Raw genomic sequence first — 72,089 nt, 5'->3', positions numbered from 1 at the left:
ATGGAAGACAAAATATCAACCCTGTTTCTTCCTCCCATGGTAAGAAACTAATAAATCTATTTTTCACTTAATAGTATTTTATTTTTCCCCCAATTATATATAAATATAGTTTTCAGCATTCATTTTTGTAAGATTTGGACTTCTAAAATTTCCTTCCTCCCCTCAAGACACCAAGCAATGATATAGGCTATATGTGAACAATCATGTTAAACATATTTCCACATTAGTCATGTTGTGAAAGAAGGATCAGAACAAAAGGGGAAAATCACAACAAAGAAAAAACAAAATAAGTGAAAATAGCATGCTTTGATTTCCATTCATATGCCATAGTTCTTTTCCATCATGAATCTTTGGGTCTTGGATTATTGCATGGCTGAGATGAGCTAAATCTTTCATAGTGGGTCACAGCACAATGTTGCTCTTACTATTTGCAATGTTCTTCTGGTTCTGCTCACTTCACTCAGCATCAGTTCATGTGAGTGTTTCTAGGTTTTTCTGAAATCCTCCTGCTCACCATTTCTTATAGAACAATAGTATTCCATTACATTCATGTACCACAACATGTTTAGCCATTCCCGAATTGATGGGCATCCCCACAATTTGAGCTGCTATAAATATTTTTGTACATATGGGTCCTTTTCCCTTTTTATGATTTCTTTGGGATACAGCCCTAATGGTGGTATTGTTGGGTCAAAAGGTATGCACAGTTTTATAGCCCTTTGCTCTCCAGAATGGTTGAAGAAACTGCTGAATCTTTAAAAAAACAACAACAAAAATCCATGTCTAAATTAAAACCTCCATCCTTTGCCCATAGCCAGGTTGTTAGGTGGTTACTGTTTATCACCATCATTCTCACTGCCATTTCTATAACACTTTTGATTTTGCAAAGCCCTTTATATATAATATCTCACTCGAGTCTCACAAAAACCTGGGAAGTGGTACTATTTTAAATGAGGAAACTGAGGCAAACCATTAGACTAGGAGCTCCTTGAGGTCAGGAACCATTTTTTTCTTTTCTTTTTTTTCTTTCTTTATTTCTGAGATTTTTTCCTAGCACTTAGCGCAATGCCTGGCACACAGCAAGCCGTTCTTGAGGCTTAGATGTGAGGCGATTTGGCCAAGGTCACACAGTTAATGAATGACCAAGGTAGGCTTTGAAGCCAAGTCCAGCCCTCTAGTCATTCTGCTACATTTCCTGGGTTGTGGATTTACAGCTAGGAGGGACCTAGCAAGTTGTCTAGTCTAACCATCTTCTGTTATCTGATTGATAGAGATTGAGATCCAGAGAAGGCCAGAGGCTAGCCCAAGTTCAAGAGTGTGAGGAACAGAAGTGCCAGAATTGGAACCCAAGTCCTTCAACTCTGAATCTAGTGGTTCTTTTGCTGTCCCTGCTGCCTGGTTGTATGCAGTTTAAAGGAAGGAAGAAAGGAGGGACAGGAGAGGAAAGAGGAGAGGGGAGGAAGGAAGGAAGGAAGGAAGGAAAGAAAGAAAGAAAGAAAGAAAGAAAGAAAGAAAGAAAGAAAGGAAGGAAGGAAGGAAGGAAGGAAGGAAGGAAGGAAGGAAGGAAGGAAGAAAGGAAGGAAGGAAGAAAGAAAAAGAAAGAAGGAGGGAGAGAGGGAAGGAGGGAGGAAGGAAGGAAGGAGGGAAGGAAGGAAGGAAGGAGGGAAGGAGGAGAGGGAAGGGAAAGGAAGGGAAAGGAAGGGAAGGGAAGGGAAGGGAAGGGAAGGGAAGGGAAGGGAAGGGAAGGGAAGGGAAGGGAAGGGAAGGGAAGGGAAGGGAAGGGAAGGGAAGGGAAGGGAAGGGAAGGGAAGGGAAAAGTAAAAAAGACATTGGTCATGATCTCCAAAGTCTTCTCTTCTCCAAACTAAACATTCTCAGTTGCTTCAACTGTTCTTCATATGTCAAGTTCTCCAGTCCTGCCACTGCCCTGGTTGTCCTCTTCTTGAGATGCATTAGCTTATTTAGTACCTTCTTAACCTGTTTCATCTCAAACTAAGTCAGATGCTCCAGATGGGGTCTGACCATGTCTGGAAACTGCATGACTAGTGCCAGCCATTAGGCTTCTCATGATTTAGCCCAAAGTTCCTTTGGCTGCCTTGTCACACTGTTGGTTAATATTGAGCCAGAAGTCCATCAAAATCCCCAGGACTCTTTTCCACAAGCTTTTCTTTCTTCTTTTTTTAATCTGAAGCTATGGAGTACAGTCAAAGAGAGATGGGCTTAGGACTCAGGAGAAGGCTCGTTTTGAATCCCTCCTCTCATGCTTTAGGCTGTGAAACCTTGGGCAAATCACTTCACTTCTCATGGGCGAGACACACAAAGTACTCTGTGAACTTAGAAATGCTGTATAATGTCTGTTTTAGTGTGGTTGCCTTTATTCAGTCAACTATTTGTATGGCTTGACTCTGAATGCTAGGAGCCCAGCCAAGAAAATTGAAATATCAAACAGTTGAATTCACCACCACCTCACCAATCAATCAAGCATCAGTCTCAATATTGACAAGTTACCACATGCCAATAAAACCCCTCTTCCTCTAACATAATCATCATCGAACTCATAGAAATCTAATCTCATTAGCATTTTTCACAATTAGCTTCTTCATCTTTCTTCATGACAATACCTCACATGGAAAATGTATCTCCACTTTATCAATGTGGAAACTGTAGCCAACCAAGCAAAGAAAATTACTCAAGATAATTATTTAGGATTCAGTGCAAGAGGCCCTTGGGTCCCAAACTAGAATTCACCAATAGTCTCCCCTAAATTAAAATGAAATGTTGCTCTATTAGTCCTATTATAGTCTTCCTAAATAACTTCCCTGCTCTTTATTTTTTTTCAAATGCTTCATATATTTTCATGGAATTCTTAGTGTCCTCTTTCTCATTAGCCTTGCCAATGTTAGTGAATCAATCATATACCTTGGCATGGGTTCAGTATCAGAAAGGAGTGTGTAATTTTAAACAAATTAACTGAGGAATTTAAAGGATATTGGACTTGCAACTTGGGATGTTGGGACTGTACTTTGTCATGTAGTAAAGTTTCTTTAGATAACTTAGAACAATGGAAGAGTCCTTCAAAGACCTAGGCTTTCTTCAATGCAGGTGCTCCTGCTAGCCCACATCGCAGCCCTTTCATATCTAGGGTTTTGAGAGTCATTGTGCCTGAAAAAGTCATCAGCTTCTGGTGATCCTGATGATGAACTTCTCCAAACTCACTTGGCTTGTCCTCTGATAACAGACATGCAGACTGGCATCAGACAAATGCTCGAAGACTTCCCCACTATGATAAGCAGAACCTGGCAGAGCTTACACTCTGCTAGCCACAGCCTTTGACCACCTGAGGTCCCTTTCATGCCATGATGGCTCATCAGACTACAAGTGCAATGAAGGGAGATGCAAATACATGGACAATTTGTAGTTTTATCATCTTGGAAAACTCCCAGTGAAGGAACTTTTTCCACTATTGCAGATTACACAATCTCCTTCCTTCTATGTGTTGTACAATCTCCTTCCATTACACCATGCAGCTTTCAGGAGACATCTACATCTATTGTTGGATGTAAGCTGTGCAGTTTTTCCCAGTCACTAGGTCCACCAAGATTTGTGGTTACTCCATTGCTCCAATATCGCATAGATGTGTCATTTCAATGGGATAGGCCCTCCCTCTACCCATGGCTAGCACACATTTTCTTTGACATGGTCAGTGGTCTTCAAGAACTGCTATGGTTGAAAAAATTCATCCCCTTATGGACAATCTGGTGGTAGAGCTCCAACTTTATTTAAATTGGTCCTTGGACAACTGATGTACTATCCATCAATAGGGCCAAACTCAAAATCTCTCTGGCTTTGTAGAACCTGACATAAGTCTGTTGTCATTGCATGGGTAACCATGATTGGAATCATGATCACTACTCTTTCTATAGCACTCTGAAGCTTGTAAAGAGTTTTATGTAAATTAGCCTTCAGAAGGCCACATGGTGAGTTAATATTAGAAGAACATATTAAGTATAATCTTGTTAGACCTTGGCAAACTGGTCACTAAAGTTTATTTCAACATTTTACTAATCTGTAATTTCATTGCTCTTGGTGATCCTTCCATTGACACACATCACATAACTTCTGTATGACTGAAGAAATGTTTTCCAGAGTTGCTGTGGCTGAAGAATTCATTATGTACTCATTAGCCAATTGATAAACCTTTCTGAACTTACCTAGCCTGACTTGTCAGGAGACAGACTTACAGTCTATCTCCAAATCTGTTTTCAAAGACTTTCCAGCTTGGTCACACCAGCCAGAGTACATGGTCCAGGACCACCGGTATAGCCTCCAAGGAGTTCCTTATACATCACAATTAGGAACTGATCAATGTTGGACTTCAGCAGAGGTGAAGGTGATAAATAGTAATTTCCAAAATAATCTTAATAACTCTTAAATCTTCCCAATGGGCTGGTTATCTTGGGGAAAGATTAGGAAACAAAAGACATCTGCTCTGCCAAGACTCTTACTCTTGGATGTAGCCTGATACCAACACTTAGCATCCTGTTTCCTTATACGTGCAGAATAGAGCCTGCAACCAACCTCACGTTGCATGGAGCTGTTTTCAGAATGTTGGATGGTGTTGTCATCACAACACACTAGCTTAGGTAACCAAAGAGCCATTCTGGTACTCAGCAAATTGGGGCTCAGTTCTTCTCCCTCCCATATGTGTTTGTTGATGTTAGTCATTGTGTATAAAGAACAGACACATGGAGGGAAGCACTGGTGATGGGAAATGTTAGCTGCACATTTTGTTTATGAAACTCATGTGTCAGTTAAAGGAGGGGAAGGTACAAAAAGGATCCAAGAGCCATGGAAACAACACGGAAAACAAAATTATCTCAGAGGGAAAATAGGATCCCACTTGGATTTTCTCACAAATCCCTTCAGAATATTCAGGGCCCTGCCCTGATCGCCCAGGGAAATGTTTAATAGGCTTGAGGGCATTTTACTTACCTGGCAGAATCTCACTTATGTCCTTACAAAAAACGAAAATAAGACTGCCTGCTACCTTGAAACACTTTTGAAACCGTGTTAAGTAAGGAAAGATCTGATGTGGAAGGGGAAGGAGAAAGGAGGGTACTGCTTGTGCATAGCAAAGCTCCCCATGGCCAGCCCCATAGCCCCTGGGGACACAGGGGTAAGGGCCAGGAAAAGAGGAGACTCTGCTCGTAAAGTGCTGTGTCCCCTTGTCTCCCTGACAGTGACCAAGCCCCAGGCCTCTCCTGCCCCTTCCCCTGGGCTGGACAGAGGGAGAGGTACATGCTACAAGGAAACAGGAGTGGGAGGGGTACTGGGGGGTGGTTGAGGTCAGAAGGAAGGAGAATTGTACCCTGAATTCCTGGCCTGAGCTTTTACCCAGCTTTTATTTCCTGACACTCCTCTGGATATTGGAGGGTAGGGTGGGGCTTTGGGGTTCAGGAAGAGAAACTGAGTATCCTACCCCTTTCCTTTACCCAGGCACTCAGATCCTGGGGAAAATACCTACTGTAGTGAACCAAGAAGCCAACCATCCTTTATCCCCAGACCCTCCCTCAAACTGACATCACCCAGTACTGTGGAAGAAACAGAACTGGGTACCCAGCTTCCCCACCCCTTGGCTCGCAGATGAAAATATATGGCCCATCAGGGGGCCCATGTCAGGTGGAATTCATTCTGGGGCTGCTGCTTTAACCCAGGCACCTGTCATCAGGACCCATACTTTGAACTTGTGGACTCAGCAGCTTGGGGTGCCCTGCCAAGGAAGTGGGGAGTTTTTGCCAGCCAAGGCCTCTTTCTGGTCCTGCTGCCCCTCCTCCTACCCAGATGTCCATACCCACCACCCCATAGGCTTGGGGTGTGGGCAGGAAGGGGCTGCAGGTCTCACATCTCACAGATGATCACCGGGAAATCCACGTGGAGGTGAGGGTGGTCAAGCCTCACAATACCCTGAGGGATCAGATTCTTCTGCATCCACCTCAGCTTGGCACGCTTCTGCCCATCCAAACTGGGCTTTGAAGGAAACAAGGCCTTCCAAGAGTCTAAGGGAAGGAGGGAGGATGTTTCAGGCAATGGGAGACATCCTGTGTATCCATCTCCTAAAATGTGACCAAAGTCTTTCGAAAAATGGAAGGCAGAGAAAGCAGCCACTGAAATTGGGCTCTACAAAGGCTAGGCTAGATGAGATTACATATGGTTTTCTTTTTTAATAATAAAAATAACATAAATCTCATTTAAAAAAATCCACTAGTGAGCTTTTCTTAAGAGAATGAGCCCCGCAGCTTATAGAATTTCCCAAGTCCTTGGTGGTTGGATTGGGGGCTAGGGAGTTGGTGGAGTGAGGGAAGGTCAAGGAATGTAGCATGCTCTTTCCTTAAAGATCTTTTGGGGTTTATAGCCAATTCAGTCCAAAGCAAGAGGAATTAATTGTTTGAAAGTGAGATTTCAAATAAAACAATTAGCACTTTAATCCAGTATGGTCCAGGGTGGGGACCTCAGTGAGGCTCTTGCCTTTTGTTCAAGTGAATGCCATCTCGGAGTTAACTTATAAATGAACAGCACAGCCTTGGATATGTACAGAAGATGTAACTATCGGTTGTGTGCAGGTTTCTATCTGTCCCCTGGCCACTCTTTTAAAGCTTATTTCTGCTCTTAGCTTTTAAAAGGAAGAAATACTGTGTTCTTTTCTTTAATTGATACCCTTTGATCATATCATCATCATTTCCTGATGCTCCTCACTCCCACTGAAACCTCCCTTATACCAAAAGCCACCAAGTAAAACCAACTGGCAAAGCAACCATATCTAATGGTGTATGCAGCATTCTACTCCCAAAGTCCCCCACTCCTCTTCTGGGAGGAGAGTTATGTCTCATGCTCTATTCTCTAGGACCAAGATGGTTCACTGCAATTCATCTGATGCCTTCTAGTGTTACTTTCATTACATATTTTACACAATTTTGCTTTCTTTGCTCAGTTATCACTTCATATACATCTTCTCATGTTTCTCTGAATATCTCATATTTGCTTTTTCTTAGGGTGCAATAGAATTTCATTTATAGTTATATATACTATAGTTTGTTCAGCCATTTTCCAGTCTATGGACACCCACCTTATTTTCAGTTGTTCCCCCTCCCTAATACTCAGATTGCTGCTATGGACATTTTGTTATAACAATGCCTTTCTTCCAAAAGTCATCGTGGCATATGCCTAATAGTGGGTTTAGTCAAAGGATAGGAATCACTTTTATCACATAATTCCAAATTGTCTTCTAGAACTATTGGACCAATTCACAAGCATATTTAGTGTGCCCGTGATGTCATAGCCTCTCCAGCATCGACTGTTTTTTATTTTGCCTTTTCCAATTTGCTTAGCATGAGACTGAAATCTAAGAGTTTTTAAAATATGTATTTCTCTTGCTACTGGTGATCTGGAAAATACATTCATGTTGTTGTATACTACTGTTCCCAAAAGCCATTTAATTCATTTAAATTCAATAAGTAACTGTGCTAAAAATAAGCAACAGAAAGATGAAAATGAAAAACAGTCCCTGTCCTCGAAGAGCTGACATTCTACCAGGGAAATGCCACATGTAAATGGACAAGTAGAACGTAATTTGAGGAGAGAGAGGGCACTTACAACTAAGGACATTAGGAAGACTGCCCATAGGAAGTGGCACCTGAAATCGATGAATGAAGCTAAGGATTTTAAGAGAAGGAGATGAGAAGAGAATGAATTCTAGGGATGCGAAACAGCCTAGGCAAAATCACAGAGGAGGGAAACAGAATATTCAGGAAGCAACAGGTAGGGGAGTTTGGCTAAAACACAGAATACGTGAAGGGGAGTAATGCGTTGTGTAGGTGGTACAGTACATAGAACACTGGACTTGGAAACAGAAAGACCTGAGTTCAGGCTTCAGACATACTAATAAGCTGCGTAACCCTGGGAAAACCTCTGCTCACCTCAGTTTCTCCCTCTGTATAAGGGGGATTAATAATAGAAACAACCCAACAATAATCCCTCATAAGGCTGTTGTGAGGAGCAGGCAAGATAACATGTGTAAAACATGTTGAAAATCTTCAAGTGCTATACGAGTTCGATTTTTTATTAGTGTGAAATATACCTGGAAAGGGCTATTGGAGTAATTGTGAGGTCACGTGGAAAAAGCCATTTGTCACTCAATAAGAAGTAATAACAATGACTGATATTTCTGTGGCACCTGAAGGTTTACAAAGAACTTTACATGCATCATTTCATTAGATTCCCACAGTAATCCTGTGGAACAGGTACTATTATTCCCATTTTAGAGATGAGGAAATTGAGACTCAGATAGGTTAGATATCTTGCTGATATCCACACAGCAGGTAGATATCAAAGGTGGGATTCAAACCCATGCCTCTCTTGACCCCAAGTCTAAACTCTCACAGAAACACCAAGATCACTATATCTGAGGCCTAAATGGCTTGCAGTGGTTAAGAGAGGAAAAACATTAGCTTTTGAAATGTTTAATTTGGTATTTTTTAAGGTTAAGAAAACTCCAATTTTTGGACTCTGAACCATAGGATTTAGAGCCAGCAGGGGTCTTAGAGGTCATTAGTCCCCAGATACAACATTTATAGGATGTTGTCCTATAAATGTGTCAGAATATACAGGCAGCGTAATCATTCTTTAAAGCAAATCATCAAAGTGCTAATATTTACTTACAGAATCTCTTTTGAAGTTCTAGGAGTTTTCCATATAGAGTAATTAGAGAATTAGTCATTAACTGGGATTTGATTTAAAGAAATAACTAAAAATTACTCTTTAGAGTTTCCTGTGCTGTTGGTAGCCAGGGAAAACAAGGCCTGATCCCAGCCTTGGTGCCTATGATGTAATTGGACAGAGCTCTCTAGCAGCTCCAGGAGAAGTTTTAATGGAGAAGTGCTATTGAGCAGTATTGATCTTGGAAAGAAAACCAATTCTGTGAACATAAACCCAACCATGCAGCAAGTCTCTGTGACAGGCTTAAAACTAAACACACCAACATCCAACCTAATGGGCACCCACCAAGAGGGAGCCATGGGAAGACTGATCAAACATTTAGATAGGAGAAAAATGGATTCTTGTTTATGTTTCATTAGTACCCATCCATTGGGCAGTTTTCCAAGAATGCTTCTGCATGCTCATACTCAGCTGGTTTTCCCACCAAAGCAATGTCTTCTTTAAACTTGGTATGAATCAACCAGATGATATGGCAGCCACTAAAAGCTAATAAGAGGCAGCTAGGTGGTACAGTGGATAGAGTATTGGCCCTGAAATCAGGAAGACTCATCTTCATGAGTTCGAATCCACTTAACCCTGTTTGCCTTCGTTCTTCTTCTGTAAGATGAACTGGAAAAGGAAATGGCAAACCACTCCAGTGTCTTGCCAAGAAAACCCAAATGGGGTCATGAAGAGTCAGACATGACTGAAAAGCAACTCAACAACAACAAAAACAGCTAATGAGATCTTATGCTTTATTGAGAAAGGCACAGTGTCCAGGAATAAAAAGACGATAGTACTACTGTCACCTGTCTTCATCAGATCTTATTTGCAGCACTGTGTTTAGTTCTAGGTATCGTGGTTTCTAAAGGACATTGACAATCTGGACATTTTCTGGAAGAGTACAATCAAGATGGTGAAGGTTCTTGAAACCATGTCATATGAGGTTTAGTTGAAGGAGCTGAACATGGTTAGCCTGGGGGAAAAAAGATTCAGCGGCAGGGGGATGGGGATATTATAGTTTTCTTCAAGTGTCTGAAGAATTTTCAGAGAGATGAATAGACAGACAGATAGTTTAGATAGATAGATAGATAGATAGATAGATGGATGGATGGATGTAGATGGATGGATGGGTGGATGGATGGAGAGATAGGTGAATGGATAGATAGGTAGGTAGGTAGATAGATAGATAGATAGATAGATAGATAGATAGATAGATGGAGAGATGGATGGAGAGATAGGTGAATGGATAGATAGATAGATAGATAGATAGATAGATAGAGCATTTATTAGGTGTTTACTGCATGCCAAGCATTATAATAGGCACTGGGGGTACAAAAAGCAAGAAATATACTTCCTGCCCTTAAGGAGCTTACACACTAATGGTGAAAGATACATGAAGGGGTCCTAAATAGGGGAACAATGTTGGCATGGTCTGGAAATGGCCAGGAAATGAGGCAAAGGCCTAGATCCAGGCAAGTAAAGCACAAATCCATCTATCAGAGACCAGGATGATTATAAGGATGAGGTCTTAGTTTCTAATGGGGAGGAGGTAGGGATACATGAAGAGCTGAGTGGAAGTGTCATGGTCTGAAGATGGCTGGAAATATTAGCTCTATTCTGTTTGGCATCAGGAAAGCAAGCAAGAATGATGGGTGAAAGTCACAGAGGTAAATTTAGATTTGATGTTGGAATTTTACAAAAGCCTTCCTGACAAAGATGTTCATTCCAGTATGGAACTGGCAGTCTCAAGAGGTAGTGGGCTCCCCCTCAGTGGAGATCTCTGAGAAGAGAATGAATGACCATTTGTCAAGGATGTTGTAGAAGAGATTTTTGTTTGGGTATACTTGAAAATTTGTGTGACAAATACAAACCCTTACTTTTAGGAAACCTGCACCTCCATAGCTACAGCCTGCCCTCTACATCCCCAGATGAACACAGATGATAAGCAGTAATTGTTCAATGACATTGTTAATTGCTCTGCTATTACTTTTCCCTTTAATTTAAAACAACTGCACACACACACATATACACACATACACATATACATACACACTCAGCAAGCACCGTCAGAATGGAACTGGATTTTTTTCCTTTCAAAATTGGATTAATTAGCATTATCAGAAAAACAAAAGGAACGAAGCCTCCAGTAAGTAGAGCATTAATCATATTGCTAGTAATTAGTGCCACGAGAGAAAGACAAAACAGAGAAGTCAGAAATATTTCTAAAACTAGTCAGAGCCTATAGGTATCAGTAGCTAGGAAACCAACATAGGTATGTATATTAAATGCGCAGTGAAAGCCAGTGACTATGTGGCATCTCAGAACTATTTAAAATCAAGAGATCTAGTTTCATAAATCTGGACCTCCCCTCCCCCCAAGTAATGGCACCACTAACATATACCCAACTAGGAGACTGTACCTTGTAGTCTCAACACGATATCTCATCGTGACCTAAAGGTGATTCTGGGCTCTTAGAGGCTAGGCCAGAGGAACACAAGTAAGGCCCACCTTCTGGATGTTCTTCTTCCTTGGGTTTTCATGGTACTGTTCTGTCCTGCTTCTCCTACCCATCTGATTGATCTCTTCTTTCCTATATTGACATCTCGTCTTCAATGTGTGGGTCATTTTCTCTCACTACAAACTCTGACGTGGTTTCATTAGTTATCACTTCCTCACTGATGTAGTTCTTGGGAGAGTGGATAAAGCACTGAGCCTTGCATCAGGAAGACCCGAGTTCACTTTCTAGCTGTGTGACCCTGAGCAAACCACTTAACCTCTGTTTGTCTCAGCTATAAAATGGGGGTAATAATGAATAGCACCTACCTCATGGAATTTAAGATCAAATTCAATATTTGTAAAAGGCACTTTGCATTGTGACTGACACATAGAAGATGGTATGCAAATGCTTATTCTTTTCCCTTATCACCATGCAGATGACTCCCAGATCTCTATATATTCAGCTCTCATCTCTGTCTTGAGCTCCAGGCCTATATCACCGGCTGCCTGCTTGGTATCTCCACCTGGATGGCCATAGGCATCTCAAACTCAACATGTCCAAAATGGAACTCATTATCTTTCTCCCTAAATCCACCCCTCTTCCTGACTTTCCTGGCTTTTTGGGGGAACCTCATCGCTCTCCCAGTCACACAACTTCACAACCTTTGAATCATTTTTGAATCTTGATCTTCTTTCACCATTCTTCATAATCAATCAGTTGCCAAATATCGCTGATTCTACTCCCATAATATCACATGCATCCATCTCTTTCTACTCACATGGCCACCATTCTATTTCAGGCCCTTGTCACTTCCCACCTGGACTGTTGCAATGGCCTCCCTATCGATCTCCCTGTCTCTCATCTCTCTCCTCTCCAATCCATCCTTCACATGGGTGCTACATTTTTGTTCCTAAAGCCAGGCCTAACAAAAAAGACAGCAAAATGATTTCCTACTGTTTCTATTAATTCCTCTGCTTGGTGTTTAAAGCCCTTCACAATCTCAGTCCGTTCATCTTTTCAGACTGATGTCACAATACTCCCTTCATGGACAACATATGTCCTATCCAACTGACTTACTTGCTACTTTCTCATACCTGATAATCTATCTCTTATCTCATTACCTTTGCACGGACTGTCCCCCATGCCTAGAATGTTCTCTTTCCTAATTTCCATCTCTTTAAGTCCCTGATGCCATCAATGCACAGTTCAAGTGCTATCTGTGACAATACATCTTTTCTGATAACCCCAATGTTACCTCTCCCCACCCACAGCCCAACCTTGAAAATGCCTTTGTATTTCCTCTGTGTATATTTTGCATGTACTTATCTGTACAACTTGATTTCCCTTCAGAATTTGAGTGGCTCGAATGCAAGGAAAGTTTATTTTTTTCTTTGTCTCTTCAATGCCTACACATCGTATGCATTTAATGCTTGTACCATTGAAGCAAATTGAACTGAATTGAAATGATTTGAAGAGCAACTCGTAAGCGAACTCCAACATTTGAGGGAAGACTGAGATATTCATGGCACCTGGAATTACCAGTGGCAGAAGGAAATTGGGAGTTGTTTGAAAAGACTGATGAGGTGGCACAAGGAGCTCACCAACCAACTTAGAGCAAATAAAAATGTGTATAAAAGCTAGAACAAATAGCAGGTAGCAAGGAGAAATTAAAAATGTAGCAGTTGTGCAAGAAGAGTGTCTGGAGGTGGTAGTTCAAAATGAGCAGATGCTGCCAAAGGAGGCCAGGAAACAAGAAGACGAGTGTTGTTGTCATTTTTAGCTATATCTTTTTTTCTTACCTATGTCAAGAAAAAGAGGAGGCTCTAAGAAGGAATAGGGCATCTGGCCAGGATAAATGCAGTAGGGACAGCTAGCAAGGGAGAAAAGGTAGAACTGCTCAATTCTACCGACTTTCTCTGTCAAGAAGAATGGCCTTTGGACTTGGGAAAGGGTAGAGCAAAAATGGCTAATAAGGCATTGATATCCAGCACAACATAACAAAGTGCTAGGTGGCTCCATAGTGCATAGATCCCCGGTCCCTGTATCAGGAAGACTCATCTTCCTGGGTTCAAATCTGATCTCAGACACTTACTAGCTGTGTGACCCTGGGCAAGTCACTTAATCCTATTTGCCTCAGTTTTTTCATCTGTAAAATGAACTAGAGAAAGAAATGGCAAACCACTCCTGTATCTTTACCAAGAACCCTCCCCCCCCCAAAAAAAACCCAGATGGGGTCACAAAGAGTTGGACATGACCGAAATGAGTCAACAACAATCACCCAACATAAATGAGGAGATAGTAAGAGAGTACCCAACTGTTCTTGTTGAATACAAGTCACCTGGGTTCAATGAACTACATGCAAGAATACTTGAACGACAGCAACAACAAAATGACAGGTGAGATTGCTAAGCAAATTTGAAAGATAAAGGAAAATATCATACTATAAGATTAGAGAAGGGCAAATATTCTCTCAATTTAAAAAAAGGTGGGAAGAGGTGGAGAGAACAATTTGCAACCTCTAGGCCGCTGAGCTTGACTTTGGTTCCTGGGAAAATTCCAGAATGGATTATTAAAGACATGGTTGATGAACATGTAAAACAGAAAGCAATGCTGAGAAAGAGTCACTATGGCTTTAGTCAGAACAGGTTGTGCCAGACCAACTTTACTTCCCTTTTTGACAGGGTCACTAAACTCATCAATCAAAAGAATGTTATAGTTTGCCTAGGTTTTAGCAACATGTCTGAGAGCATATCTCATGGAATAATGGAAAGATTTGGGCTGAATGATAGTGCAACTAGGTAGATTTGGAATTAGATGGGAAGAGCTCATTCAAGTTGCAATGTCAACTTGAAGGAAGGTCTCCAGTGGAGGGGCCCAAGTATCTGTGTTTGGTCCTGTTGCTGTTTATTATTTTTGCCGGTGCTTTGGAGGAAGGCAGAGTTGGAAGGAACTTTTTCCCATTTGCAGATGACATAAAGTTAGGTGCGATTGTTAACGCAATGGACGACAGTGTCAGAATCAAAAGCTATCTTGACAGCCTAGAGCAATGGGACCAATTGAATAAGATGGAATTTAATAGGGGAAAATGGGAAGTCTTAGCATGTGGTATCAAAAAAAAATTGACTTGTTGAGTATAAGGTGGGAAAAATGTGGTTAAATAAATTTTGCAGAGATCTGTATCATTTAGCATACTGGGAACTACATATATGTCACCAGTAGTCAAAAAATTCACATGTATGTATATACGTATGTATGTATATATATCTACATGTGTATATAAAATCTTGGGTTACATTCGAAGAAGTGGACATGCTGGGACATAAATATAAGTCAATAGTAGCATGCCCATGCACACACACGATCTTGGGCTATATTCAAAGGGTGTAACTTCCAAGAATTGGCCCAGATGGCCATCAAGATCCCTTCCAATTTTCTGTGACTGCAAGTACTGTCAACCTCCTAAATTCATCACCCTCTAAATGAACTGACTTTGGACACAGCCCTAATTGTCTCAGCCTAGTTGTAGCTTTGTCAGCACTCTACCTGCTGGCAGTTTTTCTTCTCTTGATACCCAGTTTTTCTCATTTCTTTTTTTCCAAAGCATCTTCTAAATTCACCCCTCCCACCCCCCATCATTCTGTCCTTGTGAAATGAGACTGGGAGGTATCTATGCTTCTACCTGCTCTGTCTGCCCTCTCTCACTCAGCTGTTTTGGCCAAGTTACTCTTATATTCTTTGTGTTGAGGTTTTCCTTTGTATTCAACAATAATACCACTGATGGTTGGTGGGGTCTCAGCCTTTCCGATGAAGTGTCCCCCAGAAAATATAGTGGGGTAGAATGGGTAGTGCTGGATCTGGAGTCAGGACAGTCTGGGTTCAACTTTCATCTTTAAGACCAAGAGCCAATAACCCACGCCTCACTTTTGTTATCTGCAAAATAAGGAAAGTAGTATCTACCTCACAGCACTGTCGTGAAGCTTATTGTGATATTCTACATAAAGTGCAAATGAATAATTAATGAATGAATAAATGATGGGTTGCACTGAAGGAGTGATATTAGGAAATGACAGTGATATTTTTAAGGCATCAAGAAAACATTCAAAAAAGAAATATATCTACATTAACATAAAAGGGATATTTAAAACAGCATTTTCAGGAGGTGAGGCAATGTTGCACGGTTAGTGTGCTGGGTGGGGAATTGGGAAGACTTGGATTCAAATCCTGCTTCCTATATTTCTGAGTTGTGTGGCCATGATCAAGTTGCTTTATTTCTCTGTGCATTCAACAATTCGCTAAGGTTTATCTACTAAGAAATCATAAATCCTTGACCTGTTTCTGGGGCGGAATGGGGCTGGGAGGGCGATTTTCATGGAAAGCCCATGGTGTGCTCTGTGTTCAAATGTGTCTCCCAGAAAACATCAATCATCTCTCTGAATCGTTTTTCTACTTAAGAAATGATATTCATATTAGGATCTCTGGAGCACTGCTGGAAATAGACGTTTACCAACTTGGTAAACAAACAAGAAGTTTAGTGTTTTTCTACCGGGGACCTTTCCTAGATAATTGCCCCAATTTAAATGTCTAAGAAGAATACTCTGAAATTCTGCCTGGTACTTTTGTATAATTGGTTGAATTGTCTAATTAGAAAACAATGCCAAAAAAACTTAACTTTCTTGTCTTTGGAAAATATGTATCTCCGGAAAAGAAAATGAAAACTGGTCGAATTATTTTGCCTTAAAAAAATCCTGAAAGGGAAGAGGAATTTTTCCCCCCAAAAAATTATTATTATATTTCTTTGTCTTTTTACTTGACATAAAAAGGATCAATAAAACAGCATTTGCAGGTAGTGGATGACAACATGGCACGGTGACTAACATACTAACTTGGAATAGGAAAAAACAAAACAAAATAAAACTTGGTTCAAATCTTGCCAATACATGTTAGCTGTGTGTTCCTGGGCAAGTCATTTAATTTCTCTGAGCATCACGTAACTAAAATATATCTAGTACTCTAGTCAACTCAATAACCAATCATTAATCTATTGGACAATGATGAAGCATGCTTCCCAGCTCCTGAGGTTGAGTGGACCATTATTTCTATCCTCAGAGATCTTATAGTTGAGTAGGGGGGATATGATATATATATATATATATATATATGTATATATATGTATATGTATATACAGTGCTAAGTACAATGTAAACAAATGAAGTATGTGAGAGTTATGAAACCAATTGTGGTGTGCAATCTGAGGGGGAATGGTTATTACTCACTAGGCAAGTTCGGGGAAGGTTTCTTAGGGAAGATGTTTTTTAAGTTGAACTTTAAAAGGATGGGCAGGACTCCCACAGGCAAAGAGGGAAAGGGAAGATAATTCAGATATAGAGAACAGCATAAGCAAGGACATGGAAGTGAGACGCACAGAGGGTATTCGTAGGGCAGAGAATTAACCAATCTGTTGAGATTCTAGAATAATGCATTGGAGGGGAATAAACTAAGATAAAACTAGAAAGGTTGAATGGGTGGTCAGCATGAAATACTGAACCCCACATTTTTCTTTTCTTGTGGTCCACCTTTGGTTTCCTCAGAGTGGGGAGTTCCTTGGCCTGGAAATTCCCTCCAATGATCTAGAACTTAGAGAGTCGTTTGGGAAATCAAGTGGTTAAGTGACTTACCGAGGGTCACAAAGCTAGGATGTGTCAGAGGTGGAGACTTGAATCCAGGTCTTTTTGGTTCTGAAGTTATGACACACTGCCTCTAAATCTCCACATAGAAAATGTAAACCATTGAATGATATGTATTGTTGTTCGCAGTTTTCCTTCTGTGATGACTCTCCAGGGTTGGTAATGATACACATAAGACCTAGACTGATCAAAACATGGTCCTTGACCACATAACTCTAGCCAGCAGCTATAGAGCATGAGCTCTCCATGAAGAGCATGGCTAAAATCTACCACCAACCTTCATAAGCAGAGAACTTAGGTCCATAGGATCCCAGATTTAGAGATGAGAGAGTCCTTGAAAGTTAACTCCAATTTCTCATTTTACAGAACCGGAAACTGAAGCTCTGAGTTCAATGACAAGGTGATGCGAGTAGTGAATGGTCCAGGAATAAAAACAAGATCTTTGTGACTCCAAGGCCAGTACTCTATGTACTACACAGCATGACCATTCTAAAGTTTATCCCCACTTTTCCCATCCCCATGGCCTTTAAAGGTGTTGCTTCCCCCTAATCCTCCCTCCAGTGCCACCCAACCGAGGATCCAAGGCATCTTGCCTCTAGAGCTGCGTTCCCTCACTCACTGGAAGAGTTAGGCACATATCTAGTCCAAACTTCAGAGAACAGACTTCTCGGTTGTCTAGGTAACGATCTCAACACATTCACCCACAAATATGTTTAGCTTGGGTTTGGCATTAGTCTAGTCCTTGAGGATAGTCCCCTTTGACTGATGTCCAGCTAGGCTTATTTGACCTCAGCTCCAATTAGTTTTTTTTGTTCACACTTATTTTTCATGAGATGAAATAATTTTTAAAAATAACTAGGCGAGGATGTCTTTTCCTGTGTTCCCTAATTATTTCTGACTTGTCTTGTATACAGCTTGTTTCTACATATTTGTTTCCTTGTTTCCTCATTAGATTGTGAGTTCCTTGAGGGCCGGGACTGTCTTTTGCCTCTTTTAGTACCCCTGGTGCTTAACACAGTACCTGACACTTATTAGGTGCCTAGTAAATATTTATTGTTTACTAGACTAATTGATAGGATTATTTTGGGGAATCCAGCACCGTCATGGCTTTATCTATTTCCTTCATGTCTTGCTAATAATGTTTGTTTTATTTTTGTATCACGTCCATAGTATATTTGGTAGCACACCCATAAATATATGTTGCAGTGGTTTCCTCAGGTGAGGATTTCCCCAGAAAACCCAGTGAATTCTGATTGCTTTTCCAATCAAACAGAAGGTTCTCTGTTGGATTTTTTAAGCAGAGTAGTACCTGCAAGACTGTGAGGTGCTGCTCATCCCTTATGGCTTATTAGCATCTATGTTGCCTGATACTACTGTCTTTTATTGTGGATAGAAGGCTGGACTTAGAGTCAAGAGACATGAATCAAACCACACATCATCTATTTTGTAGGACTGGGCAGCATGGTACAATGTCGAGAATTACTGGATTTTAAATATAAGGCAAGTCAATTAACTTCTCCAGATCTCAGTTTCCTCATCTGTAAAATGAAAGAGTTGGATTAGACGGCCTTGCCTCAGTTTCCTTGTCTGTAAAAATGGGGATCGTAATATTTGCATTATCTGCTTCCCAAGGTAGTCATTGGAAAAGACTTTGTAAACCTGAAAGCACTAGAAGAATGAGAGAGACTTTTACTAGAGAGAAGAAAACAAACTCTTTCCCTTCTTCAAAGTGTGGCCAGTCCCTCAGCCCCTTAGGGTATGGTTTAACTCACAGGTCATCACTTAAAACACCCTGAGGGGCAGAGTTAAGGCACTTTCCCAGAAGGAACCTTGGGCTCACTTAGCACCTGCCGGAAGAGGCTGAGGGCTTTAGCTTCCCCAGTGCCTCATTCCAGCCTCACTTCTTAAGTAGCATTTTGAAAAAATCAGCCTCTGCCTGATTATATAGGCTTGGCTATATCATGTTTCCCTTGGACGAAGCATGATGTTACTATGCCCATTTGACACAGGAAGTACATTTAAAATTTCACCAAACACATTTCATCTCCATTTCCAATCCATTATCAATCAGCACACAATCATTAAGTGCCTACTATGCTCCAGGCACTGATGTCTTTTATTCCATTAACATTCTGTATTCTAACAGTCCTGGTAACTGATCTGGCCAGAAAACCACGGTCTTATCTTATCTTATTTTATCTTATCTTACCTTGTTTTATCTAATCTTATCTTCCCAAAGTATCTCATCTAATATTAAGACAGCTTCTTAAGGAAAAGCCTTTGTTCTCAGTAAGACTTTCCTAAGCCCTTTTCCCTTTGGACCTAGACCTGTAACAAGTCTCACCTTTCTTTTTCTGTAGTTCAACATGTGAACGCAGAGGAAGGAGAAAACAAAGTGGGTGCATTTGTTTGTGTAGCTACAAGTGAACATGTGCTGAGGTGTGGGCACGCGCTTACACACACACACACACACACACACACACACACACACACACACGTCTGGCAAAGCCCTCCCCCACAAACAGCATGTAAGACGAAGAGAGCATATGTCCTTTTGTGTAAGCAGGTGCTTGGAAACAAGAAGGTATCAGCCGGATTCCGTGTATCGTGTGAAGATCTGGCTTCAATCATCACTCATTGTTTAGTAATGGGAGCAAAAATGTGGTAAACAATGCACGGAAAATCCTCGCTCCAAGATCTGGGCACAAGAGCTAATCCGGGCAGGCTCGGCTTGAGCCTCGGCTGTTCCTCACAAGGCCATTCTCTGGGCTGGAATGTGGCATGGGGTGGGCTCTTTTTGCTTGATTCCAGAGGAAAATATCTTGCTTATTTGTTACAGAGATGGAGGGGGAACAGCAAGGGAGGACACAGATGAGATCTAGTTAATTTTTCAATAATTATGCTAGTATAGAGTTGGTATGTAGCTGATCCAAATTAACCAACATTTTAAAATAACCTCCTCTCGATCGATCAATCAGCAAGCATTTTAGGCGCCTACTATCTACCAGGCACTGAGGATACAAGGACAAAAACAATTCCCACTCTCAAGGAATTTATATTCTAATGGGAAAAATAATATACACATATATAGCATAGGGATGGCAATATAGACTTTGCCCGTGGTTTCGTTGGTGTAGGGAAGTCCCAGGTGCTCCTTATAGGCTAAGAGAGAGGCTTTAGAGATTCAGCCACTTGTCCAGGGTCATACAGCCAGTAAAATGTCAAAGACAGGATTTGAACTCAGGTCTTCCTGTCCTGAAGGTTTACTCTGTTCAGTCTGTTCAGTCACTGTTATGCTGCCGTATGTGTATGTGAATACGTACTCGTATGTATTACATTGTATTGTATTCTACTATATTATATCATATCGCATCATACCACATCATATCATACGTGTCTGTGGATGGTTGCATGAGTTTAGTACATACTTACATATGTATTTGTGTCTCCCTATCCTACCCCCCTGCTTAAAACATAAGATCCTTCAGAGTGCCGGTTGTTTCATTGTCTATGTTTAAACCAGGCACTGTGTTCAGTGATGTAAATAAAAGGCAAAGAATAAGACAGCCCTTCCTCTCAAGAAGCTTATATTCTAACAGAGGAAACAGATATATGCATATGTATCAATACATAGATACATAAATGTATTTACACATTAATACATATGTGTATTTGTGTATACATACAGAATAAATATTAAAAAATAAATGCAAATAAATATAAGGCAGCTACATAGAATTAGGAAGTAGCAGTTTGGGGGTGGGGAGGATCAGGAAAGGCTTGAGGTAGAAAATGGTACTTTAGCTGTGTATTGAAGGACGCTATGGATTCTGTGAGGGAGGAATGAAGAGGGAGAGCATTCCAGGTTCGGTGCACAGCTGTCAGAAAGGCATGAAGGTGGGAGCTGGAGCATTGTGTGTGAGGAACAGAGAGAAGGCCAGCTTGGCTGGACTGTGTAGTTAGGGAAGATTGTAATGTATGATAAGGCTGGAAAGATAGGTGAGGGACGGGTTGTGGAGAGCTTTATATGTTTATATTTGATCCTACACATAATCAGCAGTCATCGAAGAGCATTGAGTAGGGGAGTGACATAGTCAGATCAAAACTTAAGGACAGTCACTCTGGCAGTAATGTAGAGGATAGGTCAGAAAAGGCAAAGACCTGAGGCAGGGAAAACAATTGAGAGGCCATTATAATCATCCAGGTGACAGGTCATGAAGAGTCAAAATAAGGTGATAGAGTAGAGAGAAGGGGTTAATGTCAAAGAGGTGGGTTTTTGTTGTTGTCGAGTTGTTTCAGTAGTGTCTGACTCTTCCTGACCCCATACTAGAGTGGTTTGCCATTTCCTTCTCTAGATCATTTTACAGATAAGGAAACTAAGACAAGCAGGGCTAAGTGGTTTGCCCACCTTGTAAGTGTTTGAGGCTGGATTTGAACTCAGGAAGATGAGTTTTCCTGATGTCAGCTCCTCTACCCATTGTGTCACTTAGCTACCCCCAGAAGCAGATGTGGTAGAAATGGCAAATTTGGCAATAGTTTGGATGTGTGAGGTGAGGAAGAGTTGAGCAACTATGGACAATACTGAAATTACAAACTTGAGGGACTGAAGAAATTGCTTTTGATAGAAATAAGTAATTTTGGAAGATGGGAGGACTTTTGTGGATATATAATAAGTTCTATTTTGGGATACGTTGAGTTTGAGACGTCTACATTTGAAATATTTGATAGGCAATTGGTGACATGGGAGGAAACTGGAATTAGATTGATAGATCTATGAGTCACGAGTATAGAAGTGATCATTAAAAGGGACTGATGAGGTCACTAATGGAGAAGGTATAGAGAGAGAAATGCAGAGAGCCAGGGACAGACCTCTTGGGGCACTCACAGTTAGAGGCCATGATAGAGGTGATGAGATAGCAAAGAAGACTGACAAAGAATGGCCAGAGGCAGGAGGAGAACCAGGAGAGAGCAGTGTCATGAAAATCCAAAGGGAAAACATACAATCTGTCTGACTATATCACTCCCTTACTTAATGAACTCCAGTGACTGCTGATTATGTATAGGATCAAACATAAATTTCCTTTTCACTTTTGATGCTCCTCACAACCTGTCCACCACATATCTTTCCAGTCCCATCATACATTACTACCTTCCCTCACTATACAGTCCAGCCAAGCTGACCTTCACTCTGTTCCTCACACACAACACTCTGTCTCCCATCTTCATGCCTTTCTGATGGCTGTCCCCCACATCTGGAAAGCTCTCCCTCTTCATTCCTGCTTCACAAAATCCATAGCTTCCTTCGATACAAGGCTAAAGCATCACCTTCCTGTGAGAAAATATATGTAAAATACTTGTAAAGGTTTTTGTGTGGGAGGGGGGGAGGAAGATGCTCCATAAATGAGATATTATTATAGATGAAGAAACGGACTACTTCCAGAGACAGGTGGTGACTTTCCCAAGGTCAAACCGATAATTACTGACAGTTGGTGGCAGGTACTTGGGAGACAACTTGGTATAGTGAAATAGAGTGCTAAATTTTGAGACAGGAAGACCATGATTCAAATCTTACCCTAGATAGTTCCTTGCTGTGTGCACACCAGTGAATCAAAGATTCTCAAGGCTTGTTTCTTTATCTGTAGAGTGGGCAAGTTACAATTCTTCAAAATTTCAGTTTCCTTGCCTGTCTAATGGGATAACAATGCCTGTCGCACTCATCTGTCAGAATCATTTGGAGGCTCTGATGGGATGATATATGTAAAGTACTTTGCATGCCCAGAAGCTCCACATGAACAAATGCCAACTATTATTATTAGGATCCAGAATGAGGGTGTCCAGGCCAGGGTACTTGCCACTTGACTATACTGCCTTCTACTATAATGTGGTGGAAAAAGAGCTGTTATTGAAATCCCCAGCTGTTGGCTATGGTCAGAATTTTCTGGGCTACCCTTTGGCACACCTGGTGCCAACTGTCTACGTGTGGTCAGGCAATGAGGATGAGAGGGACACTACTCTGAGCCAAAATACTGGCTTCCACCTGGGGTGGCCAAGAGTGGTTTATCTTACTCTCTTTTTCTTGATGCCCAACCCGTTCTTCCCTGTCCTATTTCTTTCTGCTTCCTTTCTAGTTTTCTGGTGTCTCCATTATTGACTCTTTTCCCTACAGCTTATCAAAGCTTCTCTAGGTCTCATTCAGGGCAGGAAATGGGAATTGCGGAAGCAACAACTCAGCCACTGTCTGAGTGGGAATGTCAAAAAGGTACCTGACCAAGGAGGGAATAGAAGAAGGTCTGGAAAGCCTTGCTGAGTTTGGGCAGGCACAAAACCTGGACCACAGTAGTGTGGGAGCCCTGCCACAGACCCAGAAAAGGGCTTCCCAAGACTAAACTTGTCTCAGCAATGATTCATTTTCTTCCAAATTGTTTGGTGCCAATAATAGCTAACTTTTGCATAGTGCTTTAAGGTTTGTAAAGTGCAGGTACACATATTATCTTATTTCATCCTCCCAGCAATCCTGTGAGGGAGGGACTGCAGGGAGTATTCATTTCATTTTATAGTTTAGGACATGGAGGTTCAGAAAGATTGATGACTTGTCCATGGTCACACAGTTTATAATCAAGGTCTTTCTGGACACCAAGTCTAGAAGTCTTGCTAGGATGGTATGCTACCCTTCCTAATCTTACATTACCCTAAACACGCAAATGTACAAAAAAATTCTGAGTTTCAAAAGAACAGGGAGATGGAGACTGCTCCCTCCTCTACTCCCGACCCTTGCGTCTTCATCTCATCAGCCTATGAGCAAAGTATTAATTACCTGTTTCTTCTTACTTCAAGTCTGGCATCCTATCCACTATACACTTAGCTTCTCTGACAGTCAGTTTCCACACTTATTGTGTGACCAGAGGCAAGATACCGGACCTCCCTAAGCCTCTAAGTTTCCTTCTCTGTAAAATGGGGATAATAATAGCTTTAATACTTAGCTCACAAGGTTGATTCAGGGGTCAAAGGAGAGCACTCATATAAAGTTTTGTAAGCCTTAAAAATTCTATTTCTGTGTGACTTGCTGCTATTATCTTTATTCCCACTTCGTTATTCCGATCTTTTTCAGATACAGATTGTCCTTGAACAAGTTTCCAGTGGCAGGTATCAATTATTAGCCTTGAAAGTTGTTCCACCAAGTCAGGTCAGCCTATTCCCAAAGTATTTCAAGGTATTTTGACTTGTAGGTCTTGTGCTCTAGAGCGTCTACCAATCCTTTTGCCATATTAATATTTCTATTGCTGCTTATGGTGACGACTCCTATTTTTCATTAATATCATCTGGGTTTTTGTTAGGGTCATTTCCAAGTTTCTGGTGGTCCATTTTACAGTTCTTGAGGCATCAATGCCATAAAAAATAGTGAAAGGGACAGTTTCAGAGAAATCTGAGAAGACTTAATATGATGTAATATAGACAATATAATAGCTGGAGTAGAGTGAGCAGAACCAGATGAACAATATCTCCAATTACAACAACATTGGAGAAGGGATCAACTCTAAAAAACCTTGAGCCACCTGATCGATGCAATGACTATTATTCTAGAGCATGAAGAATATTTTTCATCTCCCCCCAACCCCCCGCAAGAGATGATATGTTAAGGACTCAAAGTACACAACAAGATGTACAGTTTTGAACTTGGACAATGTTGGGATGTCTTTTGCTTGACTATTCATATTTATCACAGAGATTTTCCTTTCCTTTTTTAAGTAGTGCTGGGAAGGGTAGGAAAAAGAACAAATAGAAACTTGAAAAGGGAAAATTTTGAAAATTGTATTTTCAAAAAAATTAATTTAAAAGATTGGTCTTTTAGGTATTATTTGCTTTAAATATATTTATCATTCAGTTTTGATTTTCAGGATGCTCACAAGTTTCTTACTGTAGTCATACCACCTTCTCCTTCATATCTCTACCAATGTATCTGTGGAAGACTAAGGTACTTGTAGTTGTAGACCTTCATCCATTAGTTCAATAAGGTATCTGGATTCAACTTGAAAGCTTTAACTTTCTTTCCTTGATGCACATTAAGAATTTTGCACTTATCAAGTCTAAATGGAATATGGACATCATTGGTATGGCAGGAGCAACATCCATACCCCTCCTCCCCATGCAGGTTAGGCTAATTTTTCCTTAAAAGATACTGCGACTTTGCTCTAGACTTTGTGGGATCAGGGGACTAGAAGTTCAGAAAGATAGGAAGGAAGGAAGGAAGGAAGGAAGGAAGGAAGGAAGGAAGGAAGGAAGGAAGGAAGAAAAAGAAAGAAAGAAAGAAAGAAAGAAAGAAAGAAAGAAAGAAAGAAAGAAAGAAGGAAAGAAAGAGAAAGAAAGAAGGAGGGAGGGAGGGAGGACGCAAGCAAGGAAGGAAGAAGAGAAAAAGCCATTGGCTGTATGTCTTTAGAATCACCCTGGTGCTCTCTCTTCAGCTTGCTGGATTGGATAGACCATGTCCTTGCCCCAGCACAGTGAGCCAACAATGACAGAGCCTGTGGGATTATTTGCCATCCACAGACAAGACCAGCAAATCATGAGGAGCGAGGTTAAATGATGGGCCCAGGTCGCACAGTGTGTCTCAGGCAGTGCCTGCTGGGAGTATCTGCTGCCTGGGCGTCGGCTCCATTCCCCTCCATTCCACTGACTGTCTTTGTCATTATCTTCTCAGAATGACCATTCCCTGAAATACCATGTTCTGAGACAATAATAATCACAGCTGATTTGTATCCTATTTTGTGAAGCTCTTAGGGACCACAGAGATAAGTGCTGCATACATATCCATTGGATGGGGAAATACATCCAGAAACCAGAAGGCAATTGGAGGCATGCAGAACAGAATGGCTGAAATGGAAATTCAGGATGTCTAATGCCCAGTGTTATGAGGATGATGGAAATAGAGAAGTGGTGGGGGAGGAGGGGATTGGTCAGGATACTACCTAATAGTCAATATGAGGACAGCATTTAGAAGGCCAAATTTTTTAAGGGGCTTTGCACATTTATCCTATGTATTTATCCATACTGTTAAATGAAATAAGTGCATTTATAACTCAGTTCAATTCAACTCAACAAACATAGAAATTTGAGAGTTTTGAGGGCCGTCCCTCAACTAACCCTTTGAGTGGCCATCCAGACCACTCTATACCTGAAAGGAATGTTGGCCATAACATACCACATAAGTGATCATTCAACCTCTCTTTGAAGGCTTCCCAATAAAGGAGATACTACTACCTCCAAAGGAAGCCCATTAGCCTTTGGTACAGTTCTAATTGTAAGGGAATAATTTTCTGACACCAATACTAAATTTAAATTGAGTACTTCTACCCAATGCTCTACCTTCTGCCCTCTGGGGTCAGTCAGGATAGGTTTAATCTATCTTCCTTATGACAACCCTTCAAATAATTCTTGGTAGCCATCATACCTGCCCAGAATCTTATCTTCTCTGAGCTAAATATTTTTAGTTCCTTCAACCAATCCTTAACCCACAGGCTTATAAAAGATGTGGCCCCTTCTTTAATCAGTCAGTTCTTCTCAGAAATTCCATTTGAAGGCAGAGCCCTAAAACAGCCATATTTATTAATTTATTCCTTTCTGAGCTCTGCTCCTGGATCTACACCTTCCCCACTTAAGCTTTCTTCTATTTATTATCTTTCTCTATTAGAATGTAAGCTCCTTGAGGGCAGAGACTGTTTTTCTTTTTGCTTGTTTCAAAGTGCCTGGAACATAATAAGTACTTAAGAAAAACTTAGGAATTTTCCTTGGACTATCTGTTCTATGTCAGGTGCTAGGGATACAAAGACACAATTGAAACAGTCTCTGATGTCAAAGATGTTACATTTTACTGGATGGGAACTACACATATCCAAATATTCAGATGCTCCAATGACTCTGTGATCTCATTGATCCCTCTAACAGTACAGCTGACAACCCATCCATGCCTTCCCATCCTCTGTAACTCATGCCCTCCCAGGGGCTCAGCATAGTGGATCAGGGATCAGACTATGAAACACAGATAAGGGAATACAAAGCAATTCAGGATGGAGAGACCACAGACATCTCTTTGATGAGACCATGTGTGTAGGATCAGAGACCTTTAGGCACTATTGTATTTATGCCGTGACATCATCCCTAGAACATGGTTCCAAGTGATCAATCTCCAGAGATGGGCTTAGGAGCCAAGAATATTTTGAAACTTTGGTTGGCCTCCTTTACATGGACACCATTCCACTTGTACAGATCACAAGCTATCCACATCCTGTCGTCCTATATGATTCTTGTTTACACCTTTCCACAAAACCACCACGGACATTCTACCCAATGGACTGGAGATCTTATTCTGAAACCTTTAGTACTATGTAACACTCAAGCTACGCCTCTTTTATCTCTCATTCTGTATAGCCCACCCACCTCCTCTCCCAGTTATGCATGTTCTTGACAGCCTCTCTTGACACTACTTCTAGCAAGTATCGTCCTCCCTAATATACTACAGCCAACTTATACCCACCATGCTTGATTCCATTGCCCAGTTTGTCTCCCGTACTGTTTATTCTTTCAAGATCATAGTTTCCATGATTTGCTGTCATATAATAAGAGAATTTATGGAGACTATTGATGTTCAAAAGATGGGCTTGTGGGTCATGATCTGGGTAAGGTCATCAAAAATGCTATAGAGTTACCCAAATGTGATTTAGCCCGCTTTCCTCTTCCAATATAGTTCTGGTACATCCTTATTGTCTTTCTGCAGAGCCTGTGCAATGTTTGTTTGTGTGCGTGTGTGTGTGTGTGTGTGTATGTGTGTGTGTGTGTGTGTAAGAACTCATACTCTTCCTACATTTCTGACTGGTCCTTCTCAATCTCCTTTGCTGGATCTTCATCCAGATCATGTCCACTAACCCTAGGTGTCCCACAGGGCTCTGTCCTGGGTCCTCCTCTCTCTTTCTACTCTTTCACTTGGTAATCTCATCAGCTCTCATGAATGCAGCTATCGAATCTACAGGTAATTCTCAGATCTATTTGTTCATTCCTAACTATTCTCCTGACCTTTCTGGAAATCTTGAGCTCAATGTCTCACAGATATCTTAAACAGATATCCAAAACTGATCCCCTTAACTTCACCTCCCAACTCTCCCTTCTTCCTAAACTTCTCTATTTCTGTCAAAGGTACTACCATCCTCACAGTTACTCGGTCTCAGAATTGAGGTGTCATCCTTAACCTTTCACTCTCTCACCTCCCCCCCCCCACTCCTCATATCCAATCAATTGCCAAGTCCTTTCATTTCCACCTCCATAACATCTCTCATGTATGTCCCCTTCTCCCCTCTGACACTGCTACTATTCTGTTGCAGGCCTCAACACCTTATACTTGAACTATAGCAGTCTCTGGCTGATTGGTCTCCCTTATCTCAAGTATCTCCCACTCTAGTTCATCCTTCTATCATTGATCAAAGTGATCTCCCTAAAGCACAGACCATAACATCTTCCTAGTTGATAAATTCCACTGGCTCCTTATTACCTCTAGAATCAAATATAAAATCTGCTATTTGGCTTTTAAAGCCAAAACTGGGTCCCTTCTTACCTTTCTGGTTTTATACTTTACACTCTCTTCGTGTACTGTGATCCAATCACGCTGGCCTTTTTGCTGTTCCTCAAACTTGGCATTCCATCTCTAGACTCTGGGCATTTTTACTGGCTGTCTCCCATGCCTGGAATGCTCTTCCTCCTCATTTCTACTTCCTTCACTCCCTGGCTTCCTTCCATCTTAGCTAAAAGCCTGTTTTCCAAAAGAAGCCTTTCTTTGTTTCAGTCATGTCTGGCTCTTTATGACCCCATTTGGGGTTTTCTTGGCAAAGATACTGAAGTGCTTTGCCATTTCCTTCTCCAGCTCATTTTACAGATGAGGAAACTGAGGCAAACAGGGTTAAGCAACCTGCCCGAGATCACACAGCTAGTAAGTGAGGCCAAATTTAAATTCAGAAAGATGAATCTTCCTGACTAGCTAAGGTACACCATGGCATCACTCACCTGGCCTTCCCCATCCTCCTTAATCTTAATGACTTCACTGTATCTCCAATTTAGCCTGTATATATCATATTTATAAATAATTATCAACATGTCTCCCCCATTAGACTGTGAGCCACTTGAAAGCAGGGATTATTTTTTGCCTTTATTTGTATACTCAGCACTTAACAGTGCTTGGCACATAATAGGCACTTCATAAATGCTTGTTGATCTCTTGACCGAGTACTATTTAGTCCCAGATTTTCAGAGTTGGAAAAGATCTCCAGCTCCCTCAGTTTATAGATGAAGAAGCCCGACCCGAAGCAACTCAGCTAAGATTGCCCAGAGAACTGCCTAGGAGATTTCCTTAAAGGCTGATAGTCTCAGGACCAGAGACAAAAGCGAGGATTTTCTGGATTTGAACATGCTTTAAAGCTTAGCTTGACACTGATGTGAAACCTTGTGTCAATGGAAAATGTATTGGATCTGAAGAGTATGGGTCACAAGACCCGGGTTTGAATTCTGCCACATAGGATCCATGGGGTCTGGTACGAATAACCTCAGACTCCTCATCTGTAAAATGAGAGGCTAGAACTAGGTCCATTATAATACTTAAATGCCTGTCTTCTTGTCATGATCAAACATTAGTCTTTAAATATTTTATGTATGTATGTATATATGCATATCTGTATTTTAAAATAGGCTTAAATATTTGATGGAGCTAAGCTTTACCTTCATGATTTGGTGTTTCCCACAAAAGGCCATGGCCTCTTGACAGGACCCCCAACTGGTAATGTGCATATCATCACGTCTAATGCTTGCATATCCAGGCCCTGTAGACAGTAGGCATTTAATAAATACTTTCTGAAAACTGGAACTATTTTCCACATTTCACAGATCTGGGACTTTCTTTTTGCTCCTGCCAACGCCACCCCAGCCCATTGACTCTTTAGTCCAGGACACTGGCTCTAATTCACCAGGGAATTTAGTTTCAGTTTTGAGGGCTGCTATTTTAGCTGCCGACTTCATACCTGGACAGCTGCATTTTTGTGTTTCTGCCAGCATCACAGGCTTTGTTCGACTTTGCTTTGGACTTAATATTTCTACCTGCACCTGGGACGGAGCTTTCCTACCCCTAATCCCTAGGAGATGGAATTTTCTTCTACTAAATAGTCCTGCCAGCGACAAGTTCTCTTTCCATCTTTCAAACCCTTTTGAAAGCATTTTATTTAGCTCCAAGCTAATGTACTAACCTTGTTTTATCAGCAACACGTTCCTGGTGAAAGCCTCAACAGTGGGGTTTTTGTTGTTGTTGTTAATTACTGTTAGTTGAAGATTCATTTCATTTCCTTTTAATTTTTTTTTTTAGTCTCTTACTTTGTACTATGGCAAGTATACTGAAACTTACAAAAAGATTTACCCCAACCAATGGAAGCAAACAACTAGGCATCAGAATGAGAGGAGATGGAAATACTGAGATTGACGATCTGCCCCCCAAAGGTACCAAACCTCCAAGCTGGAAAGGACCTCAGAGATCATTGGAGCCAACTCATACCTAAACAAAAATCCCTTCTGCAACATAGCCAGTAAAAGGTCATCCAACCTCTGGTCAAGGACCTCCAGTGATGGAGAACTCCCTCCTTCTCATGGCAGTCCCTTCACTTTCTAAATAACTATAATTGTAGGTAAGTTTTTCTTTACATCAAGTCTAAATTTGTTTCTGAGTATAACTTATATTTAATAATAATATAACCAATAGATAAAGCATTTATTAAATGTTCGCTATGTGTCAAGGACTTTGCTAGTCATTCAACAATAATAATAAATAATATCTGCCATATATAGCATTTTGTTATTTGCAAAGCACTTGATATATAGATATACATACCTGATATATTATATATGTGCATATATTATATACATATATGTATACATATGATCCACAGGATAACCCTATCAAGTCAGTACTATAGATATGAGAATACAGAGTCAGAGGTTAATTAATTTGCCTAAGGTCACACAGATTTTAAGCATAGAAGGTGGGAATTGAACCCAGGTCTGCCAGTCCAGGGCTCTTTTCCACTGTATGCCACGCCTCCCATAACATTATTTATTTGTTGTTGTTGACATGTTTTTTCAGTCCTGTCTGACTCTTCATGACCCCATTTTGGGTTTTCTTGGCAAAGATACTGAGGTAGTTTGCCATTTCCTTCTCCAGCTCATTTTACAGATGAGGAAACTGAGGCAAACAGGGTTGAGTGACTTGCCCAGGGTCACACAGCTAGTAAGTATCTGGGGCCAGATCTGAACTTGGGAAGATGAGTCTTCCTGACTTCAGGCCTGGCATTCTATCCACTATGGCACCACCTAACTGTTCTAACATCATTTATAGTTGTCCTTAACATTCAAATCTTTTCAAATTTTTTTTCCTGATTTTGAAAAAAGGGAGTGGAGGGTCTATATGCCCTCATCTTCAACCTTTTTTCCCATTTTGCCTACTCACGATAAAACCAATAATTACATATTTTCAATTTGCAAGTTTCTTTCAATATTTATTTCTTCTTGAAGCCCATTTTTCATTGGAGTGTCATGTTCCTCCGATAAGAGAGCCCTCCCCTGCTTCTATATCTCTCAGCCGAAAGGGGCTCACCTGTTATCTCTGATTGCAGGCAATTGGAACTTTAAGTAAGCCTGTCTTTATCAACTACTGTTTTAACAGCTGATTAATTAGTGCTGGGAGATCCAGGGGAGGCCTTTATCTGAAGAGCAGTGCAGCCATTAGCCCCAGAAACTTCCTTGTGGACCAGCAGCTCAGATAACAAGGGTAGATAGCCAGCCCCAATGCTTCTCTCATGAAGACAAATAGAGGCCTCCCTCCCTCTTATCCTAACTCAGAACCCAAACAGAAACAGTCCCTGAATTCTCAAAATATTCTGGGGATTCCATAGTCAAAACTCCTCTTTCCCTTGGGGCTCTTAAGGGAAGAAGTCAATCTCCTACTTGGAGGGACCAAAGAATATGAAAAGGATGTGAGGGCTTTTTCTGGGTGAAATCAAGGGAAACCTTAGACAGAGCCAGCCTCCTGAGGTCCTGTGATCAACCAGGGTCAGAGTGGGAAGAAAATTCCAAAGCAGAGCTCCTGTGCTGTGTCTTCAACTCTGGAAAATAATTACAATAATATTCACTGACATCTTTACTTTACACTGATTCCATCCATTTTTTTGATGAACGTTTAAAGCACGGACAGTGAGAAAGACACTGAAGATACTAAGAGAAAGCAGAAAAAAAGTCTTTGCCCTCAGGAAGCTTACATTCTATTGGGAGGAAACCTGTTCACAAGTAAGCAAATATACAAAGTGATTTTGTCAGAGGGAGGCAGAGGCAAGTGGAGGGATAAGAAAAGGCGCTATTGGAGGTGGGGAAGTCAAGCTTAGGCCTGGGGATGTTGGGAATAGAGAAGAGTGGGGGAGGGAAATGGGATAACTGTTGCCTGGGATTAGAAGGGATGTAATGGGGAAGAGGGATTACCTTGATTATGCTTGGCCCTAGATCAGAGAAGTAGGAACAATGCGTAGAAGTTGCTTAGGAGTAGAATTTAGCTCTATGGTTGTAGCTCTCCAAAGTAGAATGGGCTACTGCTGCAGAGTGTGTCTTGGCTTAGCATATGGATGACCACAGATGCTGGAGAGGGCATGCGTTGGACTCAGTGATCTGGTTCCCCTTCCCACCTTCAGATTCTATATCTGCCTGGTTCCTTGGCATCTCTTAACAGGTCTTTAAATTGAAATTTTCATGCATCACGAAATTCCTTCTCTCATGATTGATTAGTGAGGTTGTCTACTATGATTGTTCCAACATTTGAAACAGAGAGTCAATGAAGCATGGGGGATAAAGGACCTGCCTTGGAGTTAGGAACACCTGGATTCAAATCTTGCCTCTGATGTTATGTGAACTTACATAAACAAGTCATTTTCAAGTTTTGGTGCCCCACGAAACTCTCTAAGACTATTGATTATTGGTTAGTCGCTAATTTACATTGGTAGAGGGAGTTTCTATGTTGTGTGGTTTCCTTACAGTGGTTGTAATCATAGGCCCTGTCAAAATAATAATAATAACCTAGAGGGATGAGATTCTAGAAGAAGTCACTTCATTGGAGGAGGGCAAATGAGTTAACTGAAGTAGGCAGTCTTACAATAGAACTAGCTCGGGATTTGTACCTAATCTGTAGCCTGGGGGTGCTAAGACTTTCACTGCCTGTTCCCACAGGGTTGTTTTGAGGAAAACCCTAAATGTGAGTAATTATTTCATTGCTTAAAGAGATCTCAGATTTCCTTGGGTGGACACTCCCTCTACTGAGACCACAGTCCCTCCATGCCTTTAGTAGATGGCTTCATACATTTTTGTGACCAAAATTTTCAGCCCCTATTGACCAATCTTTCAACGATGAACATTTCAACATTTATCTAGGCTGGTCAGTGGATTTGCAAGAGGCACTTAGTAGAGACTCCAAAGTGAAAAAATAGGTTTTGAATAAGAAAAAAGTGAGTCACCTGTGGCTTATAGAAGTGACTTAACAAGCAGATTAACTCAAGAAAATGAGCACCAAGGTACATGCCCCCTAAGAGGAACTAGCCTCAGATATTAATCTTGAACAAAAGGGAATGAAAGCAACCTTTTATCGGAAAAGCAGAACTGGCCTTAGTAACCAGCTAGTAAATTTGTTTGGGGCGACTTGACCAGAAGAGAGATGAGCAGGTTAAGAGTAAGATGAGACTTTCAAAGGGTCACAGTCACTGAAACCTTGTATGACAGCTCTCTGGAAGATAACTGCCGTCTATGGGAAGAAGCTAGTACAAAAGAAAGGAAAGTGGAGTGGTTCCTCAAATAGATGTCCCATACCCGGGTTTACGCTTAAGAAGCAGGTTCTCAAAGGCACTGGAGAATAGAGGCATTGTAATAACACTAGACAGAGCAGGCATGTCAATTGATACAAAAATTTTATTCTAATTTTATTGGAAATAAAAATGTCCACCCTATCTCTATTTTCTTTTCATTATGGATTTCAAAAAATTGCACTGCTTCAATTGACACAGCTTAGTTCTTAGAGATATTCTTAAATTCTGGTCCTTCTATTAAGACAAATCATACACCCAGAGAGAGCCCAAGTGAGTAAATTATGATCAGCTGGGGACAGGCGACCTGCCTGGCATGTGCCTTGGCTATGAGAGGCAGGTCAATTGGAAGTGGGTGAGGTGATGGTGGTGGTGGTGGTGGTGGTGGTGGTGGTGGTGGTGGTGGTGTTATGGTTTGGAGCTGGGGGAGAATAGGTGTGGTGACTTTTGGCTTTTTTCCAGGCTAAACAGGATTAAAGCTCATCTAGGGATGGAAGTCTAAATTCTATGTAGAAGGAAACAGGGGATGGTATAGAGTGGTGGCAGCATGGTTTGCCCCAGCCTGGGAAAAATAATGGAAAGCAGGAAGAAGGTAGAACTATTCAGTTGTTTTTGTTTGTTTGCTTGCTTGCTTGCTTTATGGAGGAGAATGATCTTTGTACTTGTAAAGACTAAAAATGGCTAATAGGAAGTTGATGTCCAAGAGAAGAAAACATGAAATTATAGAATTTGAGAGTTGTAAGGGACCTCAAGCCACCAACCTACACATGACACCCTACCATGACAACAAGTAACCCTCCCCTCCAAGTAACCATCTAGCATCTGCTTAGAGACCTCCAAGGAGAAGGAATTCACCCCCTCTTGGTTTTCTTGACATCTAGCCTAAATGTGCCTCTTTGCAACTTTAACCCAACCTCCTGTTCCTGGTTCTGCTCTCCCAGGCCACACTGGGCTAGTTTAATTCTTCTTCCACAATAGCCCTTCAAACACTTAAAAGAAGCTATTGTGTTCCTCTTAAGTCTTCTCCAGTCTAAACATTTTCCAGTTCCTGTAATCCATCCTCATATGGCATGGACTCAAGACCCTTCACCATTCTGATTGCTTTCCTCTGGACATGCTTCAGTTGATCAATATCCTTCTCAAACTATGGCCCTCAGCATGAAACACGATATTCCTGATAAGGCCTGACAAGAATAGTTTATTCTACCCTTGAGACTATTACCTCCCTATTCTGGAAGCTATTCCTCTTTTAATGTAGCCAGTCCAATATCGTGCTAGATTTTGGGGGTGGGGCACATTATGCTGCTTATTCATATTGTGTTTTCAGTCCTCTAAAACTCCCACTTTTTTTCAGAGCAAATTCTTTCTGTCCAGGGCAGCTAGGTGGTGTGGTAGATACACTACTGGGTCTGGAGTCTGGAAGACTCATCTTCCTGAGTTAAAATCTGACCTCAGATGCTTACCGGTTGTGTGATCCTGGGCAAGTCACTTAACCCCATTTGCCTTAGTTTCCTCATCTGTAAAATGAGCTGGAGAAGGAAATGGCAAATCACTCCAGTATCTTTGCCAAGAAACCCTACCCCCCAAAATGGAGTCATGAAGAGTCAGACATGACTGAAACAACTGAACAACAATACCTCCTTCATCTCACACTCAAAAAATTAATCATTTGAATTCAAGTATTAGATTGGATAGTTATCCCTTTTGAAGTTTATCTTACTTGGTTTAGCTCAATGCTTCATCTAACTTATCAGCATCTTTTTATGTTAATTCAGTCATCAAGGATGTTTGCTAATCCTCCCAGCTCTATGTCAAAAGCAGATCTGATGAGCATGTCATCTGTCTTTATCCAAGTCATTGCCCAAAATACTAAACAGCACAGGCACTAGTATAGATCCCTGGAAGTACTCCTCCAGAGACCTTTCACCATGTTTCCACTGAACCATTAATGGCTTCCCTTTGAGTCCAATCACCCATCCAGTTCTGATTCTATTTCCTTTTATTGTCTAGTCTGTATCTTTCCATTTTCTCCACAAGAATAGTAGGGGGGAGGACTACTTATTCAGAGACTTTAAAATCAAAATTGTTAATATCTACTATAGTTCAAGTTTCCTGACCCAGATAAACAGTGTCCACTATAGCTGAAATACCTAGGAAGTATTATTTCTAAGTCATTGTCATGGATATTTGAAAGACTGTAGGGAATTGGAGAGGTATTGGTGAAGGATAAAAGTCCCTAATTTCAAAAAAGTGGGGGAAAGAATAGAATGTCTGCACTTTAGGCCAGGACGTTTGAGCTTGATTCTGTAGAAAATTGTAGAATGAATCTTTATGACTTGGCTAGTGAGCATTTAGAAAAGAAAGAAATGATTACAAAGAACAAACCCAGCTTTCAGGATAGGTCATGCCTGACTAAATATGTTGACTTTTTTGTTTGTTATTAAACTGTTCAACTAGAGAAATGCTACAAATATAGTTTGTCTAGATTCTAGGCTTAGATTTTGGGCAGCTAGGTGGAGCAGTGGATAGAGTGCCAGGCTTGGAGTCAGGAAGACTCATCTTCATGAGTCTTCAAATCCCACTTACTTAGCTGTGTGACTCTGACCAGTTTGCCTCAGTTTCCTCATCTCAAAAAAGAGCTGGAGGAGGAAATGGCAATCCATTCCAGTATCATTGACAAGGAAACCCCCAAATGGGGTAATGAAGAATTGGACATGACTGAAAGACAACTGAACAACAATAAAAGTTGTAGCAAAACATTTAGAAAGTGTCTCAAATGGAAAAAATGGAGATATAAGGATTAAATGAGAACACATTTAGATGGTTTTGGAACCGGTTGAATAGACTCAAAGAATCGTTATTAATGGTTCAATGTCACCTTGGCAAGTATGGAATATTTCAGAGATCTGTCCTTGGTCCAATGCTGTTTAGCATCTTCCCTGGACAGCTGTTTAAATTATAAGTGACTTGGATAAAAGCACATAGGGCATCCTTATCAAATTTGCAGCTATCACAGAATTGGGGGAGATCCTTGATGCTTAAGCAGGAGGACCAAGGATCGTTGTCTTAATCTTCAGCAGATTGGACTTGGAGGAAGGATAACTTGGATTCAGATTCAACCATGACAACACTGACTAGCTGTGTGATTCTGAGCCAGTCACAGTTTCTTTGAGCATCTGCCAACTGCCTGTTTATAGACAGGTTATAATCTGCATTGATAAAGGGAGTTCCCACATCAGTGAGGTCTCAGGCCCTTGACATATTTATGTAGTCAACCGATAAGAATTTATTGAGTTCCAGGCTTTGTCCTTGGTGCTGGAGACACAGGGACAAAAATGAAACAATCCCTGCCCAAAAGAAATTTAGATTCTATTGAGATATGATCCCATAATGTATTTTCTGATATCAGAATTATATCTCTCAAGACATTAGGATCCTTATCAATAATTTTCAAAGGGTTGAAATATTGGTGACCATTTCCCCCATTTTTTAACTGTCACTTTGCCTTCTTTGGGGGAATCATAGGATTTAGAGCTGGGAGGAACTTTAAAGATGATCTAGTTTAGCCCCTTCCTTTTAAAGGTGATGAAACAAGAGTAAATATTTTGTTCAGTGTCTTACAAGAAGTAAATTACAGAGCCCTACAATATGAACCTGCATTTAGGACAACACTCAGTCCAGCATTAAGAATTCAATTCAAAATGACCCCTCGTCAGAGGCATAACTAGCAGGTTTTGTGTCTAGATCAAGTTAACACAGCAACACACCTTCAAATAGTGCTGGGGAGAAGGGGACTGCTGTGCAGGCAGTAAGGGGAAAGGAAGAAGCAGCAGACTAGGTCAGTGTCCCTCTAGTTGCACCTGCTGGCACACCATCTGGTAGCTTTGACTTTTTATGCTGTGTTCCTTGCTGAATAAGTGCAAATCTCAGTTATATCTACACTGCTGAGTGACTACAAATGTTATTGGTGCCCTTAAAATTTTTGCACTCTGGGGAAAAGTGCCAGTGGCCCTGCCCTAGGTACAGTTCTGCCTCTCCTGTCCCACCTTTTGGCCAGCTTCTATTCAACAAAATTACTTTCCTTCAAAAGGAGAGTTCAACCACCTCCTCATTCTCTGGAGGCTTTGGCATCCATATCCCTCCACAGTGACTGCTCCTTTATCTTGGCAAGGCTGAATTATTTACTTTAATGTGGCACTTCCAGCAGTGATATAATCTGAAGAATAAACAGATGGCTTGTCAAATTCATTGTCTGCTCTCCTGAGACCTGCTAACATTTACATGGCTTTGGAGGGCCCAGCAAAGTGCTGATTTGTCTATATTCCCTCACTTATAAACTCCTTTTTCTCCTAAAACTGTTATAGAAAAAAGGTGATCTTTTGAGGTTCTACTGTTTTTGTAAAGGCATTATGGAAGATGGAGTTGCCTCCCACCACCTTTCAGTTCAGCACAGATGTGGCCATAGAGAAAGGACTCTCTGGGCACATGCATCCTGGCATCCTTAGCACAAGGTCATGACCAGTGAATGACAGTGGGGCAGAATACTCAAGCCCCATAACGAGTGGTCTGTGGGTTGAAAGTCATCTCACATGAACTCGCTGTATTGATGAAAAATCTCCGCACAAACCTCTTTCTGTCAAGTCATTGTTTTTGAAGTCTTTTCTCTCCTGTGGTCTTCTTGTGTAAGTGGCAGGCACAGGCATTTCTAAAGATGCTCACTTTTCTTCTATAAATGTTTTGATGGATGCCTTTTCTGCATTGCTATCATTTCCCCCCAAAACTCCACCATTCCCAATATCAAATGAATTAATATTGTAAAGGGCTTAATTAATACTTATTCCCTTTCCGTCCCAATAGAACTCTTGCTGATTAGAATCAAAACTAACATATCCATTGGCTCTTTCTGGAAACAAATGCCCCATTCTACATCCAAAGTCCATGATCTTTCTGACAAGAGGAGGGAGCTATGCTCAACCATTAGGTCTCTGTAGTCAAGATTGAGCCATGACTCGATTACATGAAATGAACATCATGCAAAGAAAAATGATTCTTTTGTCTATACCAGTGCAAACTCCATGATGATAAAATGAAACTAGATAGACAGGAGGAACGATGACAACAGTAAGGACCAGCTTTTCCTGGATATCTGCTGTAATTATTTACCACAGAAAAAAAATATCCAAGATATGGTTTTTAAAAAGTCTCTTCTCTTTAGAGAGGAAGCTATGCTGTACAGCGGTTAGAGCACTATGCCTGAAGTTAGGAAGAACTAAGTTCAAATCTAGCCTCAGACATTTCCTAGCTTTGTGAGGTACAGTGCCTTAGTTTCCTAAACTACAAAATGGAGAAAGGATAATCGTATCTACCTCCTAGGGTTATTGCAAGGATCAAATGAGATAACATATGTAAAAGTATTTAGCTCAGAGCCTGGCACAGAATAGGCACTTGATAAATGCTTGTTTCCTTCCTTTCTTGTGGCCAGGAATCTAAATGATCATATTATCAAAGACAGAGATCTTCTTATTCCCATCTTTTCAGCAATAATATTCTTCTACCATTGTCATAGAATATCATGGTCTCCAATGAACTAAATTGGCAGATTATATAAAGGACAGTGGATAGTTGGATGCTAGGCATGAGTAGTCTGTAACTTCCTGCTAATGAAGTGTGCTTCATGAGAGAAGTGGTATAAAAGATCTTTTATCAGAGAGATGTATGGGTGGTGAAAAAGATGGACCAGTCTTTAGTGGGAATAAACGATAACTGATGGGAAGTCCATGTGCACCACTAGTGTCTATGAAATGTCAAGAGCTCCAGAAAGTCTTTTCATGGATCCCTTAGGATTCTTTGAAAGATATGGCCCAGAGTGCCTCAAGATAAGTAGGCTTGGATGGATTTCTTGGATGGGAGATCACAAACCCCTCAATATATCAAAGTCAGCATAGGAAATGGCAAGAGGTAGTATGATGTAGTGGATAAAGAGTTGACCTCAGATTTAGGAAGACCTGCTTCTGATACATACTGACTATGTCATCCTGGGGAAGTTATTTAACCTCTTGGTGTCCTGGGTAGTTCTCTAAGACTATAATTGCAGAGCAGGTACCAACATGCATTGGTTGAGGAGCTTTCCTCACCTGTCTTGGAATTCCTGATACCAGTGGAATCATAGGTCTAGTATTGTAAAGGGGTGGAGGAAGGATGTGTGGTGGATGTAAGGGGAACTGGCCAGTAAGGACCCAGTTATTGGAGCATGCTCAGATTTGCCATGTCATGTGAATTTTATAGACCATATGCAGGTATTCCCTCCTGCTATCAATTGGACACATAGAAATTCAGAATCAGTTTCTGAAGACTTGGGGTTAGTACTAAGTGATGATGAGAAGTCTTCTGTTTGGCTGGGGAGGGAGAAGAACTAATGACTCACTGGAGGCTGACTGAAGAGTATAAACAAAGGGTTCAAGAGGATGGTCACTCCCTTCCCTGGAAGCTCTCTAGTGTGAGAGGAATAGTAGTCAGCCACTCTCTGGGGACTGAGCCTGCTGGTATGAAGGGGAGCTGAGAGAATAGTGAGGACAGAGGGGTGGCTACACAGACAGCTTCTTTTCATGTGAAAAGGAACATTGTCTTTAGTTGATTGGAAAGAGAAATTAGTAGTTTTCTGATTGTGGTGAATTTCGACAGTGGCTCTTTGAAATTTTAGGGAAGTATTGTGACTTTCTTTGATGACTCATGCCAAGGGATCACTATGAACCATTATGAGTAATGTGTCTCATTCTATCCATCTGATATTCAAGTTAATTCAACCCAACAAGTATTTATAAGGGCTCTCCAAACTAGTCTCTCCAAAGTTAAGAATGATCCCTTAATTTCTAAATTAAGAGGCCTTTGCACTGACCATTCCCTGTACCAGGAATGTACTCTCTCTCTCTCCTTATCTCCATTTTATATAATCCTTCTTATTTAGATTCAATTCTGCATGAAATTCTTCTGGACCCCTCTCAATCGTTGGTGCTTTCCTTTCCAAACCATTTTGTGTTTAAGTGCTTTGTATATATTTGTATTTATCCACTTCATATTTATGCTTTTGTATTTTTATATGTACTCTCCCATTAGAATGTAATTTCCCCGAAAGTAGAGACTGTTTCACTCTTTGGACTTGTGTCCCTGGTATCTAGGACACTGGCAAGCACATGTTTTGTTGTTGTGTCCAACTCCTCATGACCTCATTTGGCGTTTTCTTGCAAAGATACTGGAGTGGTTTGCCATTTCCTTACCTAGCTCATTTTATAGATGAGGAAACTGAGACAAACAGAGTTAAATGACTTGCCCAGGGTCACATAGCTAGTAAGTGTCTGAGGCCAGATTTGAACTCATGAAGATGAGTCTTCTTGACTTCAGGCCTGGCACTCTATCCACTTTACCAACTAGCTGCTTAGCATGTTAGGCTCTTAATAAATACTTATGGATTGATTCCTGGCAGTTACTAGGAGATATGTACAAAGACAGAAACTAAACAACCTTCAATCTGAAAAAAACCCTTTTATTCTACTGATATTTTCATGTAAAACAGGATGTTTTCTTTGCCTGGTTGGAAAGAGAAAATCAACACTTTTTCAATGGTAAATTTTTTTCTTACTTTGGTAAGAATTTTAGAGAAGCTTTCTATGCCTAAACTTTGTATCTTCCCTGATAGTACATCATTGTAGATATTACTTTTCCTTAAGAAATATCTTCAGAAGGGACCCATATGTACAAAAATATTTATAGCAGCTCTTTTGTGGTAGCAAAGAATTGGAAATCAAGGGGATGCCCATCAAGTGGGGAATGGCTAAACAAGTTGTGGTATATGAATGTAATGGAATACTATTGTGCTATAAAAAATGGGGAAGATACAGACTTCATAATAACCTGGAAAGAACTACATGATATGATGCTGAGTGAGAGGAGCAGAACCAGGAGAACATTGTACACAACCACAGACCTATTGATTCTGTGACAACTGACTTAGATAGAGTTGGCTCTTCTCAGCAATACAAGGTTCAAAGACAACCCCAAAGGTCTCATGATGGAAAGAGCTGTCTGCATCCAGATAAAGAATTATGGAGTATGAATGAGGATTGAAGGAAACTATCTGCTCTCTTTATTTTCTATATCTTTTTTGGGGGGGTTGTTTCTTCTTTCTCCTGATTCACTCCATTGATCATAGTTCTTCTTTATGACTTGACTATTGTGTACATATGTTTAATGCGAAGGTATATGTAGAACATATGTCAGATTCCATGCCGTCTTTGGGGGGAGGTGAGGGAGGGGAAGAAAATTTGGAACTCAAAAACCTGTGGGACTGAGTGTTATAAACTAAAAATAAAAAATCTAAAAAAGAGAGAAAGAAATGTCTTCAGAACTGAAAAAAAGAAAAGAAAAAAGAAAACAAACCTTTCATGCATACCTATATCTGAGAACACATCCGAATGTACAATTCAGCTCCTGCTCTTGGTGACATTCTGATCAATTGAAAGAGCCTGCTTTAAGGACTTGAGGAGGCAGCTTATCCTGGCCCAAATCACCAGATGATTCCTTAGCTTTAGACTTTGTCAAAAAGTGAAATTACTTCATTCCATAAGAGTTTCTGGGAGCATTTAGGCAGTTGAGGGGGTGAAAGGTGGGGGAGTTTCAGGCAAGGGAGGGGCACCTTTTCTCCCCTGGTGTTTGAATTGGGGAATGAATGGCTGATACACAAAATGAGAGTGGACTGCTTAGGCCCCAGCTCATGAAGCCTCCCACTGTACTTAAAAGGCACACAGGTCAGAGAGGCACTCACATTGAAAGAACCATAGAGAAGGCCACTGGAAAGGCCTGAAGATACATCCCATATCAAATGGGTGACCCCCTACACTCATCCTGCAGGTCAGCTTCCCCTTTTTAGCTAGAGGCCTTCGCTGCACCCACACAAGCTGTTGTTCAATGAGTCCCTTTAGTACAAATCTGGCCACAAAGGCCCAAGCTCTCAGCTTTCTGGGATGCCTTGCTGGGCCAGCCAGACTCATGGTTCAGCTCATCAGCCTTGGACCTTTTTGCAAACAAGATGATTTCTTTCAAAGAGAGAGAATGGCCAGCAAGGTTACCATCATTCTTCCCTTCTCTCATTTTCTCACCACTCTTTTTCCCCCTGCATTTTTATTTCAAGGGTTCAGAGGCACTCAGAGAGAAAAAAAATCCAGGTTTGCAGGTCAGTGGTGCCAACTTTGGACAAAACTTCACTCCTGGAGCTTCAGACGATTTGATTCAGCCCGTGTCACAGCAACGACTTGCAGAGACAAGTAACCATCTCGAAAAACCTGTTCACTTTTCGGCTTTGTCATCTGATTTCTGAAGGGAAATACCAGCCTGGTTGGATTGTCACATCCTGCATGGGCTTTTCAGAAAGTGGGGGAAAATGTCACTGGAAATCAAGCTTAATGGGAGAGCCTGGTCTGGGGGAATTTATTTCATGAGAGGTTGTATCCCTTCTGAGGTGGAGCCAGGGATGATGAACCGGAAGTTCAGTCTCCAAATCACTGAAAGACATTGACATGCCCCAGAATCCCTTCAGTGTCATTGGCCAAGGCTAAGGGGTCAATGAGAAAGTTGAGGTTGACTGGATGCCTTGCAGCTTATCAAAGTGTGAGATTCTTGCAGCCAGGAATAGGTGGCCATCTTAACAATGCTAAAAGATCAGTTTTTGTGTTCATATAGCTGTAGCCTTCAATCAGAAACATTTATTAAGCACCTTTGTTCAGGGCCCACAATGTGCCTCAGTTTCCAGATCTCTAAAATGGGGGTGATGATGATGTGCCTTGCAACATTAGCATCGTGAGAATGGAGATAAGGAAAGTATAATTTCAATCTCCTGAAATTTCATAGGATCATAGATTTGGAGCTGAAAGGGTTTGATGGAGATATTTAGTCCAACCTCTCATTTAGAAAAGGAGCTGGAGGTCTAAGAGGTTACAAGCTCTAATGGTTAGTAAGTAAATGGCAGAGCCAGGATTCAAATTGCAGTAGTCTATTTCTAAATCTAGGGCTTTTCCCACTGTACCACACTGCTAACTGATTAATCAGAGTTCAGTTATCTAGACCCCTCTATTAAGTAGAATGTTTCCACACTCTGCTTTTAGAAAAATGAGGCAATTGACAAGAAAACAAGGTAACAAGAGGAATTATTTGCCCTGAAGTCAGGACATATCGAGTCCAATTTCTTATGGCAAATAGTGCTCCATAAATGCCTTTGATTGATCATGGATGGCTTCTCCACCTCTAGAGTTTTGTAAATATGTGGTAGATAGAGCATTATGCCTAGAGTTGGGAAGACTTACATTTTTATTCTGCCTCAAATGCTAACTAGCTGTGTGATTCTGAGCAAGACACTTCATGCTTATGAACCTCAGTTTCCTCATCTGTCCACTGGAAATGATAATAGCACCTACAACTGTCAAAGGATAAAATGAGATTACATAAGTAAATTGCTTTGTAAACTTCAAAGTGCTAAAGAAATGTAGTCAAATATTATTAAAAATGAATTTCTTTTCCTTCAGCATCATCAAAGTAAGGGGCATTTCTATATCACTTTAAAGTTTCCAAAGCAATTTATATATGTGCCATCATTTTATCCTCAAAACGGCCACCTGACTGCCAATAACAAGCATTTATTAAGTGCTTACTGTATGCTAGCCAGTGTACTAAGTGCTGGGGATAACAAAGAAAGGCAAAAACATGATCTTTACCCTCAAGGAGCTCACATTCAAATGGGTCAGACAACATGCAAACAACTATATAAATATCAGATATGTACAGTATAAATGGAAAGAAGTCTCAGAGGGAAGACCCTAACAGTTGGGAAGGATTGGGCTAAAATGGGCCACCTAGGTGGAGCGGTGGATAGAGTACCAGTCCTGGAAGCAGGATGCTGTTGTTTGTCCTTCCTTTTCGAAGAGGACCAATGATGATATCATGAATAATGTCTTGACTTGCATGCAAACTGGATTTAAGTGAGGTAGACCTGTGCATAGTAGTCAGCCTCACGCTCTTTTCCTGAGTCATTGAAGTCCAGGGACATGACAAAAGTTAGGATTACTGGTGATGGCCCAGGATGCAACAGATAATCATGCTTGATGTGCCTGCTTCAGCTGTCTTCATGGCTGTTGGAACAAATTGTTCTCATCTACCCATTCTGCTGGGGGGAGCCTTCACGTGCTTAGGGTAGACATCTCCCTAACTCACCAACAGGTTTGAGACCACTCGGTATCTCAACTTGGCTTAGCCTGTCTGCTGAGACAGTTTTACGGGGGTGTAGCCAGGTGCACGCTATAGCTTCATGGAGCCACAGGTGAGAGTTGAGTCAAAGGTGGACACCAAAAGTGAATGAGCAGCTCTGAAAAGGGCTCAGGAAGCCCTCATACCAGAGGTGCTAGTCCTCCCTGAACACCCCAAACACCGTGGAATCAGGAAAGAGCTTAGTTCAAATCCAGCCTCAGACAGTAGCTAGGTGACCCTGGATAAGTCACTTAACTTCAGTTTCTTCATCTGTAAAATAGGGATAATAATTGCACCTAAGGGTTATTGTAATGATCAAATATCACTTAGCATAGTGTTTGGCAAATAATAAGCACTATATAAATGTTAGCTGTTATTATTAAAATGGTGACTTTAATAAAAGGGTATATTTTGGTTGGATACTAAAATCATGGATTTAAAGCTAGAAGGAAACTTAGAGGACATTGAGTCCACCTTCTTCATTTTATACATGAGTGAACTAAGGCAACAAAAGCTGAAGTGACTTACCCAGGGTCACACAACATGTATCTGAGGTAGGATTTGAAACCAGGTCTCCCCGATTCCAAGCCTAGAGTACTGTCTACTATACCACATTGTACTAAATCACCAAATGCCTCCCTCTTACCTAAACCGTTGGGACCTCACTGCTACATTTTACAGGTTAGGAAACAGGTTCAGAGAGGTTCACTGACCTGCCTATGGTCACACAGCTGAAGCAGGCTTTGAAGCCAAATCTTCTGGACTCTAAGCCTTCCCACACTGACATTTCTGACTCATCAAAGAAAATGGAGTATTATTCAATGCTTATACTCAATAAGAAAGACAAGGGAAGGGGACAATTTTAAAAAGCTGTCCAATCAGATAGATTGAGAAGAGAGGCTTGATCATTAACTCTAAGACAAGCAGAAAATCCAGCTAGCTAGAACCCTTTCCTTTTGCCACTTTGTTTTCTGGTGACTGTTGAAGGCATCATTATTTTTTTAAATCAGAAATGCTAAGAAATAAGGCATTGAGACCTCCCAGGACTTGGAGCAAAGGCAAAAAAATATCCTTTCCCTTCCAGAAAACATTTGGACGGGTAGCTTCCCAGTGTGGAGTTTGCCAGGCAAGATGTGAGAAGGAAAACACTGTGTCCGAGGACAGCGGCTGGGCTTGCCTTGAATGTGAATGAGATGGTGGCAGTTTCTGAATGCCCCTTCACACTTCTTTTTTTTAAACCCTGGCAGGAGAAGAAAATTAAGTAATTATTGCTTATGTGAGATAAACACGGTAAGTCTCAATAATTTAGGTAAAATAAAACAAACCCTGCTTTCCTCACAAATGTTTAGAGTTTGGTGTGTCTGGATAATTTGAATAAACTTCACACTTAAGAGTATCCATGGATTTCAAGTCAATATCACAATAACTGGCATTTCTGGATTACTTCAAAGTTTATAAAGCATTTGCCATGCATTATCTCTTCTGAGACTGACAACAGTCAGTCTTTGGAAGACAAATAGTATATGTGTTACCCAATTTACAGATGAGAAAACTAAGGCTCAGAAAAGCAAGATGATTTAAGTGTCCATGGTCATATCTGTAATAAGCATTAGTGGCAAGGTCTGAACACAAGAATTCCTGACTCCAAGACCAACTACATTTCATTGCCTTTGTCTAGTGTGTCTTACCCTGATAGCAGAACCAACTGAGAGAAGCCCCTCCTTAGTCTTCGGGAAGCATTAGGGTTTATACTCCCACACAGCTCTCCAGGACACTGGAGATGTTGTATATTTCTATATCTTCAGAGAAGTAAAGAAGGGCTCAACTTTCATAGAATCTGTTGTTGGGAGAAATAAACACTCATAATGCTGAGCTTTGGAATGAGATCTTCGTTTTTTCATTCAACAAACACTTATTGAGTGCCTACTAATGTCCTAGGCACTCAATTCCTGCCCTCAATGAGCTTGCCTTGTATTTGAGGGGAAATGCATGTGTATGGTTATGTAAATTCAAAATATGTGGAGAGGAGGTACAAGGAAATTTGAAAGAAGGAGGTCCCAAGACACTGGGGGTATCAGGAAGGGCTTCATGTAGGAAGTACCTTTCTATCTGAGCTTTAAAAGAAGTTAGGGCTTCCAAGACAGAGGTGAAGAGAGTATTCCAAGCATGGGCTGTCTATGTAAAGGCACAGAGATGGGAAATGAAATGATTCATATGGGAAATGACTAGTTGGTTTGAGGAGTGCCTTTAGATTCTCCTTTGTGTTCTTGCAGTGAATTTTGGTGTCATCCAGGCTGAGTACTTTCTTTTCTAAATGGTTTTGGAAGTCTTGAATTCTATTGCTAAAGATGTGGGCTATAGTAGGGGTGGTGGAGGTGAAGATCTCCTGGGCAACATTGGACTTTCTTTAAGACAGAAGATTGGAGCCAGGGGATAGAGCTCTGGGGAAGGCAAAGCTGGGCTGTGTGCAGCCTCTTTAGATGTAAAGAGGAATTCCAGGGGGAGATGGGAGCTCAGAGAGCCTCTGCTTGCTTAACAGCTGAATAGTGCCACTCTGTTTAGAGGTCTTATACAATCCAGCAGCTTAGCTCACAGCCTTAATGCCATGAGAAAGGGGTGAAGGGAGCAGCGTCCAAGACTCATGTTGCAGCCAAACACTAGCTCTCTGTTATGTTTGTCTTACTGCAGAAGCTTTCCTGGGAAAAACTTAAATGGGAAATGTGGAAATGTGACTCAAGATTACAAGAAACTACCCAAATACTTGAAAAGATCTATCTATCTGTCTGTCTGTCTGTCTCTATCTATCTATATCTACCTATGTCTATCTGTTTATCTATCATTTATCAGTCTATCTATTTATCTATGCCTGTCTATATATCTATCATTTTCCAGTCTATCTGTCTATCATCTATGTCTGTCTATCATCTATCTATATGTCTATCTGTCAGTGTCTATCTAGCTATATCTATGTCCGTTTGTCTATCTATCTATCATTTACCAATCTATCTATCTGTCTATCTATCCCTGTGTCTATCTATGTATCTATGTGTGTGTGTGTGTGTGTGTGTGTGTGTGTGTGTGTGTGTGTGTATATATATATATATATATATATATATATATATCTAGGTCTGTTTATTTATCTATCATCTACCAATCTATCCATCTGTCTATCTATATATGTATATATATAGATATCTAGATCTGTTTGTCTATCTATTTATCTATCATTTACCAATCTATCCAACTGTCTATCTATCTGTCTGTCTGTCTGTCAGTCTACCTATGTCTGTCTATATATCATTTACCAGTCTGTCTGTCTATCTATCTATCTATCTATATATGTATATATCTATATAGATATATATATAGGTCTGTTTGTCTATTTATCTATCGTTTACCAATCTATCCATCTACCTATCTATAATTTATTTGTGTATCTATCATCTGCTGGCTATCTGTTCTAATAGAAATCACAAGTATACATAAATATCTAAAATATATAATAATGGCATATATCTCATTTTAAAGTTTGTGAAGCACTTCCTACGTGTATGTGCTCCCATATTTGTACATGTACAATTTTGGGGGGACCAGACTTACGATTTCATCAGTGTAGGGAACTCCCAGTGAGGCACTTCCTCTGCCAATGCTGGTCCACATTTTCTCTGTGGACTTATCATCTTACAGAGTTGCCTGGAACCCTGAGAGGTTCATTAACTTACCCAGGGTCGACAACAAATATGTGTTCAAGGGAGAACTTCAACCTAGGTTTTCCTGAATCCAAGGCCAACTCTCTACCCACGGTATTATGTTGCCAGTGAAATCCCAGATCCAGTAAACATAATAATAGAAATTGTTATTATTATTATTATCATTATTATCATAATAGCTGAAGCTTAGCGCATAAGGTTTACCAAGGGCATTACATACCTCATCTCATCTGATCCTCAACACAATCCTGTGGGACAGGTATTATTGATTTTACAGATTAGGAAACTGAGGCTCAGAGAAGCTAAGTGATTTGCCCATGGCCATGTGTACAGGTCAAAGGTGGGATCTGAACCCCAGGTCTTTCCACTCCATAACACTGCCTCTTACCTTTCAGGTCTAGGAAAGCAGGAAGCTATAGCCAGAGCGTGGTGCTATGAACCAAAGGAACAGGGAGGGATCAAGGAAGCAGAGGATATTGTGAGAGTGAAGAAGAGGTTAGGAAGGCTGGAGGCATCAGGAGATGACAGAAGACTGTAAACAAAAAAAGGGAAATTCCAGAATTCTGGGTTGTCAGGGTAGGACAAGTTCAGGTCTTAGCATGATCTCCATAAGAATGGCTGAGATAAAATGGAAACAAAGGTCATGGGTGATTAGGAGTTTGAAGGATGTTAAAGGGGCCAAGCCCCCGAATATGAGTTCAAGGGTTGGGGTGAAGACCCAGCCTGCAAAGCCAGGTACTAAAACCATTGAGCAAAGTGAGATTGGGTCCTAAATGTTAGTTGGTTGGTAGATATAATCGATTTGCATGAACTTCAAAGAATAATTGGAATAAATGTCAGAGAATAATTGAATATATGGAGCAGAGGATGGCTCTGGAAGTGGCCATGGGGAGCAAGACATAGACTGTCTCTTTCTGGTCCTGTGAGTTGGGGGTAGTGGTGTGCAGGAAATGAGAAAAGAAATAATCAGCATCAGAGAAGGTGACAAATGCTTTGTAGTAATGAGGGAAACCTAGTTTCCATTAGTTCTAGGAGGGACAAGGATGAACAGAATGTGACAATAAGCATTTGAGGATGAAGAGGAATGTGTTAATATGTAGACCTCAGTTTCCTCATTGAAAAATGAGAGGGTTGGACTAGATTGCTCTAAGGGCCCTCCATGATTATCCATGGTCACACAATCCTCTGAGGCAGAACTTCAGAGGGCAAATTTGGAAAAAGAGAGCAGGGCAAGATGGACTTTTTTTTTTGGTAGTGATCACTACCAAATCACTCCCACTGTGTGACCTTGGACAAATCCCATAACCTCTGTGAGTCTAAGTTCCTCATCTACAAAAGGAGACCCAGATGACTTCTGAATCCCCTCTTGTCCATGCCTTCCCACAATTCCTCAACAAAGGATCCATTCAAAGTTTTGGAGGCCTTCTTCTAGGTCTCTTGGTATTTTCTGGATAGCAATGGAGCACAAGGAATGTCCACTGGCCATTTCTCATTCTTACTACATGACAGGCCTGCCTCCTTTTCCAGTCATACATCTCTCTCATGTCATCTTTTATTTTACTTCTCCTTCACTGGTGATAGGAGGAAGTTTAATTAAATCTCACTATATACCTTCCCATTGACCTTTGGGAGACCTTCAACTTTAATTATTTTTAATATTAATACATTAGAATATATTACAATGTATTAGAATACATTTATTAGAATATAATTATAAACTATAATAATTGGGGGCAGCTAGGTGGTGCAGTGAGTACAGCACCAGCCCTGGAGTCAGGAGGACCTGAGTTCAAATCCGGCCTCAGACACTTGACACCTATACTAACTGTGTGACCTTGGGCAAGTCACTAAGCCCCAATTGCTCTGTCCCCCCCAAAATGAACTATAATAATCATATGACTATATTATATAAAACACCACAAATTCTAATGTAACATAACCAATGTCTTCCATTTTATTTTTAACTTTGAAAATACTTTGATGCTATTGTTTTCGTCTTTATCTCTGCCCACTAAGCCACATCTCTCTTTCTCCTATGAAAGTCCTCCCTTATGACAAATATGTACAGTCAGGCAAAACAAATGAAGACATTAGCCATATCTGACAATGCATTCTAGTTTTTCAATTCTAGTAACACACACACATACACATCATCACCATCATCATCACTGTCATCATCATCATCTCAGCCCATCATCCAGCTGCTTGGATTGTCCTGCCTACCATCTAGAGCAGAACTTCTTAAATTTTTTCCACTCACAACCCCTTTTCATGTTTTTGAAGTTTTGGGTGGTATTGCAGGGCCTGAGGGCATGCACAGTGCGAAATGTGCATGCTTTCTGTTCAGAAACAAGGCGCAGTGAAGTTGCATGATGCAACACAGGCAAGTGCTGCCAGAAACACATCGAATCCATTACGAGTTTGATTTTTAATTAATTTTTGGTAGTTGTTCATTCAGAAACCTTTTGCTGTTGCCAAAATTTTCACAACCCCATATGGGGGTTGCGACCCACAGAAGCACTGATCTAGAGAAAAGGCAGTGTACATCCATTTGGTTTTCCCTGTGTGAATAGTTACATTGAACTCTTTTGAGTGATTATTGAGGTCATTTAAAAATCTCCATGATATTCCAGAGGTTGATACAATCAGCACGGTATCAGCTGCAAATGGGAGCATCTGGAAGCTCTTACCATTTATAGGGACTTCAAAAAATCTTCATAAATATATATATATGTATATATATATATATATGTTAAAATCACACAAGTTTCCTCATGACATATGGCATCAGAGAAAGTTTTGACAATCCACTGATCATTAATGCAAAACATGGCATAGAGCAGAGAGATGTATGCTTGCCATGAGCATGGAGGACATCCAACACAGAATTCAGATGGAAGTGAGATTCCCTAGAAATAAAGGGAGTTAACCATTGGCAAACGTAACCAAATAAATGAAATCCTCGTCCATTGCACTGTCCTTTCTCGAATTCCTTGATATGGCTCATGCATTGACAGCTTTCTTGGGTATAAAGTGATTCCCCAAAGTTGTTTTGATTTACATTTCTCTTTCTAAAAGTTACTAGTGATTTAGAACAATCTTCTATAATGTTCTTAATAGTCTGCATATCTTTTGAGAAATGTTTGTTTTTATTTTTTGACCTTTTATCTGTCAGGGAATGGCTTTTGGTCTTATCTGTGTTAGTTACCTATAGATCTGAGATAGCAAACCTTTATCAAAGGTGTTTGATGCAAATATTTCTTCCAATTGATTGTTTCCTTTCTTATCATAGTTTCAAAGAATTTCCAAGTATAATAACAGTGTCTGTGAACTTTAGGGAGTGTGGACACAGGATAAGCCCTAAGCAACATTATCACATTTTTCTTCCTGGGATGATAGGTATAGAACTGGATGTGACCTTTGAGTTCATCTCCACATCTAAGTCTCTTCCCCTTACACATACAACTTCCTTGCTGCTGCAACATCATTCCACTATAAAATCCTAGCCTTTCTCCTCTGTTTTCCCCATATCACTGGCATCCAAATATTACATCCTATCCTCTTGTGTCAGAGCCTGCAATGAAAAGGTGGTACTCCTCTACTCCAGAAGTTTCAACGACTCTCTATGTACTCTAAAATCAAATAAAATTCCTACATTGTTCATTTTAAGTCGTTTCTCAATATGACTCCAACTATTCTTTCCAAACTAATTTTATTCCCTCTCATACAGTCTACATGCCAGACAAGCTGGCCTATTTGCTGTTACCTGTCCATGATGTTTCAACTCCCCTTTCTGTGCTTTTGTACAGGCTGGCTCCCCTGCTTGAAAAGTTCTCTTTCCTGACCTCTACCTCTTGGAACCCCTAACTCCCTTCAAAGCTTGGCTTAGGTACCACTTTTCCTTAACCCCTTAACACCCTAACTCCTTCATTGTTGGTACCTCCTTACTTTATAATTACTTATCTATAAGCAAATTTTTCTCTTCAGTAGAATGTAAGGTCCCAGAAGGCAGGGGTTGCTGCCTTTTTTTTTTTGTCTCAGCATTCCCCAGCCTAGCACAGTGTCTGGCACATAGTAGACACTTAAATGCTTATCAGATTGAATTGAAATGAAATGAACTGAATTGCAGCCCTCTAGTGGATTATAATAAAGCTGCTCCCCACCCCCACCCCTACCCCACCCCCACCTCGTGCCCAGAAGGATGTTATCTTTGCTTCAGTAGCAAGGACAAGGATGTAGAATCACTGCAGGCACCAGGTGCAGCTACACAGTCCTCCATATCCCCAAGCAACTACAATTCCTGGTGCAATATCAAGAGAGAATTATTTCAAGTGGGCTGTTTATCAATAGTCACCAAGGACAGGTGTTGGCAGGTTGGTGGGAAGGAAATGGAATTAGTCAGTTTTTTAGACTGAGCATCATAATATCCTGTGCAATATCCATTGTGCATCTATGAAATCTGAGAATGGTTGGCTTGGAAGGACTCTCTGGGTGTGAGTCCTCTAGGACAAGCTAATCAAGGTGATGAGATGGTTGTGCCCCCAATCCCACCCTTGGGATATTGGCAGGGTCATACCAAGCTCTCCTGACCTCACCCTGCCCCTCTCTTTACAAGGCATCTTGGTGATTGGGATTGTACAAGTTCAAGTTTGTTTATTAAGTCTTTCATCATTGCTTCAGATCCAGCCATTGCACAAAAACTTGACCAACCTGAGCTGCCTGTGAGTGAATAAACTTCCTTCCCTCCCTGACACCCCCCCCCACCATCATGAGTGATGTTCACAGCAGGCATTAGGCAGAGTGTAACAGGAACTGAACTAGGACATCCCTACTTTGTGGCTTGGGGGAGTATCAAGCTGCATAGCCTTGACTCATGGGAAGCTTAGTTATGAACTGTTGTTTATGGTAGCAAGTTCTTTGGTTGTCTGAGATTCTTTTATCAGTGGCATGTTTAACAGAGAGGCAACAAAACACGGTAGATAGAAGACTGGCCTTAGAGCCAGGGAGACCTAGGTTCAAATCCTGCTTCTGATAAATATCAGCTGTGTGACTCTGGACAGCCTCATAGTGACCCAAGAAAGTTTTTGTTGTTGTTGTGACTTGCCTATGATTCTCTACCCAGTTTGTGGCCAATTTGGGAACTGAGGTCCCATATTCTGACTATACCAAGATGCATACCAAGGTATGGTTTACTCTTCCTGGCAGTCAATAGTTGATCCTAATATCTTCCTAGAAGAATCTAGAGAAGAAGGTGTCCAACACTGGATGAATTCAGTTGGTGCTCTGCCAAATGATGCTGGAGGCGATGGTGCAAGCTCCCCAGCTGAAGGAATTTCAGCAGAAACTGAAGGATGGGGATGGAGCTAGATACACATGGCTGAACATAAAAAAGCCACAGTTGGCCACAGACAATGTGACAAATTGAGGTAATTCTTCATCCAGCTTAACATCCTGTTCCTTGCCCAGTGCCAAATAATTACAGCCTGAACTGGAAATTTGATAACCTCACCTTTCAACCTTCTTGTGACTCTGGGTTTCACCTCCACTTTTTGATATTTGACTCTGGATTTTTCATCTTTGTGACTCATCTGCCCTCTATATGATAGAGGCTTGTTGTACTGCATCTCTGACCCCACCCCCCCACCTGCATAATACTATCTTGGCTGCCCTGTTTTCCTCCCTCTCCTCCATTTCCCAAACCAAGTAGATAACGAAGGATACTGCTTAGTTTATTTCAGGCTGCTGGATGGCACAGTGACCCAGGCAACTTTAAGACCATAAATTACAGACTAACTTTCACAATGGGAGGGTCTCACATTAATGAAATCATAGAACTATATATCAAGAGCTGGATGAGACCTCAGACACAAGGGTTCTTTCCCTGGGGTCTATGAACATGTTTTCCTAAACATATTTTGGCATATTTTAATAATTGCATTTCCATATAATTGGTTTCTTTTATAAGACCATGAGTTTTACTTTATACGTTTAAAGACTTTATTCTCTGAAGGAGTGCATAAGCTTTGCCAGACTTCCAAAGGCATCCATGACACAAAAAAAGGTTAAGAACTACTGCTCTATAGTCTATGCCCTCCTCATTTTACAAATGAGGAAACCGAGGCCCAAGAAGGTTAATTGACTTCCTTATGTCACAGGTAGTAAGCCTCAGAGGCTGGTTTTGAATCCAGGTCCTCTGACTTCAAAGCCAGTACCATTCTACCTCCTCTAATTCATTTAATTTCCAATTCGGTGATGATTTGTTTGGTGTGTATGTCAAGTAAACTCCTCAGAATATCAGATCTGGTTCTGGGAAAGACCTTAAAAGTCATCTAGCCAACCTTCTTCATTTTCTAAGTGAAGAAACTTGGGCCCAGAGAACTGTTGTGACTTGGCTACAATTGTAGGAGTAAATTGCAGATCTAAAACTAGGACCTAGGTCTTCTGTCTCCAGATCTAGTGTCCTTTTCATCACACCCCATTCAGTTAAGCAAGAATGTGTACTTACAGATGAGTCATTACAAAGTCCATTGAAAAGGAAACTGAATAAGAAAAATTTAGGAAACTGAGAAACTGGGTTGGGTAAATTAGGGAAAACTTCCTGAAGGAGGTGGGGCCTTTTTAAAAAATTTGTTTTAAGGAAAGAAAAGATTAAGTTTAGGCAGAAGGCCAGATTTCTAAACCACAGAGCAAGCTATGGCCATATGCCTTGATCAACATTAGATGAAAACATATGGAATGTAAAGTCCTTAAAGGCATGGATCATGTAGTTCTTCAAAACCTACTATGTGCTATGCTCTGTGCTAGGTGCTGAGTATGCAAGGTAAAAAAAGGAAATAGTTCTTGTTTTTAAGGAGTTTACTTTATAGTAGAAAGAAATGGGAAATAGGGTTAGGGATAGAATTTAAAATTATTTTTGTCTTGTTTTGCTTTTTGCCCTTCAGAATAAGGAGATGTAAAGACTCGAAGGCTGAAGAGAAAAAAACCAATAGAACAAAAGATATTAAAGACCTATTAGAATGAGTGGACAGTCAGTGGAGCAAGGTCATGGAAAGGCCTTTTGCTGATATTAGAATTTGAACTAAGTCTTGAAGGAAACCATTCCCCAATCAATGAGCAAGTCTTTTGTGTCCAGTTCATTGCTACCACAAAAAAGTGTTGCTATAAATATTCTGTATATATGAGTCTTTTTCTTCTATCCTTGATCTTATCTAATAGTAGTAGCATATGCAGCATCTGCGCTATGGGTATTGCTGCGGAAATGAGAGAATCAAGCAGATGCTTTCACAGTCCTTGTCCTTGAGGAGCTCACAACCCATGACCGTAGCCTCTTTGGTTGTGTTCAACATGAGTGCCGCAAGTGTCCCATAAAATGTTTTTGTTTCTGTGTCCCCCTTTGGCATGCTTTTTCTTCCATGTATTTTCCATATTTTTTGACATGAGATTTCATGACAGATGTTGCTATGATGATTGGTGCAATAAATATATGTCGACCAATCAATAAGCTATTATTAAGTACTTATTATACAACAGGCATTGTGCAAGGTACTGGGGATACAATAATACAATTGAACAGAACAGAATGAATTCTGTTCTGTTTGGGGTAGAGGTCATGGAAGCTCTTTGTGTCTTGGAACCCTTTGGCAAGCTGGTGAAACCTATGGACTCGTCAGAACAATGCTTTTAAATGCATTAAATAAAATGCAAATGATAACGAAGGAGATCAGTTATATTGAAAAGCAATTATCAAAATATATTTTTAAGAAACAAGTTCATAAACCCTAGGTAAAGAGGGAGATACCATTGTGCATAAATATGTCTAAGATATATACTAAGTAAATATCAGGTAATTTTTTGGCTAGTGTCTGAGATGGGAGAGATTGGAAAGGCCTAAGACTTGAAGGAAACTAGGGATTCTAAAAAATAGAGATGAAGTGGGAATATGTCCCAGGTACATGAGACAGCCTATTGAAAAGCACAGAGCTGGGAGGACCAATAAGAACATTAGTTTAAGTGGAACACAGAGTGTATGAAGAGCAATGATGTCTTAATGGAACTGGAAAAAGTAAGGTAAGGTCAATTTGTAAGAGACTTTGAATGTCAAACAGAATTGTTCACAGTTGATCCTGGAGGTAACAGAGAGCTACTGAAGTGCGTTAAGAAGGTCAATGACAAAGTCAGACTTGAGGAATATCACTTGGGCAGCTGTGTGAAGAATGTATTGGTGAGACAGAAAGGGCTTATTGTGGGGAAACCAATTAAGAAGTCTAGACAAGAGGTGATGAAGGCCTGAGCTAGAGCAAAGGCCATATGAGTGGAGAGGTGAAAGAGACATGGAGATAGGATCAGCATAAGAGGAAGCCCACTTAGAAATAGAATGCCCAGGGAAGGTGGTATGAATGTTGTGTATTGTGTATGTTATGTATCCTTTTATAGTTAGCGTGTTAAAGCAAATGGTACCCTTTCCAATGGTGGGGGATGGGGGAGGCATTGAATGTTATTTACCAATCCTTCATTTATTTCTGTGGAAAATAAGTTGCCCCCAGGATAAAGAATTGAAGACAAAGAACCCCTTGCTACCACTTACCACCTTCACTCTGTTGTGGGCCTTCAAGAGAGCAGTGCCTTCACTTTTCAAACCAAAATCGAGGCTCACAGTCTCATAAAAGATATTGTTTTAGCAAAACCTCACAAAAATCCGGGATCCACGAGACCAAGACATGTGATATACCAATGTCACAGAGAAGCTGTGATACCTTCCTATTCATCCTGACCAATCATTTACCATGGACTTTCTAGCTTCCCAGCACCCCTCCTTGCATCTGTGTGCTATGTGAATCAGCACAAAGTTTTTAAAAGTTTGAAGTATGTCCTAATGCATAACTCTGTTTCCTCTAACTTCACTCGTTCCTTCTCTCAAACACTGTCAGATATATTAAGCTGTCTGGAAGGTTATTCCACGTTTCATTTGATGGTCATTTGCTGCCCATCACCCAGGATTCCTTTTAAGTGCTGACTTAGTGATAGACACTTTGTCGTCTTCGTCTAGATATCACGTCACTGCCAGACCTTGTACTGAGGAGAGTGAGATTTGCTTCTTCAGTAATTCAAAAGGCCTGTGATCTCATCCACAGGGGCTCTTCCTCCAACAGATCACAGCTCTTTCGCCCCTTAGGAGACAGTTTCATGAGTAACCATGGCCCAAAATAACCATCTCTTGGTGACTGACCTTTTGGTGGTTTCTTTCTGTTCCTAACAAGACTGATCATTACATGAAATACACAAAATCTGCCAGACCCAAAGACTTTCCAGTTGGGAAGGACCTTCCAGAACTTGTAGTTGATAGCACAACTTTCCAGACCCCCTCACCCCTGAGATGAAGCATCAGGATAAGAATTTAGTGGAGACTAATTGGAGAATGGAAGATGCTTGAGGGCAGAGACTTTTATTTTTGTCTTTCTATCACTAGCACCTTGGACAGTGCCTGGCACTTCATGGCCCCTTAATTGCTTATTAATAGTGATATTACACTCAGTAGGTACTTAATAAATGCTTTTAATTCAGTTGTTACAGAACAACAGAATACTGGTTCATAGTCGATTTTACTTGACTTAGACATTAAAGTGGCATGTCCTGAGAAAGTCCACGTGACACTGTAATCTCATCCAAAAAAATCTTTCCTTTGTACTGTCTCCCATGCCTGGTATGTTCTTCCTCCTTTCCTCTACCTCTTACACGAGGTCCTTCCTGCCAACCCCAATTGTTAGTGCCTCCCCATTCCCCAAAGTGGCCTTATATTGATTTTGTACATACTTTGTATTTCCTCATGTGGGTATATGTTATTTCTCTTGATTGGATGTAATTACCTGAGGTCAGGTACTGTTTGATTTTTGTCCTCATATACTCAACACCTAGTACAGAGACTAGCACATACTAGGGGCTTAATAAATTCTGATTGATTGACCCATGCCATTGGTCAATCAACACTTGTTTCTGTGTGTGAGTGGGTAGATAACACTCAGTGCAATACACCTCACATCAAAGCTCTCAGCCTCCTCATTGCACAGAATACGGGTGGACCTATCCCAAACCCTACTTTGGTCTTTTTAGCCATCTCGTCTCTGTGCAATCTCATTTAAAGGTATTGTAAATGAAAGTCAGCCCGTTCACAAGCTCATCTGAGTCTCCCTGTCTGACATTTATGGCTCATCTATTAAAGGTTCCAACATAATATAGTAAACAGGCTTGACAAACAGTAGTACAAGTAATAATCCTTATTTCCTTATGAACTGAAGGGTTAAACACTGCCCACTCAGTAGTTGAGAAACAGCCTAAAATTGGTTTAGTGGGTTCCAACAACATGCAAAAATGCCATAAGGAAGTTGGAGTTACACACAGTCTTTGGCCCTCTTTCCTAAATCCAAACTGAGGGTTAGGCTTTTAACCTTACTTGCATCATTTTCAGATTTTTACGTTTTACATTTATATTTTCAGAATTTACAGATTCTTAACCTTATTTACATCATTGAGCCATTTGTGTCAATGGGCAATCTGGCTAACACTTAAGTACCCATTCTGAGGATAATATTTTTAAAAGCACAAAATAAAATGCACAAGATTGCAAAGGAAAGCAATTATATTTAAATAGTTGTCAAACATTTTAAACAGAATGCCACACACTACAGATTAAAAACTTCTGGTATAAGGGGGTCAAATGAAAGGATGTGGGTACTGAGCAACAATTCAATTCAGTTCAGTAAGTGTATATTAAGCTTCGTAGAGGGATGGAATGGGAAGAACACTGGATTTGGAGTCAGAGGAACTAGGTTTAAATCTTGACTCCTTCACTTAATATCATGTGACTTTGGACAATAGTAATGATAACATTTAGCATTTACATAGCTCTTTAAGGTTTGCAAAGTTACTTCATTTCATCCTCACAATAAACCTGGGAGGTAGGTGCTATGATTAAGCTCATTTTCCTTATTGAGGTAAAGTAACTCACCCAGGATCACACAGCTAGTAAGTGTCTGAGGCCGGATTTGAACTCAGATCTCTCTGGCTCCAGGTTGGACATTCTAGCTACTGCTCTACCTACCTATCTGGCACATAACTTAACCACTCTGGGCTTCAGTTTCCTCATATGTAAAGTGAAGTGGCTAGACAAAATGGCCTCTAAGATCACTTACAGCTTTGCATCTATGATCAAAAGTACCCAGGGGTACAGTGAAGAGAACGCTGGCTCTGGAATCAGAAGACCTGGTTGGAAATCCACCCCTGATGCTTCCTATTTGTGTAATGAGGAGTAAGTCACTTTACCTTGATCAGCCTAGGTTTCCTCATCTATAAAATGAATGGGTTTGACTAGAAGACCTTGAAGGTCTCTTCTATGTCTGGATATAGTTCTAGACCTAGGATTCTAGGCAGAGCCATGGTGCTGGGCACTGGAGACACAAAGACAAAAATACAACAGCTGCTCCCCTTATGGAGCTTATATTCCATTGTGAGTGGGGGAGGGAAGGATAGGGGGAAGAGGGAGGGGCAACATGTACACAAGTTAGTAAATATGAAATATGTACAAAAAAATACGAAGGAATTTCCAGGAGAGTGAAGAGCATGGACTGGGAGGATTAAGAAAGTGGGTTGAAGATGGTGGCTGGAAAGCAGGGACTTGCTTAAGCTCTCCCCTAGGTCCCTCCAAACACCTATAAAAATGGCTCTGAGCAAATTCTAGAGCTGCAGAACCCATGAAATAGCAGATGGAAGCAGGGCTATAGCCCAAGGCAGCCTGGATAGTCACTGGGAAGGGTCTATCGCATGGAGCTGGGAGCTAAGCAGAGCAGAGTCCAGTGTGGGCTGTGCCAGGACCAACCAGACCAGGAGCTGGGCGGAACAGGCTATAGGCTGTGGCAGTTACCAGACTTCTCAACCCACAAACGCCAAAGACAACAGAGCAGGTTAGTGGGAGAAACTTGTGAGACAGAGTGAAAGGAGTTTGTGGTCAGCCACTGCCCTGGAGGCGGTGGAGGTGGTACAGCTCTGAGGCTGCTTCCAGAACTACAGCTGCAGTTGCTTCCAGCCCCAGGCCCACCTGGTGGGAGGCTTAGAGCGGGAGTGCAAAGCCTGCTTTGCCCTGCCTGGATCTGGGCCACAATCCTGGTGGGCAGTTCTTGGGGGAGAAGGAGCACTGGTATGGCCTAGCTTGCTGTGTAGAAGTAGCTCTGAAAACAGCTGTGCAGCCCCTCAAGCTTTGGGACAAAGTACTCTCTACTCTACAAGCAGTTGTACCCTGACGAGAAGCTCAAGGGTCAAGTAGTTGGCTGGGAACATGAACAGACAGCGAAAATGGTCTCAGATTCAGACTCAGACTTTGGAATCTTTTTAGTGACAAAGAAGGTCAAAACATACAGCCAGAAGTCAACAAAGTCAAAGAGTCTACATCAGAAGCCTCCAAGAAAAATATGAATTGGTCTCAGGCCATGAAAGAGCTCGAAAAGGATTTAGAAAAGCAAGTAAGAGAAGTAGAGGAAAAATTGGGAAGAGAAATGAGAGTGATGTAAGAAAACCATGAAAAACAAGTCAATGACTTGCTAAAGGAGACCCAAAAAAATACTGAAGAAAATAACACCTTAAAAAATAGACCAACTCGAATGGCAGAAGAGCTCCAAAAAGCCAACGAGGAGAAAGGCAGAATTAGCCAAATGGAAAAGGAGGTCCAAAAGACCACTGAAGAAAATACTACCTTAAAAATTAGATTGGAGCAAGTGGAAGCTAGTGACTTTATGAGAAATCAAGATATTATATAAAGAAAGTGGGTCATCTGGGTTGAGCCTTAAATTTAGGAAGCTTGGGGTTCTGAAAGGCAGAGATGGAGGAGGAAGCTGACATGTGGGTCCAGGCTGCTGTCTTTGTGAATCAAAGGTTTTTGGCAGGGGAAAAAAGTCTCAAAAATGTACCAGGGAATGGAGATGAAAAGTAGCCTGATAGAACTGTATAGTGACACTGAAATAATATAATTTATCCTGTGATTACTATTATTTGATTACCAGCTAACCAACAGCCACCTAAGCTAGAATAGCTCCCCCACCCCACTCTGGCCTAGAACTTTTTCCTTCCCTAACCCCTATTTTATTCTCTTGAAACACAATAGAAACCCAGACCTAGGGTACAAAGACTCTGAGTTGGTTTATCCCACCCAGGGAAATATAATCCTGCCTGTATTAGAGGGTCAGGGGTGGACCCTTCTGGCAAATTCCCAGTCTTTTCTTCCACTTATACAATCTCATTCCTGCTTGTCAATAATAGATATCCTTCTCAAAGGAAGAAAAGTTAGAGAAGTTGATCTGGGGGTGGGGTGTGGGGTAGAAAGATAATAACTCCCATTCCTTAAGCCCTTTAAGTTTACAAAGTCCATTTTTCCAACAATAATGTAAGAAATGTTGAGCAAGGAGTACTGTCCCCACTAAACAGATAATGACACTGAGACTTAGTTTTAATGATTTTACTCTTACCCCTTTCCCCTGCCCCACCCCTCTAACATTTCCAGTTCTGGAAACTTAATTCAACTCTGTCCCCTATGTTTCCAATCATCCTCTTTGTAAATTTTCAAACCAAATTATCTCTCCCTGGCCACCACTTGCCTGTATGTATAGTGTCTCCTATTAGAAAGTATGCTCCTTAAGGGCACAAACTGTATTGCTTCTGTATTTGTATTGCCAGCACTTACTACAATGCTTGTCACATAGTAAGCACTTAATAAATGCTTTTTCATTCCTTCATTAATTGAGGACAGGTACTGTTTTGCTTTTGGCTTTATATCTCCATATAGGGCCTGCCACATAACAAATGCTTAATAATCACTTATTGATCAAACTATGTCTCAATAACCCTAACAAAACAAAGAAATAAAGTTAGTTTGGCATAATTTGAGCTTAAGGAGCCTATGCTTTTTCCTAGAGATGACTGCTTTCTTTTCTAAGTGGTTATGAACTATCTTTTCAGTTATCAGTACTAGAAACTTGATGGAGACCGAAGTCAAGTGACCCTCCCTCTAGTGGCTAAAATCTTCTTTCCCCCCATTTTTGATGACCCAGATATTTCTCTCTATTGTTTTCTAGTGCTTTAAAAAATTCCTATGAAATTACCCCAAAGTGATTCCATGACTAGATCCATAAATTCCTTGATTATCCCAGGGGGAAACCTATGTAGAATCTTGAGCTCATTTAAGTCACCCATGTCTAAGAGTCCAATTTGTTTTAACATTTTTAATCAATACCTTGGATGAAGGCATAGGTGTCAAATGTGGAGATGACAACAGTCTGGAAGGGATAGAAAGCATCCTAGCTAGTAGAGTTAAGATCCAATGAGATCTCAACAGATTGGATTACTTGGGCAAATGGTAGACAATGAAATTTAACAGGGGAAATGTAAAGACTCAGGGTCAAAAAAAATAACTTCACAAGGACAAAAAAGAGAAATAGAAAGAAAGAAATGAAACAGTTCTATCCCACCCCATCTATTCTCTTTGCTGGTTACATTTCATGTGGGTCAGAAGTTAATTCGAAAAAGACCTGGTGTTTTTTGATGTACTTTGAGCTCAATGCAAACTTAGGTTGCATTAAAGGAAGTATATTAAAGAAGCACCTATTAAGCACTTACTGTGTGCCAGATGTTTTCGGATATAGTGTCTAGAACAAGGAAAGTTATAATCCTAATGTGTTGTGCTTTGGCCAGAACACAACTGAAATGTTGTGTTGAGTCCTAGGAGCCTCATTTTAAGAAAGACATTGATAAACTGGAGAAAAAAACAGACAAAGATGACTAGTGTGATGAAGAGCCTTGAAATCATGCATATGAGACATTAATTCAATATACTGAATGAATGAATGAATGAATGAACGAATGTACCAATGAAAAAAGAATTTACTAAATACTTATTATCTTCCAACCACTGTGTTAAGTGCTGAGATACAAGTAAATAAAACAAAACGCTTGAATTCTAATAGGGAAAAACAATACATTTCTACAAAAACTTGATAAGAATGGTCTATATGTATATGGAGATATCCTTGATGCAAGCATTTGGTGCTTACCTGCATGACCTTGGGGAGGCCACATAAAATTTATTGTTAGATATCAGTTTTCTCATCCGTAAAATAAAGGAAGATGGATTAGATCACCGCTGAGTTCCCTTACTCAAAGGTTCTGCTTGACCGAGGTGCTGTCTCCCATGCCTGTGTTGTGATTACATAAGATTCCTTATTTGATACAACAATAGAGATAGCTCTGCCCCCATGATCCTTGGATCATAGCACAAAACAGAGAAATAATCACCAAAGTGTTTCTTACTGTCACAGAGGATGTCCTATGCAAAGCCAAAATGGAAGGGAATTCTCTGTGGCTAGTAAGGTTCTCCAGATTCTTCTGTTTGTAGACAGTTTTGTACTGGTTGCATTAAGCCACAGAAGATGAGAAACCTTCTTAAATGAGATCCACAACCACACAAAAGACTCAGGAACATAATTCACACAGGAAAAGTCAAATGGATGAAGAATGTTTTTAGCCCAGATTATGAAGGTAATTGAATGGGTCACTCTGACAACATATATGTATGTGTATGTATACATGTATGTGTATGCACATATATGCACACACAATACATATATGCACATATGCAAATATACATACAAATATATATGGAATAGAACTGCAGATAGAAAATTAGCTGGGTCCAGATTTTAAAAGAAAGAAGAAAGTTTGCTGGATTGCATTTGGAAAAATATGCAATTCTCTCAACATTTTTCAACCATTTCCTAACACAAAGATCCATATTTTAATGCCATTGTTCATTTAACAATGCTATGTGGCTATGAATTATGGAACACGATGATTTCTGAAGAATCAAAATTTGGGGTAACCAAAATTTTGGGCAGTGGAGAGGGATCTAGAGGGATACTATGGGCGTAAGTAGGCTGACACGTGGTGTTGATGATGACTTGGAAACAAGAAGTAACATAAATGATCACCCAGGAAGTATATGCTATAAAAAAGGAAGGTGGACCAATCATAGAATGACCAGACAGAATAGCACACGGACCACTTGGACATTGTTCTGATGCTCATGGAAGGTGAAAAAATGCCAGAGATGACTTTGTTCAACAATCCACTCCATGTCAGCATTAGGGCTGCATAGAATAGGGCAATACATATTTACGAAAGGTGAATGTGGAGAATGTTCTATATAAAGTCCAAGTGGAAGAGAAACAATCAATCAATAAACATTTATTAAGCACCTACCATGTGCCAAGCACTTTGCTAAGCACTTGTTTTCAGTACGTTAGCTGAATCCCCTATGAAAGATTTTTAGGACAACATCAACAAGAATCACACAGGATGAAAAAATATGGATGAGTTTCAATTGACACTAGCAGAAGGCATTTTCACACAGAGATTCCATTGAACTATTCAAATATATTCTTCCATTGTCCCATTCCAGCCATGAGTCCCATCCCATCTAATCTTGGTGACATCACTAAGGGTGCATTTATCTCCTCTTATTGACATTTCAAGCTCACTTTATAAATGACCAAGGCCAATCCGGGTCTTTGGAACCTGTACTGAGACCTTTGAGAATATTGCCTTATTTGGGGATATCTACTCTAGCTGGAAGACCTCATGGTTCTGCCTCTGCACCCCACCTCTACCATAGTTATATTTGAGCAACACCCACCCAACATCCATACCAGTGCCTAGGATCTGCTTCTTGGATTGAAACATTGTGGGGGAGAGAAGGATATAGGTGACATCTTCCAACATTTCCTACCACTGGTGGGAGGAGCTTGCCATGAGCATCAAGCCTCCATGTTAGTAGAACCAAATATGTCCCATCTCAATTTCTGTGGCACTAATGGTACATAATGAATACATATAGCCCTGTCTCCAAAATTTCCCATTTTGTTTTCAACTTTGTTTGGCATCTAAAGCTCTTCACAATCTGCCTCCAACCTACAGATCTAATCATATCATCCCTTTTCACACATTCATGTTTCAATCAAAGTGAATTTCTTGTCATTCTCCATCCCTGACATCCTGATTCCAGGCCTCTTCCCGGGCCATTCCCACATGTCTGGGATGCTCTCCCTCCTCATATCTGCCTGGGCTTTTTCCAAGACTCCTTTAAGATGTCACCTTCTTCAGGATGCCTTTCCTTATCCTTGTATTGATGTTCTCCCCAACAAGTTACTGCACATTTAATTCTCTGGGTACATGTTGCATCCTCCTGGTAGAATGTTAACTCTGTGAAGTCTTGTTTCTGTCTTTATATCCTTAGCACCTGACACATAAAAGGTGTTTAATAAATGCTGGCTAAAGAGAAGATTTTCAGCGGGCATGGTGGAGTACCCCTATAGTCGCTGCTTCTGCTGGAGAGTATGAGGCTGGTGGATTGCTAGAGTTTGGGAGTTCTGAGCTGCAGTAGGGCCAAACCAATTAGGGGTTCATGCTAAATCAATTTGTTGAGGCCCCAGGAGAGGTGAGAGACCAAACTTCCTAAGGAGGTGTGAACTGCCCAGGTCAGAGAAATAGAGCAAGCTAAAGCTTCTCTCTGCTTATCCATAGTGGGATCAGGTCAATGAGTGACCATTGTACCTCCAGCTTGGACAAAAGAGAGAGACTCAGTTGAGAGACATATAGACAGAGAAGAGAGAAAAAAAGAAAGACACAGAGAGAATTATTATTTCCTCCTGTGAATTACATGATACCTCTTCTGCTTCTATTTTTCCTTCTGTCTTACCTATTATTCTCTGAACTATTAATTTTTACAGTTTTTATCTGGTCTTTTCTTTGGTACTCTGACAAATTTTAGTTGAAAGTCCTCTTGAACATGCCAGCAAGTCTCCTGCCAACCTTGTTCCATCCTGTCCTTCTGAGATGTGCTCTGTCCCTCACCAGGAGCCCAGTATCCCCATATTTTAAAAGAGTAATGACATCTCACTTTGCAAATGCTCATTTAGGGCTTGGTCCAGGAAACCAAACTCTGTTCTTTGTATCCAACTCTTCACTTACCATGGTTTTTCTTCTCCAAAGTTCCCAAATTTCAACTTGAAGGAGAGCTTAAAAAATAGTGCCTTTGTCCTGAAGTCCTTTAGTTGCCTATGTAGGATTCTAGAGCCCTTCAACTGTCCAAATGGATTTAGTCAGTGAGTGGAAGAGATGGAAGGAAAAGTTTAACTAAAATGGCAATTGAATAGTTCTTCATACTGGACTTGGAATGAAAGCTCTTTAGAGCAATGGAGAGGTTTAAGTCATGACCAAGCTTAGATGGTCATCATGGAGATCATAGGAGCCTAGATTTGGAGTTAGAAGAGACTTCAAAGGCTATCTTGGCCAACCTTGCTATTTTATAGATAGGGAAACTGAGACCTAGAAGTTAAGAGTAATTTGGCCAAAGTCACACAATTAGAAGTGGCAGAATCAGGATTTGAACCTAATTCCTGCTACTCCAAATCCAGTGGTCTTTCCATTTCATCACATTGTAGAGGCAACATGGTAGAGAGGTCATCGACTAGATGAATGAATGAATGAATGAATGAATGAATGAATGAGTGAATGAGGCACTTACTAAGCACATATAGCTTAATATAGAGCTTGAGTTCAAGGCACTGTTAGGTCAGGGTATTAGAAGGGTCATCAACATGGATACTGAAGTCTCTAACAATCCAGCCCCTGCCTTCATGGAGCTTCCAATCTAGTAGTTGTGATATTATTGATTAATAACCTCTAGCATTTATAATAGCACTTTAAAGTTTGTGAGTACATTATAGAAGTTATATCATTTCTTGCTCACTGTGGGGTAGATTCTATTATTGACAGCTAGGTACTGGGCCAGGAGTCAGGGAGACTCATACTCATCTTCATGAGTTCAAACTCAGCCTCAGACACTTAATAGCTGTGTGATCCTAAGCAAATCCCCTAACCTTGTTTGCCTCAGTTTCCTCATCTGTAAAATGAGCTGGAGAAGGAAATGGCAAACCACTCCAGTATCTTTGCCAAGGAAACCCCAAATGGGGTCACATGATGTAAACAAGTGAACAACACCAACAAAAGGTACCATTATTATACCAGTTGTATGGATGAGAAAACAGGTTGAGAGGAGTTAGTAAGTGTCTGAGGCAGAATTTGAATTCAGGTCTTCCTGACCCTAAGTCCAGTGTTCTAGCCACTGTGCCACCTCACTCTTTAGTTGATTCAATGGTGATACATCCAAATAGCTAACCCACTTTCTCATTGAGTGGGCCACTGCTTGATAAGGGGTGCTCAAGTGAGAGACACTTACTCCTTCAAATCCTAAGGAGATGAAAGCCAAGTAGAAGTGGATTTTGAGTTGGAAACCCTGGCTTTGTCACTCACTACCTGTGTGATCTTCGTCAAGATGCTAGAATCCTCTGGACCTCAGTTCCTCTATCTATAAAAATGAGGGGGTTGGACAAAATGACCTCTGAGGTCCGTTCTACCCCTAGAGCTATGACCCTGAGATATTTCTGAAATCCTACCCCACAATTCTCAACTTGAAATGGAATCTTGAATCAGGTAGAATAAAAAATACATATATCTTATCACTGCCTTCTGTTTTGCCTGGCTTTCTTCAAGTCTCAGCTAAAATTCCACCTTCTACAGGAAGCCTTTTCTCATCCCCTTAATGATGGTGCCTTTTCTCTGAGACTCTTTCATATATCCCATATACATCTTGTTCAGACATAGTTGATTATATGTCCTTTCCCCCCATCAGACCATGAATTCCCTGAGAGCATCTCTTGATGTTGCAAATGAAAAAAGAAGGGGGTCCTCACATCATCTGAACTTTGGAACAAGCCAGGTTCTCCAAAGGCTCATCAAAGAATCAGACCCTCAAATGAGGAGAGAGAGAGAAAGAGAGAGAGAGAGAGAGAGAGAAAGAAAGAAATAGAACAGGGACTATTTTTTGTCTTTCTTTCTTTGTATCCCTATCACTTAGTACAGTGCCTTGTATGTAGTAGGTGCTTAATAAATGCTTGTTACCTGACCACTGCTTTGCTTTCCCCATTTCTTCTTATTCCTCTTCTCCCTGATTGCTTAGGCTTTGTCACAAGCCAGCTTAATAAATGTTTGCTCTTTTTTGATCATTAGAGGAAAGATCAAACTCTGTCAGATTTATTCATAATATCCTCTTCAATTCTGAAAAGTTCTTGAACCATTAAAATTACTCACATTTAGGACATTTTAAAAATCTTCACTCAACTATTTATATTTGTGTGCATTCCTGCACTTGATCTTGGCTGTGCCTGCCTCTTTCTCTGTCTTCAATTATATAAGACTCCACTGATGTCTTCAACATGATATCACTGCACTATATATATATAATATGTGTGTTGTGTGTATGTTATATATTTCCGATGTTGAAGATGAAGGAGCTTGTGTGGGTTTAACCTTCCTTGGTCGGGTTCCTTGCAGGCTTTCTGTATTTAATACTTATTTTATCTGAAGCCTGTGGAGGTTCTAAAATATTAGAAGACACACTTTCTGAGAACCACCTTTCTAGTGGCCTGAAGCTCGATCCTTGATGTTGGGCAACAAAGTCATCCTCTGTAATCTCTTGATGTTGCAAATGAAAAAAGAAGATGGTGCTCACATCATCTGAACTTTGGGGCAAGCCAGGTTCTCCAAAGGCTCATCAAAGAATCAGACCCTCAAATGAGGAGAGAGAGGAGGGGAGAGGGAGACAGAAACACAGAGGGAGAGATAGAAAAAGAGAAAGGGAGAGAGGGAGGTAGGAAAAGAGAGAGAGAGAGAGAGAGAGAGAGAGAATAGGAGAGAGGGAGAAAGAGAGAGGGAGGTAGGAAGAAAGAGAGAGAGAGAGAGAGAGATAGGGAGGGAGAGAAGGGGAGAAAGAGGGAGAGAAGGGGAGAAAGAGGGAGAGTGGGTGGAGGGAGAGGGAGACACAGAGACAAACTCAAAACTCAAACATCCAGAAACATACATAAAATGAAATCCGAATGGGAGGGTTAACTCCACTGTGGCTGAAGAGGGTCCCCAAACAAGTTAAGGCCAGGTTTAAAGGGAAACCACAGAAGACAAGGGAGTGAAGTTGGGGTTTCGCAGCAGCCATCTTTGAACATCCTCTCTTCTTTAAGCTTTAACCTTTAAAAAAAAAAACTTTCCATTGTTATAGCCCCCATTCATCCTTCATTCAAAGTCATTCACTCTGCATTAATTACCACTTTCTTCCAGGCACCGGGAAGTTGGGGTTTTCAAAGCAACATCCTTCCAGGCCTCAGCTTTTTATATGCAGAGGCTGCAGGAATGGCCCTCCCCCACTTGGAGATTGCCCCCTCCCTCATTTTTGCATACTGTAATTGTTCATAAAAAAAAGACAAAAGGATGATTTCATGCTTCCAGGACAGCTGTTTGCATCTCTTTTATTGCTCCTTCCAGCTGTGACTGGCAGCAGAAGGTCCTTTAGCAGGTGTCCTGGCCGCCTCATGGTAATTTTTAACTTTCCCCCATGTTCTTTTATGTCTGTCACATTTGGAGGGACATTCTTCCCCTGCCCTGTTGCCTGATGCTATTTCTCTCTACCCCACCCCCACCTGCCCTGGATTTCCCTTCTATGTCACCTTTTTTTGGAGTCATTTAAGAAGAAGGAAAAGGATTGCCTTTAGACTTCAAAATCCCATTTAGACATGTTAAATATACCGTAATTGGATCTTTGACACCGCCTTTGCTCTCGTTCCCATGGGTTTGGCCACTCTGGAATTTATGCAGTCGGCAAGGGGTGTTGATGGAAAATTAGTACACGGGTGACAAAGTAAAACTGGACCCTGACGGTCAAAAAAAAGTCCCCACAACTCATTTCCTCTCTAACCTGATTCATAATTGACAACTCCACATAAGCAACTTTTAATAATCTAAAATTAAATGATGAAAAACTTATGTTTTGAGTCAATCTAGATGTACTGGATGTCCCAAAAGTCGTAGTGCATTAAAAAAAAACTTAATTGCCTTAATATTTTTGGGACACCCTATATCCACATATTTCTTAGAATCATGAATTTAGAGCTGAAAGGAACCTCAGACCCTGTCCAGTCCAGCTCCCCATTTCAACAGATGAGAACACTGAGGTTCAGAGAAGTTAAGTGACTTATTTAAGTGGCAGTAATGTGATTTGGACCCTGGTCTTCTGACACCAAATCCAATTCCCTTTCCACTGCACAATTCTGCCCTCCTACATATTTCTCTCGATTTGGGACTGTTCTAATCATTGTTCCAGGAATAAAAGAAGAAAGAAAACAAGTGCATTTGTTTAAACGCATTTGAAACAATAATTGCATTGCTATATTATGTTACATCTTATTATGTTCTGTCATATTACAGTGGTATCTGGCATTTATATCACATTTTTAAGGTTTTTAAAGCACTTTGATCATGTGATCCTCATAATGACTTTTCGAGGTAGGGATTATTAATATCCTTGTTTTGCAGGTGAGGAAACTAAGACCATTAAGTGGATTGTCCAGGGTCACAAGGAGTAACAGAGGCAAGACTTGAACTCAGATCTTTCTGTTTACAAGTCTAGCCTCAGTCTACCACAATACTTAGCTGCCTCCCAAAAAGTCAACAAGCTTTTATTAAGTGACTGCCATGTACCAGGGGCTGTGCTAGGTGCTGAGGCTACAAAGACAAAAAATTATATAGTCCACTTTCCTACAAATTTTCACTCTATCAGGACAGCCAGACTGCATGTAAATTTTTAAATTATAGGAGAGACATCTCCTTCTCAAATGGTCACATGTATTATTTCTTGTGCCCAACCTGTGGCAGAGCCTTCTGAGCTTGTATTGGTCTCATCAGCCACAGCCAAGACTCAATGTACATTGACCCTGGACATCATGACGCCATGTTGGTTCTCTTCGAGCATAGAAGACAAGCAACAACAATTTTAAAAATGGTAACTAAGATGGATAAAATTATCATGTATATATTGTATTGTGCTGTGTTGTATTATATCAGATTGTATTTATTATGTTATAGGAATTACTTGGTATATCCCTTTTAAGATCATTGTGAATAGGGATTGTTTCATTCTTTGTTCTCTTATCTCAATGCCTGAAATGTGGTAGATACTTAATAAATATTGATTCATTGGTTGGTTGATATTTAAGAAAGGCTTATCAGTTCTAGACAGGCTTTTGAAAGAATTGCAATTGTCACA

The sequence above is a fragment of the Trichosurus vulpecula genome, chromosome 4 (assembly GCF_011100635.1).
Source record: "Trichosurus vulpecula isolate mTriVul1 chromosome 4, mTriVul1.pri, whole genome shotgun sequence".
Classification (NCBI taxonomy): domain Eukaryota; kingdom Metazoa; phylum Chordata; class Mammalia; order Diprotodontia; family Phalangeridae; genus Trichosurus; species Trichosurus vulpecula.
Note: the sequence above shows the minus strand (reverse complement) of the source record.